General features: G+C 34.8%; 4 protein-coding genes across 6 annotated transcripts; 2 read left to right on the plus strand and 2 right to left on the minus strand.

Moving 5' to 3' along the window:
* Positions 1 to 16,750: 16,750 nt before the first annotated feature.
* On the minus strand, positions 16,751 to 19,592 carry LOC125877419 (uncharacterized). The gene is made up of 6 exons (XM_049558716.1): positions 19,401 to 19,592; positions 19,232 to 19,282; positions 18,840 to 18,937; positions 18,325 to 18,508; positions 17,990 to 18,232; positions 16,751 to 17,065 (listed from the first exon to the last, which is right to left on the minus strand). Exons 1-6 carry the CDS (start codon positions 19,590 to 19,592, stop codon positions 16,751 to 16,753), a joined length of 1,083 nt encoding a protein of 360 aa, XP_049414673.1.
* Positions 19,593 to 30,707: 11,115 nt separating this feature from the next.
* On the plus strand, positions 30,708 to 31,395 carry LOC125877034 (uncharacterized). Its single transcript, XM_049558337.1, has 2 exons — positions 30,708 to 30,748; positions 30,824 to 31,395. The coding sequence occupies exons 1-2, from the start codon at positions 30,722 to 30,724 to the stop codon at positions 31,229 to 31,231; spliced, it is 435 nt and encodes a 144-aa protein (XP_049414294.1). The 5' UTR covers positions 30,708 to 30,721; the 3' UTR covers positions 31,232 to 31,395.
* Positions 31,396 to 32,978: 1,583 nt separating this feature from the next.
* LOC125877079 (uncharacterized) lies at positions 32,979 to 39,047 on the plus strand. 3 transcript variants are annotated; one of them, XM_049558393.1, is made up of 11 exons: positions 32,979 to 33,914; positions 34,070 to 34,124; positions 34,492 to 34,591; positions 34,697 to 34,943; positions 35,545 to 35,598; positions 35,703 to 35,842; positions 36,046 to 36,616; positions 36,747 to 36,855; positions 36,989 to 37,038; positions 37,875 to 38,015; positions 38,598 to 39,047. In XM_049558393.1, the coding sequence occupies exons 1-11, from the start codon at positions 33,186 to 33,188 to the stop codon at positions 38,856 to 38,858; spliced, it is 2,457 nt and encodes an 818-aa protein (XP_049414350.1). In that variant the 5' UTR covers positions 32,979 to 33,185; the 3' UTR covers positions 38,859 to 39,047. The 3 variants fall into 3 exon arrangements, with proteins under 3 accessions (XP_049414350.1, XP_049414351.1, XP_049414352.1); XM_049558394.1 differs by having other exon boundaries at positions 36,049 to 36,616; XM_049558395.1 differs by having other exon boundaries at positions 34,700 to 34,943.
* Positions 39,048 to 54,245: 15,198 nt separating this feature from the next.
* On the minus strand, positions 54,246 to 58,294 carry LOC125876960 (cytochrome P450 734A1). The gene is made up of 4 exons (XM_049558250.1): positions 57,717 to 58,294; positions 56,980 to 57,224; positions 55,163 to 55,523; positions 54,246 to 54,938 (listed from the first exon to the last, which is right to left on the minus strand). Exons 1-4 carry the CDS (start codon positions 58,218 to 58,220, stop codon positions 54,522 to 54,524), a joined length of 1,527 nt encoding a protein of 508 aa, XP_049414207.1. The 5' UTR covers positions 58,221 to 58,294; the 3' UTR covers positions 54,246 to 54,521.
* Positions 58,295 to 72,089: the final 13,795 nt, after the last annotated feature.

The raw sequence follows: 72,089 nt of genomic DNA on the forward strand, positions 1-72,089 counted from the left end.
TTTCAATGGAGAAAGAGGTATTCTGAGGAAGACAATAAAATGCAAAGAGAAAAAAATTAAACAAATTAAAAAGGGAACCCACTAATTTCATTTACCTGTAAATAAGAAAAAATACATATTTTTAAAGAGTTAATAGATCAAGAAAAACTATTTAAAATATTGGTTATATATTGGCCAATAAAAAAAGGCCATGTGTAGGATTTTTAAAAATCTAATTTTTCTCTTTTTTCACGCGCTTTTCGGTGAGTACGCCCACTCTCTCTGCCACATCATCCCTTAGGGGGTGTTAAAATCACTTGAAAGATGTTAAGGGGGTATTTAAACACTCGTGTAGTTTAAGTGCTAAAGTAAGTTGTGTTGCCAAGTTTAGGGGGGTTTTATGTGCTTTCGCTATCTTGTTTATTGCATTTCCATAGATGTAGTACATTTTGAGTACTAACCGCATACTTTTCTACCTTCATTGTTTCATAATATCTATTCTAATATACATTATTAAACCGTGATTAGTATAGGATTCTAATAGCCTAGTACCACTTTAGTGAGTCCTCATGGTTCGGGGGCATACCACCTATGCATTCTTATGATTATGTCAGACTTTACTTTTCAGTTTCAGATGTTCGAGTGAACTAGGGCTTTCCTAGCAACTCACTTATGATTAGAGGATTTTTTAGACATTAGTATTTCTTCTTATGAGTCTTTGTATTCACATTTCTCTTATATGTTGAGATAGTCATTTGAGACATTATTATATTTTCCATGATTCTTTCAGTGATGTTGTTAGCTTAGTGTCACGCTATACAATGTGGTTAGCTTAGGGTCTCTCGGGACTCTAGATTCTAGGTCATGTCTAGGGGGTAGTCTTGGGTCATGACAAACTTTGTATCATAGCCAAGTTCAAGTGTCTTAGGGTGTTTGAAAGTCACATTAAGTAGATTCTTGTTCATGGGTGTAAAGCGTGTCATGTTTATGAATGAGAATCTACGAGACGTTTAAGAAATACTTCGCTTTATTCATACTCTTAGTCACACAATATAGCTGAACTCTATGAAGTTTCCTTCTAACTTATGTTCTATGCATTTTCAAAAATATGCTTCTAAGAAGATATCATGTGAGAAGAAATTTGAATGTGGAACCAGAAGTACCACAATCTTTGGCTAGTCCCTTGGTCAAGCAAGTCACTCATGTAGAATTTAGGACTGCTTTCCAAGTGCTTGCCCAATCCATGACTTCTCTAGCCATCTATGAGGTTGTAGCTCATGTGAACTAAATGTGGGTACATCGGCAACTAGATTATGGGACTTCACTTTGATGAATCCTCTAGAATTCCATGGCTCATAGGTGGACGAGGATCCACAAGAATTTGTTGAGGGTATTCAAAAGATTAGTGAGATCAAATGTGTCACTCCAACTGGGATTGCGAACTTGGTTGCTTATCAGTTGAAAGGGTTGATCATATTTGGTTCTAACAATGGAAGGAAGAAAGGGCAATTGATGTGGGTCTATTGGATTCTGACAAGTTCAAAGGTGTTTTTCTAGATTGATTCTTCCATCTTGAGATGAAAGAGGCAAAGGCCCAATATTTCATCAACTTTAGGCAAGGAAACATGAGTTTGAAAGAGTATGCTTTGAAATTCACTCAACTCTCCATCTATTGTACCATTGGAGAGTCCTGGTATAAAATAGAATCTTTCTTATGAAGAGATTCTGTTTGAGATTTTGGACCGGCAAGTTACGTTAAGGAATACAGAAGTTGCATATGTAAAGGTCTTATGGAGGAATCAAAGAGTTGAGGGTGCTATTTGGGAAGCCGAGGTGGATATGATGGCATGTTACCCACATCTCTTTCCCTCTTATCCTACTCTAGCCAGAGGTATTTAGTTCTTCATGGTCCATCCTCATGTCTTAGTCATTTTCATGTTTCCTCATGCATACATGCTTATAAAAACTTACCTTTAAGATTATTATTTAACTTTGATTGACATTTTCATGAATGTGTGCATTTGAGTATGATTTGCATGCATGCCTTATGAAGTGAGGTTTTGAATATGTTTAAGCTTGGAGTTTATGCTCTTCCTTGATTATGTGTTGTTGGTGAAGTTGCATTCTTGTTGGGTTGTTAGATCTCTTTCCTATCCTCCTTAAAGTATCTTAAGTCCCATTCGAGAACTAATGTTTCCAAGAGGGAGATATTGTAACACCTCAAAACTTGAAAAAAAAAAGGGAGAAAATAAATTTTTGGGTTGAGGACTGTGTCTACGGTTCCCATCTAAGAATCGTAGAATCTTCTACGGGCTGTAGATGGTGAACGTAGGAAGTGGGGAAATAAATTTATAAAATCAACTCTCTGAAACCTTTTTACGGTTCACCAGGATAGTATGTCAACCTTCATACGAGGGTTAAATAGGTCTCATAAATCACTCCAAGACTTGGTGAAATTTTAAGGGGTAAAGTTAGTTTCTACAGTTGGCATGTATGGATCATAGGAAGACCTACGATCCATGGGTTTCGTCAAAAGATGGTCCAAATAATAGTTTCTAAACTTTATCTACGGTTGATCGGTACGGTCCGAAGTCCAACCCATAGGTGAGGCTCGATAGTTATTTTAAAGGGGCTTTTAGGTAATTTCCTATTTGTTTTAACCCAATACTATGTCGTTTTAACTTCTACCTTAGGGCCTATATAAACGTTTTAAACCCCCAAATTACCCATTCACAACTCATGTCCAAATTCATCCTCCCAAATTCTCTCAAATCTAAGGAATAAGAAGAAGAGCTAGGGTTCCACTCAAGTCTCAAAATTCTCCATTTTTCTTGAGCTTAAAGGATCAATGTATGTGTGTATTCACCCATGGAGTCCTTTCCTCCATGGGTTCCCTAAAGAATTCAATTTCTCAAATAAATTTTCAATTGATTAAATTAGGGTTTCAACTCAATAAATGTGGGTTTCATCTAATTATGATTGATTGTGGTTAATTAAGTCTTCTAATATATGAATCAATGTTAACCCATGATATTTAGTTGAAATTGCATTGACCTATGCCTAAATTATCCTTTTCAACTAAATCCTGTGATGAACCCGTGAATCCATGAATTGGGAAATTATGAGGATATGTCTGTTTTATAAAATGAGTATGAATGAATTGATGATGCTTTGGAAGGAAAGTATTGAGGTTATTGTAAAAGTTTTGCTCACATGTTATGATAATCAAGATTGTGAAAGGTATTTCTCACAAAAGAATTCACATTGGTGAAAGGTTTTCTAATCCATGTTGAATCAGGTTTAAGGTGCTATTCTATGTTTTGATCTTGAAATGTGTGGATTGGTATTGAGTGTTTCCTTTTCCTATGTTAAATTGATATTTTACTTTTATCTATTCCATTGGGATTTAGACTTAGCATCGAGAGGGCTTTGAGGTGGATGCTCAAAGAGGATAGTCTTTAGTAGCAACCTCTAGTCCCAAACTACGTTCTCCCTTAGAATTGTTTTAAATGACCTAGCTAATGGAGTCACTTTAGAAAATAATGATATGTATGGATTCTACCTTGGCAAGTAGTTTCCCATTCTTTCGGTATGAAGGATATACCGGATTCCATGATCTAGCTCTCATGGTCTTATTGTCGGTTAAAACTAATATCCCACAAAATGATTATGTTTTCTTGAAAACTTTTCTTATGTCCTTTATGTTAATGTACTTGACCGTGTTTTCATGATTTTCTTGTTATTTCTTCTTTAAAGCTTTCAAATGTTTCAATATGATAATGCCTACTCATTTTTAAGATATTCATGTTATCATGCCTATGCTTATACATATTTAGTAGAGCCATAGCCAACTCTCATTCTTCTGCAGCTGGTGGGGCAAGGATCATCCCAGCCACCACCTGGGCCAACTATTGCACCTGAGTTATAGGATTTTATTTCTTAGCTATTGATCGTACTTGGGGACATGCAGCAGGCCCCAACTCCACTATTTAGTCGGTATTAGTGGCTCCCTAGGTTGTGGTGCCACTAACATCCATTGTTGTTCATCCAGTTATTGCACCTAGAACTATGTCATTAGAGGAGTAGAAGATGCTTATATTGTTCTTGAGATTGACTCCTTCAAGTTTTTCTAAGGCTTTAAGTGAGGACGCCCATGAGTTTTTGATGACTTGTAGGGAGAGATTGTACACCTTGGGTTTAGTAGAGTCTCGAGGGGAAAACTTTACCATTTATAAGCTTAATGGACCAGCCAGATAGTGGTGGAGGACCATTATGGAATGTAGACCAATTAGGTCCCCTCATTTGACTAGGACAGAGTTTTTACATGCCTTCTAGTCCAAGTTTGTTCCGAGGAGTGTTAAGAATTGACTTAGGAATCAATTTACTAGACTGGAGCAAGATTCTATGACTATTTCAGAGTATGAGACTAGATTCCACGAGCTATCTAGGCATGCTGCCATGATTTTACCTACTGAGCAGAAGAGGACTTTTTTCTTCGTCCATGGTTTGAGGTTGCAGCTGTGCATTAAGACTGAGTCTATGGCCTCAATGGGTAGGTCTTTCTTGGATGTTGTTGATCACACCCGTACCATGGAGGAGATCCATCTCAAGGCCCAAGAGGGTACTGATAAGAGGGATCATCATTAGGGTAGTTATAGTGGTTCCCAATCTAGGGGCGGTGCTCAAGGTCAGGGGTGCAAAGGTAGTCGCATAGGGATTTGAAGAGGGTCCCGGGAGGTGGAGTAGGAGGTAGATCATATGCTAAGTTTAGAGGTGAACATGTCCACCATTATGCAGCTCTAATGAGTGCAGAGGTTGAGGCATCAGACGTTTTCAGCATAGGTACAATTCTTTTATTCCATCAGCCCGCCTTGGATTTATTTGATCATGTTTCTACATATTCTAAATGTCTCCTTTTAATATGTCTCTCAGTTAGGTTTACCTTCTGAGACTTTATCATCATCGTTACTTGTTTTGAACCTTGTGGGTGAGATTTTAGTAGTGGATCAGGTGTATATATTTTGTTTGGTGGCTATTAAGGGGTGTGAAACTTGGTTTGACCCTATTGTTTTGGATACACTTGATTTTGATGTTATTTTGGGATGGACTGGTTATACCCTTACAATAGAGTCTTGGATTACTTAGTGAAGACCATTACCTTAGACATGTCTGGTATCCCTCTGATGGTGTGGCATGGCTTCTTTAGTCACACACCCACTGGTTATATATGTCTTGTGTTTAGGATCAGATGTTAATGTCCAGTGGGTGCTTAGCCTATTTGACTTATGTGCATGATGTTAGTATGGATGGCCCTACAGTTGATTTGGTTCTTATGTGTGTGAGTTCGCAGATGTTTTTCATGTTGATCTACCCGACCTTCCTTATGAGCGTGATATGGATTTTAATACTGACCTTGAGATGGACACTAGTCCTATCTCTATTCTATCTTATTAGATGGCCCCTGTAGAGCTTAAATAGCTTAGTGTTCAGCTTCATGATCCCTTAAGTAAGGAATTCCTTAAATCATGTGTTTTGTAGTGTGCTTTGCCATGTGGTGATATTTTATATATGTCAAGAAGAAGGATAGGTCTATGTGCATACGTTTCTACTATAGGCAGTTGAACAAGGTATGGTCTACGTGCATGCATATTGATTACAGCCAGTTGAACAAGGTGATGGTGAAGAATAAGTACCATATGCCTTGTATCAATGACTTTTAGATCATCTTTAGGGTGCCTTAGTGTTTTCTGAGATTGATTTGAGATCAGGTTACTGATGAGTCCACAAATTGGACTCATTTAGGGCTATGTTTTGATAGAATTAGTGTCCTCAAATGCATATTTTGTCTCAATATCTTATGAAAACCCTTAAGTTTCAGGTATTTGGAGTTTGAGGGAAAGCATGGACACTACTTAGCAAAAAGGAACAAAGGCACCCGAAAGAACGAAGAAATGAAGATTTGAGAATCATCGAACCCATTCGGCGAGTCGCCAAAAGGTCTTATCCTCGCCTTTTATTCCAGTGTGTTGAGCCTTGAAAGAAAATCAAATCGGCAGTAAAAAAGATCAGTTGCGTGTCGCCGAGCAGTTTCGCAAAAAAGTACTATGTCACCCAATGATCCAAAACACGACGATGTTGAAGGATAGAGCAAGATGGCGATGAAACCTACCAAAGGGCGGATCGCTAAATTGATCGGCGGTCTCGACTAACGACACTGAATGATCCACTGCAGCACAGATTTTTGAAAACTAGAAATACTCGTTGAGAGTTGTAGCTTAATATCAGGTTTTTAATATAAAAAATTTTAACATAGAGTTTTGAGTTCTAAGTTTGGAGAGGGTTTTAAAGAACTTGAAGATTCAAAAGGTTTCAACTCCAAGAATTTGGACTTGGGTCTTATGGATTCTTCACTCTTTGCTTGTTTTGAGACTTAAATCTTCATACCCATTTGAATGCAAACTCATATCGGTATAAATTTCTATCTCTTTTACATGTCTAGCTAAAACCCCAATTCTTGGGGTGTGATTTTGTGAATATGGGTTAGATTATCTGTTGGGTCTTTCTTGTTGATGATTTATTTGTTGTTTAAATGTGATTTTGTTAAGTAGTTTTGATGGAACTTAATGAAATTGTAGTTGCAAATACGATTTCACCTTTGTGTTTTCGGCTTGCTCGAGAGAGAGGGGTCATAAAACTAAGACTACTAAATTGATGGCCGGTGGGATTGGGTCGACATGAGGTTCAACTCGAGAGAGTGAACCCTAGTCCTTCTCCCACACACTCTGCTCGAGAGAGTGAGTGGGCTAAGGCAGAGGCTGTTCTTCATGAGGTAACTAGGTGTTCGAGAGAAACCGTGTTGATTAGAGGTAAGTTGCTCGAGAGAGAATTTACCCCCACTATAGTCTAGCCTAGTCACAAATATTCAACGGATTTATTATCAAAAACATGTACCCAATAGTTTAGTCTATCCCGTATTCCTATCACATCCCAAGAATCCCCTCTCCTTGATTAGTACTCCTTATATTTTCGCTGAGTTTTGTTTACTTGTGACAAACCCCCATTGTTAATTGACAATCTTATGTCACCCCTTAGATTTAACATGTTCTTATTCGATAATGTTTTTAGCTATGACTAATTCGAACTTAATTTTATTTTCTATTAATTCTCAAAACCACTCCCTTGGGAGTCGACCCCAACCCTTGGTTGGGTTACTTTACTATTGTACGACCATAGACACTTGCATTGGAAGTTGTGTCTTAATTACGCAAACATCAAAATGGTGTCGTTGCCAAGGAGTGGTGTTATTTGAGAATTCTTAGATTAGTAGAATTTTTGTTCTTCTTAGTTGTAGTTTACTTACTTAATTTTTAGTGTTGTATTGTTTGTTCGTGTATAGAAGCAGGACAATGAGTACGAATAATCATTATGGGTATCAAATGGATCACCCCTTCTTGAAACTGTTGAACCTTAGGTATAACCTCCTAACGTTCAAACAAGTAGGGGATGAAACCCTTCAGGCAATGTGGCTGAAGTTTCAGGCAGTGCTGCAGCCATGCCCCACTCATGGGATGACCGACAAGGTGATACTAGAAAGCTTCTATCTGGTTCTAGGACCCGATAATAGAAGTAATGCTGATCAACTTTTCGCGGGTGGTATGCTACACCAGCCCTATGAAGTCATAGCTGAACTCCTAGATGGCATGGTTGAAGCTAACAAGGAGACCAAAAAGAAACAATAGTGGGATGCACTACTAGCTCAGTTGGATTTTTTATCCAAAAGAGTCATGGAGTTGGAAGCACAAGCCTTGAAATAGGACAAGCACTTCTCCCTTCGAGAGTGTACAAAGGGGAAGAAGAAGGAGGGAGTACAAGATGACGAATTCCTCTCACTCATTCAACAAAAAATCGAAGAACAAGACAAGATGTTGAATGAGATGAAAGAGAACATCGACAAGCTGAATAAAGCGACAACCTCTAACTCCATGACAATTTAGCTACAAGATGCCAAGATAAATCAGTTAATATCATGTCGCTATCCACTGTTTGTCGAGGACTCGCCTAGTTACACCATGGCGGACTCCGAGGATGAGGACTATGCATTAACTTGTGTCGTGCCACAACGTTAACTAAGGTGATGTTTAGGAGGCAACCCAAAACCCCTTTTTGCTTTTTATTCGTGTTATGGTAAAAATAACGGTGTGTTGTTTGTACAGGTTGAAGCGTGAAAAGTGTTTAAAAAAGTGTAGGGTGGTGAACAATACGTCTAGTCGGCGAATCGCCGAAGAGGTCGGCGACCTCGATGGAGACCGTCGTTGGGACCCCTACATTAACTAGAGGTCCTGTAAATTTCAGCGAGGAAACTAAAACATTCGGCGTTCCGCTGAGTGATTAGGCGAGCTTGACTAATGTCGCTGAGTGGGCAAAAACTGGACGGTTTTGCAAGCCAAAGGTTTAAAAATTTCTACTTCATTCACTTTCCCCCACTTTTTTATCTGCCCAAACTCATACACGCACTCTAGCTTCTATATTTCTTGCACTTTTGGAGTATTTTTGTTGGTTGATTTGTGCTCAAAATTGGATTACCTTGCCGCCTAGCGTCTCAATCATTTTGTAGTCAATACCAAAAGGTCAGTTTTCTATGACCCGAATTTATTTTATAAAAATGTATGCTCATTTGCAATTGCCAGATCTTGTTGAAAGCATTTTGACCCTGCCGGATAGGATTAGATTATTTACATGCATGCTCTAATATGACAATCTTGCTCAAGTAGTTGTGATTGTTGAATTCCAGTGATTGTATGCCTTAATCTGGATTAAAATTCGAAGGGTTGTGTTTGGGTGCTATGGGTCATACCTTGATTGTACTAGTGTGTACTTTGATTTTGTCTTCAGGGGTTACAGGGTTGAATTCGAGAAGATGGGTTGAAAACAGGTATGTTGAGCTGTTTGGAGAGCTGGGTCGAGCTCGTTGAACCACTCGGCGGTTTGCCTAAGTCCCCATCTTGCATTTAATTTAATGATAAATGTGCTATTAATTCTGTAACTTTTGGTGAGAAGTTGAAGGTCTCCAAAGACTTTCGGTGACTCGCCGAAAGTCTCGTTTTACCCTTGTTAACTCCCCTGGATCTCTGTGCACTACAGCTTTCAGCAGACTAACTCTAGATCGGCGACTCACCGAAAGAGTCGGTGAAGCTTATCAGTACTTTTGTCAAATATTTCTCTAACTTCTCTTCGAGATTTTGCAAGCATGACTAAACCTAAAGCTGCTGAAAGAATAACGCTAGCTCAAGAGAAGTCCAAAGGAATTGTGATAAAGGAAGATGCAGTTACGTCGAAAGGCAAAGCTTCAAAACTACCCACAACTACTAGGAAAGGCAAGGGCAAGAGTCCCACTCCTGCTAGGAAAACCATTACCCTAGACCCTGATACTCCTTCACGGGTCAGGGGATTTTGCAGAGCGGTACATGTCTTTCTGGCAGACTCACAATCACCAAACCTTCGTGAAGCTGGCACTATTGTTCCCCCTAAGGTGACTTCGGGCAATGATGCCCAGGCTCAGGGTAAGGCATCGGGCACTGATTCCCAGACAGATGGAGAGACTGCATAGACATGATCCTTTCTTTACCTCCCTCTCTGTCTTACTTTATTTTGACTTTTGGATTTTGTGTCATTTGCATTTGAGGACAAATACTTTTTAATTGTGGTGGGGTGAGGCTCACCTTTTGTGTGCTATTTGTGACTCATGTTTTTGTGTATATATTTGGGTTGTTCTGTTTTAAAATTGTGTTTTATACATTGTTTTGTGGAGGTTTGAGCTGTGGATCTGTGTTTTAAATTGCAAAATGATTTTGACCCTTTCAAAAATATTGCCACCCTTTCTATGTTGAATGTGGTTGTTTCTTTGCAAATTTAAGTATCGATTCCGATCAATACCGATGACTTGGATAGTGCTTATAATCGAATAAACATGAATGTGCGGCTACAATGAGGCCAAATGAAGTTGCATAGACAATATATGAACTCTTTGCATCTCGTTGTGACTAGCCAATGATCAAATCAAGTCTCTTGTGATGATCGTTGCACACTAGCGAAAGTGTGGAGTATTATTTGACTTATAGTGTCAATGCCTAGTGTGATGAGCTTATATGTGAACTATGCATGATGGATCCTAGAATTTTCCCTGTTGGTTCGGTCAACTAAGTGATGCTCTCTCTTGATATGATCTTAGGCAACTTCTAAGAGTGTGAGCCAATTTGATATATACCTCTTTTGTGACCTACCTTGTGAGTGCGTGAACTGCTTTTGAACAACCCTTAAGCCTTACCTTCCTTTGGAAGAAATTTGATGAAAAATAGATACTTCTTTATCCATTACCCATAATCCTCATGAAGTTGTGGTTAGTTGAATAGCCAACTTAGACCAAAATCCTAAGTTGGGGGTGTGGTGAAAAGAGAAGGCAAATCAAGAAGTGCAAGAAAATCCTTCTTACCTATGATTTTGAGAAAAATGGAACCCCTCCATAAAAAAGAGAGAAAGAGAGAGAAAAAAAAGAGAAAGGAAAAGAAAAAGAATGAAAAAGTTGAGGAATAAAGTCTGAAGATATAAAGAAAATGGGGTTTCCAAACAATTCATGGAAAGTGAATAATAGGATGACTTATGAGCACTAAAGAGAATGATGAAAGAATAGGAAAGGAAGTGTTGTGAGCACCACATTTCATGAGGATGAACGTCACTGAGCTTAAATGGTCATACCTTTGCACTAAGCCCCATTACAAGCCTTCAAAAGACCTTTTTGATCTTGAGTAAGCCGCAACAAATGTTGATTGGAAAATACGGGCAAACCTATGGGTGACAGTATGCATTGTGTTCTTCCTTGTGAGAGTGAGCGTTGCATTTGATTCCGAAACTTTAAATGATTAAACCTTTAAGTGTGAGTATGGAATCATTCCTTGTGTGAGGGCATTTGAACACTTTGGTTGAGCTTGAACTTGCATTTGAAGCAAGTATTGTGAGCATGAGATTCTTTGATATTGGTGAGTCACACTTGAATCTTTGAGTGTACATTTGATCTTTGCATAAGTAAATTGAGTCTTGTTTTGTGCATTCATGATTGAGTCTTGTGTAGCACTGTTCGAGATACCCTTTTTGAACGGTTGAACTTGAGTTTGCTTGAGGACAAGCAAAAGTTTAAGTTGGGGGTGTTGATGAGTCCACAAATTGGGACTCATTTAGGGCTATGGTTTGATAGAATTAGTGTCCTCAAATGCATATTTTGTCTCAATATCTGATGAAAACACTTAAGTTTCAGGTGTTTGGAGTTTGAGGGAAAGCATCAACACTACTTAGCAAAAAGGAACAAAGGCAGCCAAAAGAACGAAGAAATGAAGATCTGAGAATCGCCGAACCCATTCGGCGAGTCGCCAAAAGGTCTTATCTTCGCCTTTTATTCCAGTGCCCTAAAATAAAGGATCAAATCAACGATGAAAAGGAGCAGTCGACGTGTCGCCAAGTAGTTCCGCCAAGCAGTACTATGTGCCCCAATGATCCAAAACAGAACGATGCCGAAGGATAGAGCAAGATGGTGATGAAACCTACCAGAGGGAGGATCTCTGAGTTGATCGGCGATCTCGACTAACAACGCCGAATGATCTGCTGCAGCATAGATTTTTGAAAACTATAAATACTCATTGAGAGTTGTAGCTTAATATCAGATTTTTAATATAGAAATTTTTAACATAGAATTTTGTTTGGAGAGGGTTTTGAAGAACTTGAAGATTCAAAAGGTTTCAACTCCAAGAATTTGGACTTGGGTCTTGTGGATTCTTTACTCTTTGCTTGTTTTGAGACTTAAATCTTCATACCAATTTGAATGCAAACTCATATCGGTATAAATTTCTATCTCTTTTACATGTCTAGCTAAAACCCCAATTCTTGGGGTGTGATTTTGTGAATATGGGTTAGATTATCTGTTGGGTCTTGCTTGTTGGTGACGTATTTGTTATTTAGATGTGATTTCGTTTAGTAGTTGTGGTGGAACTTAATGAAATTGTAGTTGCAAATACGATTTCACCTTTGTGTTTTCGGCTTGCTCGAGAGATAGAGGTCGTAAAACTAAGACTACTAAATTGATGGCCGATGGGATTGGGTCGACATGAGGTTCAGCTCGAGTGAGTGGGCTAAGGCAGAGGTTTTTCTTCATGTGGCAACTCGGTGTTCGACAGAAATCGAGTTGATTCGAGGTAAGTTGCTCGAGAGAGAATTTACCCCCACTATAGTCTAGCCTAGTCACAAATATTCAACGGGTTTATTATCAAAAGCATGTATCCAATTGTTTAGTCTATCCCGTATTCCTATCACATCCCAAGAATCCTCTCTTCTTGAGTAGTAATCCTTATATTTTTGCTGACTTTTGTTTACTTGTGACGAACCCCCATTGTTAATTGACACTCTTGTGTCACCCCTTAGATTTAACATGTTCTTATTCGATAATGTTTTTAGCTATGACTAATTAGAACTTAATTTTATTTTTCTATTAATTCTCAAAACCACTCCCTTGGGACTCGACCCCAACCCTTGGTTGGGTTACTTTACTATTGTATGATCATAGACACTTGCATTGGAAGTTGTGTCTTGATTACGCAAACATCAGTTACCATCAGCTACGGATTAGTGTGGAGGACATCCCTAAGATGACTTTTAGGATTCGTTACAGCCATTATGGATCCCTAACGATGTCTTTTGGGTTGACCACTTCCCCAACAACATGCATGGACATGATGACGTGTGTGTTCACGCCGTATCTAGACTCATTCATCATTGTTTTCATTGATAACATTCTAGTATACGCACAGAGTAGGGAGTAGTGATTTCAAAAACATTTTTGGGATGAGTCTCGGGGTGAGTCCTGAGGTGAAGAGTACCAAAAATTCTCCTGGGCACATATTGAAGGCATAGATCCATAGGTTTAAGTCATATAATTTCGGTTGAATCCCTGAGCGTAAAAATGTAAGTCATAGGCATTAAAATGTAGGCCCCAGTCATTAATTTTTTTATTATTATTTTTTTATTTTTGGGGGGGAGGGGAGGGGGTTAAACCATTTTTGCATTAGATCATATTTTTTTACTGGTGTAATAATATTTAAATTTGATGCTATAATATTTGTTTCATATTTCGTAGTGAGTTTTTATAAAATATATAAATAAACTCTCATAGAATATGACATAGCTATAAATAATTTTTTAGATAATTGTGTCTAAAATTGATAGGATGGAGCTTTCATAGCAGTATGTTCCTGAGACAACTGTATTCATTCTTTGTCATTACTCTTACATTATTTATCCTTCTTCTTCATTAAAATATAAAATAATAAGCAATGCAAATATTAATTGAGTGTGGGAAAGACTAGCAATGTGAAGATGGATGATGATTTCATTTTTAAGATTATTTTGGCTATTATAAAATTTGTGTTAGTTATTACATTTCTCAAATATAAATTATCATACTTTTTTCTATATTATTGGTTATTAATATCTTTCCCATATAATAATTATAATATATTTTTCCTATAATATTGATTATTTATTAAAATCTATTTGTAAATTATTAAAAGTTTTACTTTTGCTTATTTTCTTAATAATAAAATTATAAAATTGAATATGCATGAGATGCACGCCCCATAGGTCCATGGCACTTACGACCCATGTCTCGGGGCTTACGTCTCGCCCAATACCGCATAAAACGCATCACCTCACGTCGACGCATTTGAAAACACTATAGGGAGGAACACGAGTAGCATTTGAGGATTGTGCTACAGACTTTGAGGTATCAATGGTTTTATGCCAAATTCTAAAAGTATGAGTTCTAGTTTGAGTCTATAGCATTCTTGGGGCACGTGCTGTCCAAGGATGTCATTATGGCTTAATTCTAACTTCCTCTTAACGTTGTCAAAATTAAGGGATGATCTTCCGTGATCAACACTCTTTCTTTCGGCTCTGATAACCGTTTGGGGACGAACGATGGGTATATTTGTATCTATTATAACAACCTAATCCATCGTTATTCAAAAGGCACCTTGTGCGAAGTATCAAAATCTTTTGGAATATGTTGTCAATTTAAAATTGGGGTGACACAACCAAATCACAGAATTTGAAGGTTGATCCAGGCTGACACCATTCCGCCATAGTGGAAATATTCTATGGCGGTGGGTCAGCTGCTACAGAAGGGTTGGCGGGGGTAGAACTAGGAAAATGCAATTTCTTTTAATCGACTTCTCCTCTTTTAGTGGTAAAATAGGTTAGGGCTATCCCAAAAACCCTTCTAGGTCAATTAACTCAAAACTATCCTCTAAACATGACATGGCGAATAGAATCTCGAGATATCCTAAACAAGTCACTTAGCATTAGCATGACTATAAGATATCAACATAATAGAAATAAAGAGATAAACAAAATATAAGTCTCAAAACTTCAACTCAACATGATACCAAAATAGAGTACAAAGACTGTAAATGCGGAATTCTACTAAGTCTGACAGCAAGCCTCTAATATCATAGGTGTGACTAGGACAAGCCCTAGCTCACGAAATAAGTTTGAAAACTGAAGAGACTAAAATAGACAAGAAACTCATAATGTGTGATCATGACCTTAAATCATGAGGACTCACCACAATCTAAGCATAGCTGAATCAATCAACATGCCACTGGAGGAACATCATATTCAATATTATAAAACAATATAGGCACAAGAGATATATGTGTCAGTACTTGAAATGTACTGAATATGAGGAACATGCATAAACATAAACATAAATATGTGTAGTTTGAAGACGTGATGATGCATGACCAAGTAAAACCATATCGAATCTTGATAAGCTAAAATTATAAATCGTAGGACAAAGTCAATGCAACATTTGAAAATCATAACATAAACTTATATCATAGTCTTTGAGGAAATCTTAAACCATTTGAGAAAAAAAAATCTTATGTGGGACGTTTACCGTTAATCGATATAGACCAAGTGAGCTATAAAATGAAATTTGGTGTCTAACTCTCACACCGAAAAGAGATTGTCATACTTGCAAAGGTAAGGACCATGTTCTCAAGCTTAGGTGGATCCATTAGCTATGTCCAATTGGGACAAGGTCCTACGGGGGAACGTAGTTATGGGACAAGGGCATTTCTACGAGAGACCTAGACTCTACTAACAGAAGAGTCTCCATCCCAAAGTCCTCTCGGTACTAAGTAAACTCCCAATGGAAATAAGCATAATCATAAAACATGGAAGGGTAAAAATTTAGTAATACCAATCCAATCATGAACTTCATATAATAGAATATCTCCTTTCAAAATCATAATTTCATTACATAATCATAAAGACACTTATCTCATGCATCAAAATAATGATCATCTATCATAATGAGAGTACTTCACTTTGGAGCAACCTTTTCATAAAACATGGTGATACTTTATCTAAAAGCATCCTTGATTCATAAATTCCTTCATTTTATGATGCATGTATAATCTCAAAGCATAGTTTATAATCATAAAGTAGTCTATAATATGGGTTCATATGAAAATCATTGAAAACATAAAAATGTGATCAAATCATGCATAATAAGATCAAATATAATAAATTTAGTCATAAACAAGTGAACCCATGAGAAATCATGCAAAACCCTAGAATTTGGGTTGGAATCATAGAGGTGATAAATAGAGAAATCATTGGAACTCAACGGATGAAAAAAGTATCCATTGATGAACTTCTCACATACCTTGATGAACCCAAGCTTTGGAATTGGGTCAGGATACTTGAAAGCTTGAAGAACCCTAATTAATCCACTTGAGAGAATCATTGGAGAGATTTTGGAGAGAAAACCTTGAGAGCTTTTGGGGTTTTGAGTGAATGAGAGGGAATGGGTAAAATTTGAAGAGTAAATTCAGTTAGAGGACCTTAGAATGTTCAAAAAACGGCATATTTAAGGTGTAAAAAGAGTAGGAAAAGACCAAAATAACCCTGAACATAAAAATGTCGAAGGGTACCTATGGACCCAAGTACAGTTTGTACAAGGAGATACAGACCGTCTTGGTCATCCGTAGGTCAAGATACTGGAGACTAGATCCAAACCAACGACTACAGACCAATTTCCACGGTCCGTGGAACATCCAACGACCCATAGGTCCTTACGTACAACCCATGTCACCCAAAAATATCACAAAGTCTAAACACCTACGAACCACACTTTCTATAGGTCGTACCACTGCCTACGAACCATCCTATTGGTCTATGGGAAACTTTCAGAGACTCAACATTTAGAATTTTCCAAGACTCATTCCACGACCACCCTTCTATGGATTGTAGGACCCTGTACGGTTTGTAGGTGGCTTCATTCAAAAAGGTACCAACACAATTCCCTTTCCAACTCACTTATCAATTTTTGAGGTGTTACAATATCTTCCCCTTGGGAACATTCATCCTCGAATGGGACTCAAGCTAGCATGAATAGAGTAGGGAAAGAGATCAATCAACCCAACATGAATGCAAATAACATCAAAATACATAAAACTAAGGAGTAATCAACCCCAAGCTAAAACATGAATTTTAAAACATATTTCTTGAACATACATACATATGGAAACATGAGAATATCTAAAATGCATGAATTTTAAAGACTAAACATGAGGAACTACTACCTCAAGCTAGATCTGAAAAGGACGAAAAGAGAGGGGGTACTTGGACATCATGTTGGCTTCGGCCTCCCAAGTAGCACCCTCAACTAATTGATTTCTCCAAAGAATTTCATCGAAGCATCTTCCTTATTTCTCAATTTCCAAACTTGATGATCCAAAATCTCGTTTGGAATCCCTTCATAAGAAAGACTTTCCTTAACACCAACACTCTCCAAACGCACAACCGAAGTAGGATCACTAATACACTTTTTCAATAACAAAACATAAAACACTGGATGCATCGACGCCAATTCAGAAGGCAAATCCAACTCATAGGCTACCTTGTTGAAACGTCTCAAAATCTGGTATGGGCCTACATAATGGGGACTAAGCTTCCCATTCTTTCCAAATCTTATCACACGCTTCATAGGTGATATTTTCAAGTATACCCAGTCATCAATATCAAATTCAAGTTCTCTTCTTCTAACATTTGCATAAGACTTTTGTCGACTTTGAGCCATTTTCAACCTCTCTCTGATAAGTCGAGCCTTCTCCATAGCCTCATGCACCGACTCGGTCCCTATTAAAGTGACCTTACCAACTTCGAACCAAACAATAGGAGACATACAACTCCTACCATAAAGAGCCTCAAATGGAGTCATTTGAATACTTGAGTGGTAATTATTCTTATAAGCAAACTCAATCAAAGGCAAATGATCATCCCAATTACCCTTGAAGTCAATCACACAAGCTCTCAACATAACTTTCAAAGTCTGAATAGTACGTTTGGCTTGACCATTGGTCTGAGGAAAAAATGTTGTATTAAGCTTAACTTGGGTATCAATGCCTTTTTGAATAGATCTCCAAAACTGAGAAGTAAATTGGGTAGCTCTGTCGAAAATAATAGATAAAGGCACTCCATGCTACTTCACCATCTCTCAGATATACAACTTAGCAGTGTTCTCATCTAAGTAAGAAGTCCTTACAAGTATTAAATGTGTCGATTTTTCATCAAAATATCCACGATGGACCAAATCTAATCATGTATCCACCGAGTGTGGAATAATCTCATAATGAAATTCATATTCAAATCATCCCACTTCTTAGTAGAAATGCTAATGTCTTAATCTAAACCTCTCAATTTTAGATGCTCAACTTTTACTTGTTGATAATTAGGACACTTAGCCACAAATTCCACAATATCCCTTTTCATCCCATTCCACCAATAGATCTCCTAAAATCATGGTACATCTTGGTGGTTCCCGGGTGAATGGAAAACTAAGAATTATGAGTTTCTGATAAGATCTATTGCCTCAACTCATCAATATTAAAAACATACAGCTGACCTTGGTAACGAAGTACACTATCTCCCACTTGAGAGAAAGCCTCAATGGCTTTTTCAAAAGTCGCTCTCTTAAACTCAACCATAGTCTAGCCAAGCTCTTGGTACCACCATCCTCGGAGTCAACCAAGCGAACACCCATATGAGATAGTCGATGAAAATCATGAACTAACTCTTTTTTACCATCCTCAATGTGAGCAACACTACTCATCAACAATCGGCTAAGAGCATCGGCAACCGCATTTGCCTTGCCCAGATGATAAAGAATGTTCATATCATAATCTTTCAACAACTCAAGCCACCTCCTTTGGCAAAGATTTAAATATTTAATTTAAACACATATTGCAAACTCTTATGATCGACAAACACATCCACATGAACATTATAGAGATGATGTCTCCAAATCTTCAAAGCAAAGAGCACCGCTGATAAATCCAAATCAAGAGTCAAATAGTACTTCTCATGAAAATTCAGTTGTCTCAAAGCATAAGCAATTACTTTCCCATTTTGCATCAAGACCAATCTGCAAACCATCACAATAAACTACAAATCTATCGTATCCTTTCGATAAAGTCAAAACTGGGTCGAAGTGAGTCAATTCTTTAACTTTTGGTAACTCTTCTCACAAGCTTCTAACCATTGAAATTTCACCTTTTTTCTGAGTTAGCGTAGTCACAGGTGAAGCAATAGAGGAAAATCCTTCCACAAACCTTCTATAATAATTAGCCAAACCTAAAAAACTATGAATATCTGAAGGGGAAAGAGGTTTAGGCCAGTTCTTAACTACCTCAATCTTCTTAGGATCAAATTGAATACCTCAACCGAAAATAATATTGCCATGAAAAGCAACAGACCTCAACCAAAACTCACATTTGCTAAACTTAGCAAACAATTGATAATCCTTGAGGATTTGCAAATTGATGCTTAGGTGATCAACATGTTCATCCTCACTCTAAGAATAAATCAAAATATCATAAAGAAACACGATCATGAACATATCAATATATTGCTTGAACACTTTATTTATAAGATCCATGAAAGTCGTGGGGGCATTAGTCAAACCAAAGGACATCACCACAAATTCATAGTGACCATACCGAGTTCAAAAAAGTCATCTTCAGAATGTAACCTTCCCTTACCCTTAATTGATGATAACCTAATTGAAGGTCAATCTTTAAGAAGAAACTAGCACCTTGAAGTTGATCAAACAAGTTATCTATCCTCAAGAATAGGACTTATTCTTTACCAGGACCTTCTTCAAATTCCAATAGTCAATGCACATACGAAGTGAACCATCCTTTATAGGAACAAACAAAACTGGAGCACCCCCTGGTGAGATACTCGGTCTAATAAAACCCTTATCCAAAAATCTTTCAACTATTTTTTTAATTTCTTAAGTTCTTCTAGATCCATACGGTAATGAATAGAGATAGGTTGCGTATCTGGTCAATTCCAAAGTCTATCTGCCTTTTAGGAGAAACACTGGGAAAATCATCAGAAAGCACTTTTGGAAACTCATTAATAACAGAAACTAACTCAAGAGTAAGAGTTTCAGAATCTCTATCCCTAACCCAAACAAGACGATAGATAAAACCTTTAGAAATCATTTTCCTAGCCTTGAGGCACGAGGTAAACTTACCTATAGGCACTTAAATTCCACCCTTCCATTCTAATATAGATTCATTCAAAACCTGGAATGTGACTAGGGGTGTGCATCGATCGGTTCGGTTTGGTTTTATGTATTAATGGTTCGGTTTTTGGTTTTTGGTTTTTAAATATGTTAAACCAATAACCAAACCAATAAGATATTTTTTATAGGTTTTGGTCCTTAACGGTTCAGTTTTCGATTTAACCAATAATAAAATATTTATAAAACAAATATATGACTTTTCTAATAAATTGATGCGAAAACACAATAATGTAACTTTATAAATGCTCATAAAATAGAAAAATAATAACAAAGATGAAACGAACTATACAAGCGTAACACAAAGAGAAATTAAGAGGAATATGGTTCTTACTTTAGATTTTAACGTTTTTTATAATGTGAAATTGTGAACTCAAAGCCATTGTGAAGTGTGAATTGAAGGCTAAAGGACAAAGATAGTAACTACTAAGGTATTAAGATTAATATATAATATTTATGTACAAGTAAAAGTAGTAAATTACTAGTCTTAATGGGTTATCGGTTTACCCAACAACCCAATATTAAAAACCAATACCGAACCGATAACCCAATATTTTTTTTATAAAACCATTAAAAAATTGTTAACCCAATAACCCAATAACAATAAACCAATAACACTTTTATCGGTTCGGTTTATCGGTCGGTTCGGTTTTTGCACACCCCTAAATGTGACCACTCAGGTTTGATAATCAATGGATGCATAACAAGAATGAAGTCAATCCCTTCTAAGAATGACATCAAAATATATCATGTCTAACTCTTCAAGATCCACTAGGGTGACTTCATGGGAAACTAAAACTGGAAATTTCTATAAACTAGTCTAAGCAACAATAGAATCACCAACAAGAGTAGAGACTAAGAAAGATTCTAAGAAGATGTTGGGACTGGAATCAAACTTCATAGCCACATAAGGAGTCACAAAAAACAATGTAGCACCTGGGTCAACCAATGCATATACATCAAACTACAAGACTCGCAACATACCAGTCACCACATCCAGAGAACCCTCATGATCTTGTCGAGTCTGAAGAGCATAAAACATGTTCTGACACTGAGCTCTACCAGAACTAGAAGAAGCACCCTACTAAGCTCGTCGACCAGAAGAAGCACCAGGATGAACCTAACGACCATCTCTACCCTTACCAACAAGCGAAGGGCAATCTCTTAATATGTTACCACTCTTACCACAACCATAACAACGATCGGTATCGGCAAAGCATCTCCATGGATGACTCTTGCCACACTTTTAGCAAGCAGGGAAACAACATCCACTAGAATCACCTTCTAGAGGCTTAAGGCAAAACACCCTATTCTTGTTGAACTTTGAACCGAAGCACTACATGGATTCATACCTGAGAACTTTTGCCAAAACAGAAAATGTTCATTTCCACCAAACCTCGAGTGAGTGAAATCACCACTATCAATTATTTCGCTTTTAGACTTTATAGCCTTCTCTTTAAGCTTCTCCTCCTCAATATGTTGGGCATGGGACATCAACCTTGAGATTTCCATCTCCTTGATCTACATAGCGGTTCTATATTTTTTGACCACCATCTCAGACATACCCAAAACAAACTCACTCATTCGTACCCTAGAAATTGCAACAATAGGCGGAACATACTTAGACAACTGAGTGAAGTTCAAAGATTATTTATTCACACTCATATTATCTTGACTTAGGTTTATGAACTCTTGCACTTTATCCTCCCTCGTCTCAAGGGAAACGAATCGATCAAGAAATTCCCCTTTGAACTTGTCCCAATCCAAGGGACCCGCATCCAATGCCCTTTCATCCTTCTATTGAACAAACCATATCTTAGCAACCCCTTTCAATTGATAAGCGGCCAAATCCGCCTTTTTCACTAGAGTCACTCCCATAATGTCCACAATTTTTTGGATCCCCTCAACAAACTCTTATGAATCCTTATCCTCTTTTTAACCATGGAATTTTAGAGGATTCATCCTTGTGAAGTCTCTTACCCTTGTAGCCTTCATACTCACATTTGGGTCCACGGGAGCTACAACCTCCCTATTAGCTTATATGGTTATAGCTCAGACAAACACTTGGAAAGCAACCCTAAACTCTAAGACACTTGCTTAGCCAAAGGGTCAATCGGAGCTTGAGATGCTTTGGGTCCCACATTATCATTGACATTCCTTATCAATGGAGCTCTTCTTAGAGACATGAATTCAAAACACATAGAACAAGAGTTAAGAGAAAAACTCTTATAGAGTTCAACTATATTGCACGACTTTAGAGTGATGAAAGAAGTGAAGTTTCTTAAACATCTCATATCCTCATATTCATAAATATGGTGTTCTTCACACTTATGAATAAGACTCAACTAAACGTGGGTTATCAGACTCCTTGGACTCTTTTATGAACCTGATGCTCTAAATACCAAGTTTATCATGACCCAAACTATCCCCTAGACATGAAATGGCGAATAGGATATCGAGAGATCCTAAACAAGCCACTTAGCATAAGCATGATGCTAAGATGTCAACATAATAGAAATAAAGAGATAAGGGGAATATAAGTCTCAATACTTCTACTCAACATGATACCAAAATATAGTACAAAGACTATAAATGTGGAATTCTCAAAGACTGTAAATGAGGAATCCTCCTAAGTCAAACAACAAGATTATAATATCTTGGGTGTGACTAGGACAAGCCCTTGCTCATGAAATAAGTCTAAAAATTTAAAAGACTGAAAACTAGATAAGAAACTCATAATGTGTGATCATGTCCTTGAACCATGAGGACTTACCATAAGCTAGCAAAGTTGAATCAATCCACTAGCCACGGCCGGATGGAGGAATGTCATCTACTATATTATGAAACAATATAGGCACGAGATATATGCATCACTACTTGGAATATACTGAATATGATGAACATGCATAAACATAAACATGCTATGTTTGAAGATGTGATGATGCATGGTCAATTAAAAGCATATCAAATCTTGATAATCTAAACTCATAAATCGTAGGACAAGATCAATGCAACATTTGTAGAGCATAACAAAAACTTAAATCATAGTATTTGAGGAAGTCTTAAACCATTTGAGAAAAACATAATCTTTTGTGGATGTTAACCATTAACCTACATAAACCATATAAGCTATAACATAGAATCTGGTGTCTTACTCCCACACCAAAAAGAGATTGTCCTACTTGCCAAGGTAAGAACCATGTTCTCAAGCTTAGGTGGATCCACTAGCTATGTCCATCGGGATAAGGTCCTATGGGGGCACGTAGTTATGAGACAAGGGGATAGCTACTAAAGACCCGACCTCTACTAATTGGAGAACCTACATCCCAAAGTCATCTCGGTACTAAGTAAACTCCCAACGGAAATAAGCATAAACATATCAGAATCAGAATACTTGGAAGGGTAAGAATCTAATAATACTAATCCAATCATAAACTTCATATCATGGAATAGCTCCTTTCAAAATCATGTTCTCATAACATAATCATAGAGACACTTATCTCAAGAATCTATCATAATGAGAATAGCTCACTTTGAAGTAACCTTTTCATAAAACATAGTGATACTTTATCTAAAAGTATCCTTGATTCATAAATTTATCAATTTCATGATGCATGCATAATCTCAAAATATAGTTATATTCATAAAGGAGTCATATAACATGGATTCATATGATATTGAAAACATGAAATTGTGATAAAATCATACATGATAAGATCAAATATAATGAATTTAGTCATAAACAAGTGAACCCATGAGAAATTATGCAAATCCCTAGAATTTGGGTTGAAATCATAGAAGAGGAAACTAGAGAAATCCTTGGGACTCAATGGATGAAAAAGGATTCATTGATTAACTTCTCACATACCTTAATGAACCTTAGCTTTGGAATTGGGTGAGGAGACTTGAAAACTTGAAGAACCATAATCCATTTGAGAGAATCCTTGGAAAATTATACTGTTTCCAAAAATAAAGATTAAAATTCTATATTTAGTTGGATGTTTCTTAAAATTTAATACATTATTATTATTATTATTATTATTATTATTATTATTATTATTAGTTCAATTTTTTTTATCTGTAAAGATAGAACCTATAGATTATAGGTTATATTTTATTTTAAAATTCAAATAAGAAAAAAAATTTGATAAAAACTTAAAATATTAAACAATATTTAAATAAGAAGTTTTAAAAGAAACTTTCATACGTGGGTTTTTAAATAGATAACTTTAATTTAAAAGTTTTTCAATTTGCTTAGAAGTAGGAGTGTAATGGGAAGTTTTAAAACTCCCTATTTAATTGGATAACTTCTTTTTTTTTCAAAATAAAGATTAAAACACCATATTTAGTTGGATGTTTTTTAAAAAAAGTTTACTTTATAATTATTATAGATTATTATTATTATTATTATTATTATTATTATTATTATTATTATTATTATCATCATTATTATTTTTTATCATTAAAGATAGAACATAATAAGTTGTATTTTCTAAAAAAATAATTATTTTTAAATGCAAATAAGAAAAAAAATTGATATAAAACTTCAAAATACTAAATATTATTTAAGATGCTGAATTTTAAAAGAAGCTTTCATTCGTGGGTTTATAAATTGAGGATATGGAATTGGATGTTAATTTTGAATAATAAAATTGAATTAATTTTTAGATGAAAAAAACTGCCATTTAGAATTCAAATTTGAAAATTCTGGAAACTGTATAACTGTTATTATGTTAAATTTTATAATAATATTATCTTTTATAACTGTTATTATGTTACATTTTTAATAATATTATCCTTTTTTATTATATCATTTTTTTCTCTTTCAAATAAAAAAAAGGCTCAAATATTTTTTAACTGATAGCTTGAATTTTTTTCTCATAAAGAATGCAAGAATGAATGGGGAATCTCAAAATCACTTGTTTATCCCAAAAAAAAAAAACAGATTGATAAAGAGCTTCTCAATTTCGTTGTTGCATTTCTTTTCGATTGTTATTGTAAGTAAAAATTCATTTTGTATTAATCATTTTGATATTATAATTCTTTTAACACAGAAATATTGATTTATTGATAATTTCTAACTTATACTTATTATTATAAGATAATATACTAAAGTTTATTTGAGAGAATTTTATTCAAAATTATTCAAAATCATGCATAACATATTCATATTATCCTCTTGTTAGAATAATAATAAAGATATAAGAAAAGTTAATCATTACATTAAAACAAAATATAACTAAGAAAAGTCCTATGATCATGATAATATGCTAAGCAAAAAACCAAAAAATTTTAATCACTTGAATATCAAATTGTAGGCATGTTATTCAAATTTTAAATTTTTATCTTTGATTTTTTCGAAAAGTCATATATCAATTATATGATATTCTCTCTCTCTCTCTCTCTCTCTCTCTCTCTCTCTCTCTCTCTATATATATATATATATATATATAAGTACTATATAATGCTTCAGCTGAATGATATTTTCATAAATATTTATCAATTTCGGATAATACGTTGAATGGATAAAGATATATAAGAAAGATAATTCTATAACATTTAATTTTTATTACAATGAAATGCATTAAGAAGATGGGTATAATAGTTGTGTCAAAGAATTGTTGCATATGTATCATTTATCAAAAAATTTAAAAATTATTTTTTTATTTTATTCAGAATTAAAAGATAGTCACAATATTCTGAACAAATCCTGCAAAACGAAAAAAACTTAATATCATTAAAAATTATAAACAACAAAAAAAAAAGAAAAATATAATCAACAAAAGCGAACAATTTGCAATAATTACTTCAATAACTCAATATTTACATATAACCTCGTGTTCTTCTCGCAACCAACATCTTCACTCGTCTATATGTAAAACTTATAAACTACTACTTAGTGGGTACTGTTTCAATTTAGAATCCAAAACTGTGTCATCTAAAGAGTCCAAATAAAACTAAAAGTAATATGCAATTTTATTCACAATTAAAGTTAGTAGAATGAGAAATCTTAAATAAGAAAAATATGAATCCATCACTAAAATTTATGAGAGAATTTATCACTAAAATCAAAATAATCAAAATTAAAAAGAAAATAAATAATTTATCAATTAAACTTACATGGCTAGTGTCCCTAATGATAGCCTATTGTAGCGGCATAACAATTATAGAAGAACTCACAATTTCCAATTTTTTATGTCATGGCAACTGATTTTGATTTCAAGAGAAAAAAGGAGTACAGAAGGCTATTACTTGTACTTATGAGATAAAACCGCTTCAAGTATGGTTATGTATATTTTTTATTTTTTTTAGAAAAACTTGGGAAGTTATACATTTTTTATAAAATAAAAAACCGTCTTTACAGTTTTTTTTTTAAAAATAAAACAGTAATTTATAATAATGTAATTAATAATAATTTTTAATTATTTTTAAAACCTCATTTTTTGTGGTGTTGACACGTATGCGCTATCACCTCTCCTATTATATATATATATAGAGAGATATAGATATATAGATTTGATTTTTCTATTGTTTTGCTTTTGTCCTTTATATGTTTTGTTTTCTTTTCATTTGGGTCAATTTGGGCATGTATTTCTTGTAAATATTTTGTTCATTTCTTAATAAATAGGCTCAATGACCTTTTTTTTATTAAAAACATATATATGTCAAATTTCAGCAATAACGCACATAAATATGATTTAAAAGGAAAGAAAAATGTAAGTCTATAACCTTATTCAATAATAAATTCTACTTTAGTTTAAAATATTAGAATACTAGTAAAATTATGCTAATGAAAAAAAATAAGCATAAAAAATAATGTTTTTTAGATAATACAAAAAATTACATGAAATGACTATTGAGAATGAGAAGGAAAATATAAATAATATAAAACAAAATTTATAGTTTTAGAATAATAAAAATTTAAAAAGAAAAACAAAAAATAAATATAGAAATAAAAGTAAAATATTAAAAAGTAGTAACGTGTAATTAAGCATGCAATTACCAATAATTTATAGGGAAAAGGGTCAAAAATACCCCCAACTTTGGTTTATTGTTTGACTTTACCCTCGCCGTTAAACTGAAGTTAATTGTACCCCTCCCGTTACTAATTTCACCAAAATTACCCCTCATTTAGACGGAATCCCCAAAATTGATCCAAATTGACCCAATTACCCGGATTTTTAAAAAAAAAACCCTATTCCCTATTTTTAACCCAATGACCCGACCCCCTCTAGGATAACCCGGTACCAATTAACCCAATTACCCATTTCCATTTACTCATGCTCTCCCTTTAGAGATTCTCATTTTCTCCCAAATTTACCCATTAACTTTTCCTCTGATTTCTACAGCGATCTTGCTCAACAAATCGATTCTTCGTCAACGAAAGGTAAGATTTTTGGATCTAAGTTGTTTTGTCTACGGTATCTCTCTTTCGTTCTTCCTGCATCTCTATTTCGTTGTTGATTACGAGTTAGGGTTTGTCTCCAAATTTTTGGCTCATTTGTTTGCCTCTTTACTGATATGTATTACGATATGTTAGTTAGGGTTTGTGGGTATCTGTCTTTTTGACTCATTTGTTTGCCTTTTTACCGATATATATTACGATCTGTTAGTTAGGGTTTGTGAGTATCTGTTTTTGGGTTATTTGTTTGACTTTTTACATCTAAAAATTAACAATTTGTTACTTTAGTTGTTGATTTACGAGTGTTGATGTTGTGGGTTAAGGTTTTTGAGTTATGGATTTACCTTTTTACATCTAAAATTTCACGATTGTTAGTTATTTGTTTGCTTTTTTACGATTTAGGGTTTGTGGGTAGGTTTTAGGGTATTGATGAATTTGGAGGAGGTGGTTTAGGTTTTGGAGATGTTATTGAGTATGGGCTGATTTCTGGTCCCAATATTTAATTGGGAAATTCTTGATTGAATATGGTCCTTTTTTTATGTGGGGCCAATATTTTATTCATTCTTATTGAATATGGTCCCCTTTTTCTCCAAATTTTTTAGTTATTTGTTTGTTTTTTTTTTTACAGTTTGTTAATGTTTATTCTTATTGAATGTGGTCCCTTGTTGTCTTTGTGTGCCTTTTTAGGAGTTTTGTTAATGTTATTACTATTTTTGGAAGTTATTAATGTTGTCTTTGTGTCCCTTGATTGTGTGCATTTTTACGTGTTCTGTTTTTCCTTTCTTAGTTATTTTGTCTCATTCATGATTTTGGAAGTTAATGTTGTTTCTTGTGTGTCTTAGGTTGCCTAAAGTGGTTTTGGTTGATCTAGTATTTCACTATGGTGGGAAATGGATAAGAGAGCCTAAATTGCTCTATGAGAGGAAACTTGTTCATAAATGGGAAGGTTATGATTCTGATCTCTTATCTTATATAGATATTACTAATGAGTACATTAATATATTAGGCTATGTGGGTGTGCAGCAGTTACTAGTATTTGTCCCTTCTGGAAAGTACTATGAAATAGAAGGTGATGAGGGGATTAGGACATTATTGTCCTTTGTTAATGATAAATTTGATGTAATTAATTTATTTGTTGTTGATGATTGTGAGTTAGATGTTTATGTTGAGAATATAATCAAAATGTTAGAGCATGTGGTAGTTATTGATGATGTATCTACTGATTGTACTTCTGATGGTACTGAAAATGATAGTGATACTTCCAATGATAACTCTGATTATAATTCTGAAGAATTAGAGGTTCTTGCACTAGAAAGGAGGAGGGTAATTGATGGTAGCTTATGTGATTACAAGGATTTACACAAGTCAATGACATTTAAGGATATAGCTGAAGCTAGAAGATACATTAGTTTGCATTCATTGGCAAATGGCTATAACTTAACTACTAAAAAAAGTGACAGAAAAAGACTTAGGGTTGTTTGCAAAGATAAATGCAACTTTTTATTGCTAATTTCTGGTGAAAAGCATGTTGCCGGTGTTAGAGTGAAAACATTGAAAGGAGATCATAATAAAGCATGCAAGGATCCATGTGGTAACTATAAGGTCAGTGCAACTACAATGGCCTTTTACTTTAAGGAGAAGTTGCAAGCTAATCCCAAATACAAGATAAAGGAAATGAGAGTTGATATGAAAACTGCTTTCAACATTAATGCTCATTTTTGAAAAGTGTAAGAGAGCTAAAAGAATGATTTTGGAGGACATGGAAGGCAGTTTTTGTGATGATTATAAGAAAATTGTTGGGTAGGCAAATGCTTTAATAAAGAGTAATCCAGGAACTGATGTTGTCCTTAAGGTTTCAAGAAATGCATTAGAAGATGGAAAAAGAAAATTTTCGAGGATGTACATTTGTTTTGATGCATTGAAGAGTGGATTTAAGAATGGGTTGAGACCTTTCATTGGCCTAGATGGTACATTTTTGAAGGGTAAAGTTAAAGGTCAATTGTTATCTGCTATTGGTCAAGACTCAATGAACCATTTATATCCTATTGCTTGGGCTATTGTGGATAGAGAGTGCAAGGCATCTTGGGTGTGGTTCTTGGAATTACTTCAGAAGTCTCTAAACATCAACAATGGAGAAGGAATCACATTCATGTCTGATATGCAAAAGGTAAATTCTCATATCTGTCACTTCTTTATTCATTCTTACTTACTGTATCTTATTTGTCTTATGTATTTTCATTTGTCTTGTATTGATATACAGGGATTAATTGAAGCTGTTAAAAATATTTTACCTAATGCTATGCATAGATTTTGTATGAGGCACATAGAGGCCAACTGGGGAAAAAAAGGTAAGAGATCTAAAATGATGACTAAGGTATTGTGGTGGTGTGCATGGAGCACCTACAAAGAGGAGTTGGATGATTATTTGAAGACATTAGGTCAACTGTCTGAAGAAGCAAAAGACCATCTGTTGCATTTTCCAATATAAACTTGGTGTAGAGTATTTTTTGACACTGTTTGCAAGAACAGTAAGGTGGAAAACAATTTGGTTGAGTCATTTAACTCTTGGATATTGGAAGCAAGACACAAGCCAATAATTGGTATGCTTGAGGATATAAGAATCAATGTTATGACCAAGTTTGTCAAAAATGAAGATGAACTGATGACTTGGAACTGTGATTGGAGTCCTATAGCTATTGAAATGTACAATGAATTCCTGAAGATTGCTAATGTGTGTGAATTAAATTTCAATGGAGATGATGGATTTGAGGTAAGTGAAGGAAATGACAGACACATTGTCAATTTGGCAGCTAAGAAATGCACATGTAGGGTATGGGATCTTACTGGAATACCATGTCCCTATTCAATCAAGGCTCTTCTTTACAAGAATCTTGATCCATTGGAAGGGATTCACTGGTGGTACTCTAAGGAGGCATATCTTTTGACTTACCATTGTAAGCTACAACCAGTGCCTGGTCAAAAGTTTTGAAAAATTGAAGCTAAACAGGCAATGGAACCACCAGAATTGGTAAACTTAGCTGGCAGACCTAGAGTGAATAGGAAAAGAGATAAAGATGAAGCACTTAAGAGACAAACTGAGTGGGTTGCACCAAGAAGAGGGAGAAAAATAACATGTTCAAACTGTGGGATTCTTGGACACAATGCAAGAGGTTGTCACAAGGTAATCATTTCATTTGCTATGTAATTAGTTATTAGTTATTGTTATTGTAATTTTGATTTTTCTATTATTTTATCAGTTTATCTTGTAATTGTGATTTTTTTTGTTTTTTCTCAGTTTAATCAGATTAGTGAAGAAGGCACTTCTAATACTGGACAAGTTAAGAGTAAGAAGAAAAAGGTAAAATCCATCTTTTCATACTGTAATTGTCTCACTTATTAATACTGTAATTGTCACTTCTAAAAGGCAAAATTCATGTTTTTTCTTATATTAGATGGATAAACAATGTGACAAGGGAAAAAAACAAATAAATGAGAGGCATAAGACACAACCTACTCAAGATTGCGCATCAGATGAAGATGAAGATGAAGATTTTGATCTTGATGTTGAGGATGACATGCCATGGAAGCCAAGAGATTTTTCACCAAAAGGGCCTACATGGAAGGGGAATGCACCTGAAATTGAAAATATGTTGGAGCAATTAAGAAAAGAAAAGGTATGAAAGTTGGACAATTTAGTAACCTATTTTACAAGAGTGATGCTTAGTGTATCATTGTGGTCTTTTAATCAGATGGATATGCGATCCAACAAGGAAAAGAAACAAGGAAATAAGAGGCATAAAACACTAATTGATGAAGAAGATGTTGAGGACTTTCCCTTAACAGCTCCACAGCCTACTCAAGATGAAGATGAAGATGAAGATGAAGATTTTGATATTGATGTTGAAAATGACATGCCATGGAAGCCAAGAGATTTTTCAGAGTTGAATTCTAGAATCCAACAAAGACAGAATCAGGCACGACCTACAGGATCAAGAAGAATCAACTTCCTTGGAGATGGTTCGAGTGTACCAAATGATTTGTATGCACCAAAGGGACTTACGTGGAAGGGCAATGCATCTATTACTGGAAGAATGTTGGAGCAATCAAGAGTGGAAAAACTTAAGACAAAAAAGGGTAATGGCAAGGCACAACAATGACAAGTTCAGTAATGAAGACAATATTTTGTTATTTTGTTGCATGTTTTTGAGATACTAATGGCATACAAAAACATGTTTATGTGTTTAAAAGTTTTTTGTATTTGCACTAACTTCTTTTGGGGTATGTACTGAACTAACTTCTCTATGTTCAAATCAGTTTTTTGTCATTATATATGAAGTGTTCATCGTGTTCTGTAAATGTGTAAGGGAGAGATCATAAATGGTCAGATTTTGTAAATGTGCAATTTTGTTCAGTTGTGTTGTTGTATGACAATAATGACGGGACCAATAGTCTTTGTTGCTATAGATACATTGCATGTAATTTGGTATGTGTGCATTTTAAGTAGGAAGCAAAAACATTTGTTATATTAAGCAAATACATTCCCAGAATGGTGCCAAGTTTGAACATTACTTTTTAGTGTGTATTACTTCAACTACTAAACATTACTTCATATTATATCAGTGCATATGTCCTTCCATTACAACACCAAAATGAAGAATAAAAAGGTCCTTCCATTACAACACCAAAATGAAGAACAAAAAGGGAACCAACATCACAAAAGACACTAACAACTAAATTCACTAAACACTAATAACTAATGTTGAAAGTAAACACTAACAAAGGAAGTCACTTAGTCGTTAATGCAACTAGAAATTCAACAAAAAGAAAACATGAAATCATAACTTTGTACTTTATCTTGTGATATTTGTCTTGAAATGTCCTAACTTTTTCCACTACCAAATCATTTGATGCCTCCAATGTAGCAATTGTTTCCGACAAATGACCTACTTTTATCTTCAAATTTTCCACAACAATCTTCAAGTTCTCCATTTCAATCTTCAAATTCTCCACTTCAATCTTCGAATTATCCATTTCCATCTTGACATCTTTCAACGATGACTCTAAATTACGTAGGTAAGCTACTTCAGGAAAAGCTTGGTCTTCCCATTCCCAATATCCACATGAAGAAAACTGCCATAAGAATACTCGAAATCAGTTCATACGAATAAATACGAAATAAGATCATACGAAGAAATACCAAATCAGATCAATAATAGGAATAAATCAGTTCATATACTTACATCTGGACGAGGACATCGGAAAAATCTTCTTCCCGGATTAGATGTAGTACTCGAAATCATTGTTTTGACCACCAAACCACAAGAACATTTTCTTTGAGACGAATAACTATTTTGTGACATTTTCTGAGAAGAAAAATCAGAGGTCAACGAAAAAAGAGACGCTGGAAGAACAATGGGTAGAACGAAAGAGAGATGCCGTAGGCAAAACAACTTAAAATCCAAAAATCTTATTTTTCGTTGGCGAAAAATCGATTTGTTGAGCAAGATCGCTGTAGAAAATCAAAGGAGAAGTTAATGGGTAAATTTGGGAGAAAATGAGATTCTCTAAAGAGAGAGCATAGGTAAAAAATTGAGGGGGTCGGGTCATTGGGTTAAAAATAGGGAATAGGGTTTTTTTTAAAAATCCGGGTAATTGGGTCAATTTGGATCAATTTTGGGGATTCCGTCTAAATGAGGGGTAATTTTGGTGAAATTAGTAACGGGAGGGGTACAATTAACTTCATTTTAACGGCGAGGGTAAAGTCAAACAATAAACCAAAGTTGGGGGTATTTTTGACCCTTTTCCCTAATTTATAACCCTTTGAATATCCCATGCCTATTACATTTAATTATTCTTTGACCAAGTAATTATATGGCCAACCTCCAATTACCGTTTCCAAATAGGAGTAGGCGGCGGAAGCACAAATTCAGCCATTTGGCGGTAATCTTTGGTGAAAATTCGAATTATTTGGCGCTAAAACCCTTATCTCCATTTCAATCTTTACCGCTCCCCACTTTCATCATTTCACAAATAAGATCCACTTTTTTGTTCTTCACACATCCAGTATCCCCTCATCTCCATTTCTCAGTCCCATTTTGATCCAACTGATTCATGGAAAGCGATGACGATTATCAGTCCTTTTACATGCCGAAGGACGTTTCGCCGGAGGTCCACCGTCCGAGATTCAAACGTTTAAAGAAAGCTCTAGCAGCCTCCAAAAATCAACATCGTCCCCCAATAGACGACGTCTTTGACTTTCCTAAGGTTGATTTTTCCAAATTGGAAGCTTTAGAAGAAGATTCTGTTGATTCAACTGAACCTGAACCTGTCTCATCACAGGGCACCGAGGATGAGATAAGAGTTGGATCTGTTTCTGAGGAAAAGGGCGGTGATAGTAGGGAAGCTCAACAAAATTCTGCTGATTCTACTGAACTCCTATCACTACAAAACAGCGAAATTGAGATCAGATTAGAGCCTGTTTCTGATGAGAAGCATAGTGAGGACTTTGATGACAAGGATGTTCTCGTTTCTGGTCAGCAGTGCCAAGAGGTTAAAAGATCTCTAGAATTTGGTGAGGACGATGATCAGTCTCATGGCAAAGAACATAAACAAAGTAGAGAAATTGGGGAAGATTTGGTATCTGGTGATGTGACAAAAGAGATTCATGAAGAAATTGGGGGAATTGACGAAGTGATTGGGGATATGAATATGGAGAAATTGGGATTACAACTAGATGAAGGAGATGACAAAAAGAAAAATAAGAAGAAGAGATCTAAAGGTGACATTGGTAGAGAAGTGAAGTCTAAAGAACTGGCTTCGAACAAAAGAAGAGAAGAAAAGGTTTGTTGAGCAGATAAAATATCTGATACTCAATCGTCTATCTTGAGGCATAGTTGTTGTGGTTTATTTATATATACACAACTTTGTAATTTGTGCTAATTCTTGCATGTGCATATGCTAGTTTGACATTCTTGGATTTACTTGTTGACATACAGGAAAATAAAGCATTTTGTCGGCAGCTTCATGTTGATACTCAGCGATTATTGCGAGGTCTGTATATACTGTTTTTAGTACTTCCTCTGTCCAATTTTGATTGGATGCGAAAGTTTAATTTTTCATTTGTATTACGTTAGTGATAGTTGAATAAACTATGAAAGTATGATTGAAATGTTGATTCGATGAAGAAAACTTATACTAAAGTTGAAAAATTGGAATAGTTTAATAAATTTGGATTTTTTGAACTTGCTAAAGTTGTATGGAAATAGAATGGTGTCAACCATTTTGAAGCTTCTTAAAATATAGTGTCATATAAATTGTGATAGAGGGAGTAGATCTTCTTTCTAATGGAAAAGGTGTGCTTGTACCAACTGTGTCAGACATCATGGAACTCACATGTTATTTTTCCTAACTTGATCAGAAAGTAAGGATGCAACATTTAAGCCTATACCAGTTGTACATAAGCCAATATCCTCGGTGCTGGAGAAGATTCGGAAAAGGAAGCTTGAAATCTCGAAAAAGTCGGTAGTAGTTGACATTTAAGCAAATATGTGTCTTATTAAATAAATATTTATAGGTTGTGGTTTCTCACTTCTTATCTATACATTTCTATGTTACTTTGCTAGCAGGACCGCGATGCTAATCAGCAACGATTCCATTCACAAGTTTAGTGCTTTGAGAGAGGTTACAATGGAAGTAGACGCAAAGAGTGCATATTCTGAAGAGCAGAGAGTTGACAAACTGGAAATAGAGACGGAAGGGAAAGTGGATGCACATGGCACAGAAATGGGTAGGACTACAGAAAACTCCAATATTGATGGAATTTCAGTACCTCCAATAAAGAGAAGCAGTGAAATTGTTCTTGATGAAATGGTAAGTGAAATTGCTGCATTGAGTTCAGCTTTGTGTCTGGTCTGGATGTCGTTCCTTTTCACAATTGAGTTGAAGGTAGTTTCTGTAAAAGAATTTAACTTGGACTTCAAATAGTGTCTTGAGAACTGGTTAAGGCCTTTACTTTTCAATCATTTGGATAAGCATGTTTCATTTATTTAACTTTTGTGAGCTGTTTGTAACTTTTGTTGAAATGTAACATCGAATTAGTTTTTGTCTAGTTCCTTCTTTGGCTGAAGTAGGTGCTGAATATTGTTAGTGGAAGAAACTGTTTTCTAGGCATGACTCAGGGAAAGAGACCAACTTTAACCAGATTTTTTTTTAACCAAATCTAGTTTTGACTAAGCGTACATGAGACCCGTGCCTTTTAAACTCTAACGCCATAATTGTGCTATGAATTGACATGGAGTCCGTACCTTTTCAACCTCATCCAGGTTAAAGATTGTCAATATGCTGCCTGAAGTCTGCAATCTATATTGATGGTATTTGGAACTGTGGTAGAACCTAGAAACATTAGAGATTGGCATTTGAAACTGAATAAGATTATGAATTGCTAAGTGCTGCTGCTATTATCTCACTGCAGGCTTTGGATGAAAGGCCCAATGCTGTATTTAGAGCTCCCGTTGATGACACTCAGGTAGTTTCTTATCTTTTCTATTAAAAAGGGAGCTATTATTAGTAACACCAGGTTTGCAAATAGCCAAAGAAAATCTGAATGCTGGAGCTTTTTCAATTTGTCAGGATCTATTTGATGATTCTGAACCAACTGGCAGTAAGGATGTGATACTTGATGACCTGGCCTCTAGTCCTTCAGAAGAAGTAATGGCACCGTCTCTCCTTGCTTTGAACTTGAAGTTTGATTCTGTCCCTCCAGATGAAAGGTAATTGGTTCTGGAAAGTATCTATGCAAGCAAATCTAATTTTACTGCAACCTAGGCTGGAAAAGCTCCTATTTTCTCTTTTGCAAAGAATCATATATCCACAAACAGAAAAGTCTATTTGATTGTTGTCATTATTTTATGCTAAAACAAGTGAGCATCCTTATTGCAATTTACTTCAGAAAATAAAAATATTTCCCTTTTAAAAGTTCATCAGATGAGGAGGATACTGACAAGGAGAATATTAGTCCGTATATAAAAGGTGGCGGCGGCAGCAATTCTCCAAAGGGAGACCCTGTTAAAGCATTTGTTGATGATGAAGCGGAGGAAGAAGATGACAGTGATAATGACCTAATCCGGTTTGGTGATAATGAAAACGATGATGATATTGATGATTCTGCTGAACTCCATGATATTATTGCCACTGATTACAAAGAAAAGAAAATTGATAATGAAAAGCGGAATGAACTTCATCAAAAGTGGCTTGAGCAGCAGGATGCAGCTGGAACTGAAAATTTGCTGCAACGGTTAAAATGTGGTGTAGAACAAAAAGAGACGATGTCGGTTGATGATGAACTAGAAAGCGAAGAGTGTGAAAAAGAGGTCAATGGCATCACTGACATGGATGCAGTACCTAAGAGTTCTACTCGGTTGAGTTCAAAAAAAGCAAAGCAAATAATAGTTCAGATGTTTGTGGATAAAGATGATATATTCTTATCTGATGAAGACGAGGAAACTGAAAAGAGGGTTGTCAAGCAGCGCATACTTTATAACTCTGTGAGTTTGCAATGTTAGATTTGACACACTGACACATCACATTAACCTTTTGTGTTAAATTCTTTGCTTTAACAAACACTTTCTTTCATTTTGTTTGATAACTTACTCAGCTTTACTAAACACGAAACAGGAGGTTACAACTGTAGCGTCGCCTATTGAGGATGAAAGTTCCAGTGAGATATTTGAACTTATAAAGAAACTTAATACTATGCCGGATAAGAGAAAACCAAAAGCATCCTGTAGGTGTTATCCCAACATTTATAAATACTTGTTTAAGTATGATTTTTTTAAAAGAATGGTGAAGTATTTTTTTATTATGTTTTAATTGTCAGCATTATTTCCTTACCTTTCATTGCTGTTGCAACTTTGCAGCGTTCTTTGATACAGTGCTAGGGGATCAAAAGAAAAAAAGCTCTTTGAAGGTAAAATTTGTCTTAGTGGGTGTTTGGATTGGCTTATTTCAAGTACCCTCTTTTTTTTTTTTTTTTTTTTTTTTTTTGAGATGTTTGGAAAGACGAAATGTACTTTTAAGCTATGTTTTGCTCGGACTCTTCAAAATTTCATCAAGTGTGTGTTGGATCCATCAAAAGTAGTGCATTTTTGAAGAATCCGACACAAGTGCAGCAATATTTTTAGAGAGTCTGAGCAACATAGCTTTTAAGCACGTCTTTTAAGACTGAAAAAGTACAAATAAGCTAAAAGCCAAAAGTTGGATAGTCTCAACTTATGACTTTTAGCTTTGTAAGATACTTAAAAAAAACATGTCCAAACACCCCTTAATTTACTTTTGTAACTAGGAACATGAAACTTAGGTTGGGTGTAATTTATCCATGAATAAAAAGATATCCAGAAACATTCACTTAAACTTTTAGGATCACATTTGATTGGAGTCTACTCTATTTTAAGAAACTAGCTTATTTTTGTATCCATTTGCTGATTTGGGATTCGAGAAGTGATTAACTATGGACCTCAATGTCATTCTATACTTACCAGATAATAGCATGTTGGTGCAGCTGTATCTGGGGAATATATTTTCATTTATTTTGGATCCTAGCACAACTGCACAAGTACCATTTGGTACACTTAGGCCTTGCAATTGGGCACCAGTTCTCTTCCCCCAGTTATATTCAAGTTCTATGGTCCAACTATTGCATAGCTCTTTTTCTTTTTCCTCATTATTTCTTTTTATCTCTATTCCTTGTTTAGACATTGTATGACTAATACTTAGTGTACATCTGCTGATTGTTTTACTCTGTAGTCCTCTTTTCTTGGACGAGTTACAAATCATCTTCCATCATCCCATAAACAAAGTTCAACTGTAGTTCGTTCTTTCATCTTTGGACGGGATGACAGCAATAGCCAAAGCTCAATGTCAATGTCAGAGGATTCTTCAGATATGGTAAATCTTCATGAAAGTTTCACATTTGTGCATCTGATGTTTTGCGATCACCCATATAGTAACTATTTTGTAGTTTTGTAATGCTTCTAACTATGATCTTTTTTACTTCTTTTTATTTTCATCAAATGATTGGGGAATGAGACCTGACTTACCTGTTGTTGTGCTGCTCATGTTCCTCCATTATTATTATTCACATTTGATAAGCCCCTCCCTTCTACCCATCTCTCTGCTCCTCAACCACTATCATCATATAATCCAACTCTAGCATATGCTATATTTTTCCTTGTCTATATACAGTGAGAATCTTGGTAGATCACAATTTCCAGTGGGATAAGTATGCCTATCTGGAGGATATTTGACTTTTCTCCTAGTAAGAAGTAGAAAGTCCCCAGAAGTTAAGAAACAAGATATGAGAAAAGGTTAGCATTAATTGAAAATGCATATTCAATAGTCTAAATAACTTAATACTATAAGAAATCATAGCATGGCTTGCTTTTGTATGGCTCTTATTCATTTAATACTATAAAATGGATATTGGTTTGCAAAGATATTCAATGATTTTACTCATGTTCTTTGTTTCAGGTGGTGAAAGAAAACCTTCCAAACAGAAATAGTACAACTAAGTTTGGAAGCTTCCAAGCCAAATCAAGAAGTCAAGGTAAAAATGCTGCTGCAGGAACATCAGCTGCTGCTCCCTTATTTGAGATATTAAAGCGATCTTCAGCACCATCTAATGTCTGTTCTCGAGATGTTTTGCTTGACCTTCCTAAACCTCTCCTTGCTGATCTTAGAGTTTCAAAGAGGTCCAAGGCAGAAGAGAAAAATAGTTCACTAGATAGTTGATTTTGTTTGTGTTTTTTCTTTTATCCTTTCTCTTTCTCCAGAAATCACGGAAGAGTGTTGTGAGTCATCTGAAAACAGTGAGAGGGGTGCCAGTCGACATTTTTTTTTTGTCTGAATAATACTTATTTGAGAAGTGCGGCACCAAAACTGTACTTTTTCAAAGCCAAAATTTAACACACTCCAATTACTACATTAAAAAAAGAAAGAAAAAGGAAAAGACTCAAATATGTCATTGAATTTTGAGAAAAAGTTTATACATATTATTCGTTAAAAATTTTACTCATTTATGTCATTTTTGTTTAAGAATGAATTTGGTTTTGCAAAATCAATTCTTACAAGTGGTCAATTATAATTAGGCCATGTTATTAATAAAATCAATTTTTTGAAGAAAAAGATTCAAATATGTCATCAAACTTTGAGAAAAAGTTTATATATGTCATCTAAGGGTAGCAATGGAACCGGTAACGGAACTACCGGATCGGGACGTTCTGGAACCGGAACGGAACCGGGCACCACAGGCCGGAACCGGTAATTCCGGAAAAAAATACCTGTACCCGTCCCGGACCGGTAACGGACCGGACCGGAAATTGGAAATCGGGTCCAACCGTTATAAATTATATTTTTTTATTAAAATTAAAAAATTAGGAATATTACACTTAAAATTTATACTTTTAAAGTTTTAAATACAAACTTTTAAAAGTATAAAAATTTAAATTTCACAATTTAAAACTTTGAAAATTTAAATTCAAACTTTAAAACTATAAAAGTTTAAATTTCACCGTTTAAAAGTTTGAAAATTTAAATTCAAATTTCAAACTTTAAAACTATAAAAAGTTAAATTTCACAATTCACACTTTAAAAGTTTGAAAATTTAAATTTAAATTATAAACTTTAAAACTATAAAAATTTAAATTTCACACTTTAAAGTTTAAATTTTAAAAGTTTGAAAATTTAAATTCAAACTTTAAAACTATAAAAGTTTAAATTTCACCGTTTAAAAGTTTGAAAATTTAAATTCAAATTTCAAACTTTAAAACTATAAAAAGTTTAAATTTCACAATTCACACTTTAAAAGTTTGAAAATTTAAATTTAAATTATAAACTTTAAAACTATAAAACTATAAAAATTTAAATTTCACACTTTAAAGTTTAAATTTTAAAAGTTTGAAAATTTAAATTCAAACTTTAAAACTATAAAAGTTTAAATTTCACACTTTAAAAGTTAAATTTGAACTTTTGAAGACAATAATAAAAAAAAATTAAGGCGAATAGCCTATACTTTTATTAATATTAATTAAATAGTACAAGTTGAGTTACAAAATATTAGTAGAGTATTAAAAAATCTAATCTACACAGCCACCTTCTAGGAAGGGTTCTGTTTGAATTAGACCTCGAATTATTATACTCATACTAATAGACATTTAAATTTAATAGTTCATGCTACCAAGGAAATCTTTTTTTAAATCATTTAACATTTCTCTAGTAACATGCTCTGGAATTGGTTGATTAGCTAGTTCTTCCATTGCATCAATGCCGTCATCACTAAAATCTAGCATTATTTCATCAACGTCATTTTCAAATTTGGTCGGTAGAGGTGGACGACCATAACTCCTTCTCTCGCCATTAATCCAATCTCTAAATAGTACGGATATCTCCAAGCTATCTGCTGCTAATGAATATCTATGCTCTCCAATTTGAAATCTTGCTGCACTAAAAGCGCCTTCCGAAGCTACTGAAGATGCTTGAATAGCTAACACATCTCGAGCAACCGGTTGTAGTTTTGGAAATCCTTTGCCGCGATTGCTCCACCATTCTAGAAGATCAATAGTAGTAGGTTCTGTATTTTGATTAATATATGCATCAAAATCATTTCTATCATTATGAGAAAGTTCAATAATACAATCTATCATATCATCAATATCATCTTCATTATTATATCTACTCCTAGAACTTTGAGGCTCTTCGTTATGTACTACATTCCTTATATTAGAATTATACAAGTCGTACAATTTTCTAGCTTCAATTTTTATACTATCTTTAACATCTTGACAACTAGGTGTTTCATCATCTTCACTATCAATACCCAAATTAAAATATATTTTATCAACCATTCGTGATGCACCTTCATCTTTGTAATGTGGGTTTAACAAACAAGCAGTTAAATAAATTTGAGGAATAGGAATAAAATATTTTTTAAATTTTTCAATCATTTTCTTAACAGATTGTTCAAATCTTGGTTTATTTTTGAATTTATAAAATTTAGTAGAAATAGCACAAATATTAGGTAAAACAGAGCAAATAGTTGGATAATAAAGTGCAGATATTTTTTTTGTAGTTAAATAAAAAACTTTTAAGAATTCTATAAGTTCTTTTATGTCATTCCAATCATTATCATCAAGTCTATATGTCATATTTGAATTATGAGCATTCCAAACCATTTGTAAAGGTTTCCTATATTCATAAGCAACTTCAAGCATTTCAAATAAAGAATTCCATCTTGTACACACTGATTTTGGAATTTTTCTAGGTGGAAGATTAAATTCACGACAACGATTTTCAAAATCTCTACGTCTAGACTTAACTTGACATTTAAAAATAAAATGACATGCAGTTTCAACTTTTGTGCAACCATCATCATATATTGCTATACCATCTCTAACAATCAAATTATATATGTGTGCAGCACACCTAATATGAAAACCATCAATATAAATAGGGCAAAGAGACGGTTTTAGTATTTCAACAGCATTACTATTATTAGAAGCATTATCTAATGTGACACTACTTATTTTATCACAAATTCCATAGTTTTGCAAAACATCTATAATTGTTTGAGCTATATAACTACCGGTTTTATGCATTTCACAACATTTATAACCTAAAATTCTTTTTTGCAAAGTCCAATTTTCATCAATCCAATGCGCAGTAATTGTGAAATAATCATTACCATTTACACTACGGCCCATATCAGAAGTAATAGCTATTTTACAATTGTTATAATAAAATAAACAACGAAGATATTGAAAATGTTGAGCTTGATAATCAAAGATAGCCTTTTTAATTGTATTTCTAGTAAAACCTTTAAAATGTGGATTATACACAATTTGAATATAATGAATAAAACCGGGATTTTCAGCAAAACTAAATGGCAAACCCATAACAACAATCATTTTAGCTAATTCTTCAAGATCTTTTTCTCTACTATATGACCGTTGTATACTAGAACCAGAAACATTAGAAGGATTTAATTGTGTTTGGACCATATTAGAGCCATCTACTCCTACATTTTCAGGAAGGGTGGTACCATTTTTTTTAGCTTCGGCTACAGCTTTAGCATGCAAAAATTCATTTTTACAACATGACATTAAATGATTACTCAAATGTCCCGTCCCACCCTGTTTTCCTACAGTTTTATGATTCATTCTATGTTTACATTTATTACAAATAGCTTGTGTTTTATCTTCATTCTGAGTCATAAATTGCCACACAACTGATTTTTTAGCGCGTTCTACCTTAGTCCTAGGATGCACGGGGGGAATGGGAGCAGGACAACGAAAGGGAGCGGGAGCCGGGGAAGAGGGATTGGGAGGGGGACTAGTAGCCGACGGTGGCTCAGTTTCATCATCATCATATTCATCAACATTATTATCAAAACTATCAACATAATCATTAACATCATGTTCATCATCTTCAGGTAATTCCTCTTCAAAATTACCAAATCTTCTTTGTAAATGTTCATGATAAGGATCTAATCCACTATTACTATCAATATTAAAAACAGTTTCATCAACATGCGTATAATCATCCGTATTTATTCTTAATTGAGAAGTTTTTTTAGTTTTAGATTGAGAAGTACTACCGGTTTTTTTATTTTTCTTGGATTTTGAGCTAGATAAATTAGTGAACGAATTAACTATGGTTGTTTTACCCTTTTCAATAATGTTTTTTCCAAAATCCATATTCAAAATATAAAAAGTGAGCAAATTATATATAATACGAAAATGATTAGCAAAGTTTTAAACAAATAAACAACTAAATAAGTAGAGACTAGAGATTAATTACTCACAAAATAAATAATTAAATGTAAACAAAGAAATAACTAAATGAAAAGTGAGTTGGAACGAATGTACCAAACGTCTACTTGAAAAAGTAGACGTGTATGACCGGAAGGCGAAAATTGAAAGTTGAATTTTGAAGCTCTAATTTCCAAAGATCAAATTTGTAATTTTAACGAGAAGTCGAGAATAAGAGAATTTAGAGAGTAGAGAGTAGAGAGATTATAAGATATTTTTGTGAGTGAAAAGAATGAAAGATTAGGGGTATTTATAGTTAAAAAAAAAGGTTGAAAATGTAGTTTTAAGAAGTTTGGGGTATTAAAAAAAGTTTGGGGGGTACGGAGGTGTAAATGGGGGGTTATGGGGTGAAAGAGCCGTTGGTGGGGCCCAAAACCCGTTGCCCAACGGCTCTCAACGGCTATTTTTCAAATTTTCAGATTAAAAAAAAAAAAAAAAAAAAGTTCCGAATCGGACCGAACCGGGACGGAACCGGGACTAACCGGACCGGGACGGACCGGTAAATCCCGGTTTCCGTCCCGTTACCCCTCCCGGACTGGAACAAGTCCGGATCTAACCGGCACTAACCGGAACCGAGACGGAACCGGTAACGGACCGGAACCGGAACCGGAACCTCCCGGTTCCGTTGCCACCCTTAATGTCATCTATTAAAAGTTTGGTTCATTTATGTTACTTCAATTAACAAATAATGAAATGGATTAATCTTTTCGAATGAAAATGACATATATGAACTGAACTTTAAAAGAAGGCAAAAGGCATAAATTCCCCTCTAAATATATACCCAAAAGTCGTTTATACACTTTAACTAATAGGGTGACCTATTACACACTTTAAGTACATAAAAATATATTTATTTCCCCCTTCTGTCACCCAACCCAGGACATTATGCCTAGAGTGAGAGCCACTCGCCTCCTAGTTAAGCCACGTAATAAAAGACCCCAATCCGATTCATTTGACCCAAACCCGATTCTTTTCACCCAAATCCATTTTATTTTACCCTAGTCCATTTATTTCACCCACCCGTTTCCTTTCTCTAAGAACACCAAAACCTAATCGAAAAAATTCATTTGTAAATCCTAATTTTAGCTAAAGATTTCTTCGATTTTGTGGTGTTTTTGAAGCATCCTTGTAGTTTTAACCATCTAATCAAGTTTTCACTATTTTAGCTAAAGATTTCTTCGATTTTGTGGTGTTTTTGAAGCATCCTTGTAGTTTTAACCATCTAATCAAGTTTTCACTGTTATATTTGAAGAACATTGGTGTGTTGTCGATCTAGGCGTTCATCGTTTGGTGGAAGCAAATCGATGGTTACTAGGTGTTGGTGGGTACAATCGAGACGTTCATCGTTCATAGTTTGTTATCGTCTCCATATCTGAAAGGTCAGTCAAACATTTCTAGGGTTACTTCATAGTTCATACTTTTTAGCTTAGGGTTATTTCGTCTTTACTTTTTTTTTCAAGTTTACTGTATGTCGCCTTTCATTCACATAATTCCCCTTTGTTGTTGTATATGTTTTGTCGTTGTTGTTGAGGGTCAACTGATAACATTATTTTCAGGTTAAAATGTCTTTTGAATTGATTACTTTGAGATTTTATCACGGTGGTGTTATTAAGATTGGAAAAAGGGGATACAAGGGGAAACCATATCATGGTGGAGGAGTTTATGAGTTTTTAGATGTTGATATAGATAGGTTATCTAATTTTGAATTGAGGGATTGTCTGAAAGAGTTGGGGTATGAACCTGGACAATGTGTCAATGTGTGTTGTATGTGAAACTTCCTAGAAGTACTGCTATGTTATAAATCAAATCTGACTATGATACTACTTTTATTGCTGAGTGTTTGAGTCATGGAGATATTTTGGACTGTTTTGTGTGTCACTTTGTTGCTGATCCAGTTTTGGTCCCACCTTTATTGGAATATGGGGAAAATGGAGTAGGTGAGGGAGCATCTCAAAACAGTGGGCCTAATGCATCTTTTGATGCTGAATTAGAACCAACACATGAGGCCCAAGAAAATGCCTCAAACCTTTCCTCAAACCCTGCCCCTGCTTATGTCCCTGCCCCTGTCCCTGTCAATTCAAATACATTTTCTCATGTACACTCTTTCACTGCTCCAAATACTCCTCTTCCTACTCATCAAACTCCAACCCCTATCCATCCTTCTACTGATCCAACTCTTAACCATGTTCATCCTTCCTCTGATCCAATTCCTGACCCTGTCCATCCTTCTAATGAACAAGATGCAGATAGAGAATCATTGAATGGGGAGGGGGGGATTTAATGTGAGTGATGTAGATGATGAACTAAGAAGTTTTAGGGAGGAAAGGAGTAAAAGAAAGAGAAGGAAAATGGGAGAAAGAGCTCCATTTCCTGATTATGTCAAGTTAGGAACAGAAAAAAAGGGCCAGATGCTGGGTATGATGAATCTACAGGTGGTAATAGAAACAACTTAGAAGGCAAGCTAGCTGGTGATGAGCCTTATTATCCCTCAGATGAAGCTGCCAGTTTTGAAACAGATCCAGATGCTTTCAGTGATGATAAAGAAGAGGTTCAACAAAGAGAGAGTTAAGCCAATAAGGAGAAAGAAGGTGAATAGAGTTGTATTTGATGCATCTTCTCAAAAAGTAGTGTGGGAATTGGGTCTTGTATTTGAAAGTGTTAATGAGTTTAGATCTGCTGTTACCAAATATGCTGTTGCTGAACATGTTGCAATTGAAATGTATATTATGAACCAACAAGGGTAAGGCTTAGGTGTACAGTTGGTTGTCCTTGGGTTTTATTTGCTAGCTTTGATTCTAGGACAATTTTGTTGTAAAGACATACAATCCAGTTCACAAATGTGATCCTACTAATAGGAGCAAGCTTTATAATAACAAGTTTTTATCTAGTCATTACAGTGAAAGGATAAAGGAACAACCTGACATTAGAATCTTTGAGTTTCAAGGGCTTATTAAAAAAGAATTGAATTTATATGTTGGAAGAACAGTGTGTAGGAGAGTAAGAAACAAAGTATTACAGGAGTTAATGGGTGACTATGTTCTTGAGTTTGGGAGGATTTTGGACTACAAAGATGAGTTGCTAAGAACTAATCCAGGTAGTACATGTGTAGTCAAGCTTCATGAAGAAACATTTGAAAATGGTAGAAAAATGTTTCAAGGCTTCTACATATGTTTTGATGCAATGAAGAAGTCCTTCTTGGCTGGTTGTAGGAGGTGTGTTGGTTTGGATGGTTGTTTTCTAAAGGGAGTATCTAAAGGTCAATTATTGGTTGTTGTTTGTAAAGATGGGAACAATCAAATGCTGCCACTGGCTTGGGCAGTAGTTGAAGTTGAAAATAAGTTTACTTGGGCTTGGTTTGTCAAACATCTAAAGGAAGATCTTCAGTTGGGAGATGGTACAGACCTCACAATCATATCAGATATGCAAAAGGTTAGAATATTTATTTATTTGTTTGATTTATTTCATGTCTTGAATGCCATTTATTTATGAATGTCTTAGTTTCTTAGTTTCATGTCTTGAATTTTCTTATAGGGTCTTGAAATTGCCATAACTGATCATTTGCCAAATGTTGAGCATAAAATGTGTGCTAGGCACATCCTTGCTAACTGGTCAAAGAGATGGAGAGGTCTTGAGAGAAAGAAATGTTTCTGGAGGTGTGCAAGGTCTACTTTTGAGGCTGAGTTAAAAGATAACATTAGTTATATGAAAAGGTTGGGCAATAATATAGTTAATCACTTGTTGTATTATAATCCTGAAAGACGGAGCAAGCTTTACTTCAATCTTACCTCAAAATGTGATGTTGTAGACAATAACATGGCTGAATGTTTCAATTCATGGATATTAGCAGCAAGACATAAGACTATAATTACAACGCTTGAAGAAATTAGGGCGAAAATGATAAAAAGAATAAGGCAGATGAGAGAGTTTTGCAATACTTGGATCTGTGACATTTCTCCCATGTCAATGAAGGTTCTACAAGATAACACAACTAAGTCTATGAAATGCAGCATTGAATGAAATTTAGATATAGGGTATGAGGTACTTCATGGACCATACATACATGTAGTAGATATTCAAAGGCAAATATGTAGTTGTAGAGCATGGATGTTGAAAGGCATACCATGTCCTCATGCAATAGCTGCTCTTCACCATAGGAAATTGGACCCAATCAACTACATTTCTCATTGGTATAGCAGAGAAACATACATGAAGACATACAACTACTTCATTTAGCCAGTTATGAATCTGAAAATGTGGCCACAATCACAAAACATCTCTGTGATACCACCTCCTGTTAGGAAGATGCCAGGAAGGCCTGGAAAGAAAAGAAAGAAAGAGCAAGGTGAAACCAGTAAAACTGGAAAATTATCCAAAAGAGGGATTGAGATGTCATGCAGCACTTGTCATAACAAGGGTCACAATAAAAGAAAGTGTCCTCTTGGTGCACCTGCTTCTGGCACAAGCTTTACTGCTGGACCAAGTTCAAGACCTCCTTCTGGCCCTTCTGCTGCACCAACATCAACACAAATTGTTGGCCCTGCTGCTGCACCAACATCAACACGAACTGTTGGCCCAAGAGCAACACCTAATGCTCCAACTGGAAGAGGAAGGGGTAGACCAAAGGGTTCAATAGAAAAAGTGATATAGTTTCCTTTATTTACTTCATGTATAAGTTTTAAATAAGTTGCTTTATTGAATATTTTGTTATTTTTTAGGGTAGTGTTGCTAGCAGAACAAGAATGGTTGGAATCGGTGTACTACACACACAAAGTGGTGCTACTATTATTAATGTAAGTTCCCTATTTCTATACTTAAATATCATTTATTATTTTTTCTTTAATCACATATTAAGATTATTTATATTCATTTGAACAGCTTGGAATACCTAGTGAAAGATTTAGAAATGTGAAGTCTTCAGCAGTTGTCACTGGAGATCTTGGACATAAACCACCATGTGGTGTGAAATGGAAGGGAAAACAAGCTATGACCTCAAGCCAACTTGAAGAGATGAGGGGAAGAAAACAAATGGAGACTAGGTCTAAGGCTGCACATTTGAGCCAAGAGAGCTCTAATGCAATCTAACTTGTTTTGGTAGATTTTTGTTGGTAATGCAATGTAGACATTATGTTTTGTTGGGTGATAGACAATGCAATGCACTTTATCCCTATTTAGTACCCTTATACTTAAGACAATGAATTGCAGTTGTGATTGCATTTTGATTTGTGGTGTTTGATTATGTAACTGCTTTGACAGATATTAACTTCTATTTTGATTAATGATTATGCAGTTATGAATGTCTGTTTATGTAACAATATTGCTTCTCTTTTAGTTGATGGTTTCTGTGTTTATGGAGGGCAATTAGTGACTACTTTAGCAGTGGCTACACAAACGTATAATTTAGACAGTTGAGCAGATAGTTGTACACACTAAATGTATAGTTTATGACCAAATACAAAATCAAATACTTGCAACAATAAATGAGACAAATTAAGATAAGAGAAGCTTTGTAAATTCTTTTCATTACACAAATGCCTTACAAGTTCAACACAATATTGCAAATTTTTGGTACAAGAAGAGATTATGACAATTTCCTTGAATGTCCTTCTCCTTCCAGAAACAATACTCTTTGAAATACTAAACTTACACCTAAAATACAAACACACAACAGAGCAATCCAAAGTTGTTTCTCCCTTTTCTTGGACTTGGCCAATTTGTTTTTCCATTTCTTTTCAGCTGCTTTTATCTTCTTCAAATCATCATCAAAATTGTCCATTTTTGACTCTTTCTTGTTCATATCTATTTTAATTTCCATAGATTTGGTCGACTTAGTAGGCTTGTTGATTTCCTTATCCGAAGTTTCAACTTTTCGAGAAGATTCAACACTATGTTCAAGCTCCGCAATTCTTCCCAACAACTTGGGAATCACAAATTTGGATCTTGGATCACTATAATCATCTTTCCAAAGACAAAAATCGCATGATCTAGCATTCTTAAAAAATAAAACGAATCATTCTATGGCTCTTGAAACAACAAAACGAATTATTCAACTCTTAAAAAAGATTAGCTTACCCCATAGTAAGGACAACCCCAATATCTTCTACTAGGATTTCTCGGGGTCCAAGAGGTCAGCAAAGGCAAAACAAATCATGTTTGCATTGCACCTCTTCCAATTCATGATCTTCCTCTTGTAAACAGAGCCTAGTCAAGCTTATTCGAGCCATTGTAGCACCTTAATAAGAATTACCGCGAATCAAAGAACTAAAAATTCAAAATACGAAATAGATAGAAACAAATCAAAATGAAAAAGAGAGAAATGAAGCAAAATGGAAAAGAGATGAATGAATAATAATGAAAAAGAGTTACCTTTGATTCAAAAGAAGGAATTTTGAACTATGTTTGAATTTAGGATTCTTGATTCAAATTTTTGGATGAAAATTTAGGGTTTTTGTTCATTAGGGTCGAGTGGGTGGGTTATATGAAGAGAATGGGAATATAACCGTTGGGTTGGGTTTTTTTAATTAAAAAATAAATAAAAATGACTTTATTAGCGTGTTGACGCGATCAACTATGTGGAGCGAAACGCGCCCTGGGTTGAGTGACAGAAGGAGAAAATAAATATACTTTTATGTACTTAAGGTGTGTAATAGGTCGCCCCATTAGTTAAAGTGTGTAAATGACTTTTGGATACAAGTTTAGGGGGCAATTTATGCCTTTTGCCTTAAAAGAATGACATATATGAATCTTTTCTCAAAATTTGATAACATATTTGAGTTTTTTCCCTTTAAAAATAATAATTTAAATAGTTCTAATATTGATCAGTCAAAATTTATTTCTCTTCAATTGGCAGACAAACAACTTTTTCCACCTGACTAATATATGTTGTTTTTTTGGAAGAAAAATTTCTCATTCATTTAGAACAATACATTAAAATACATCTCTCAAATACTCCTTTTAGAGTGGTTACCATGAATAGAATCACAGCTAGAAAAAAAGAGCAACTTATATGAATGACTATGGTTTAAGGGTCAATAGAGTTCGGTAGTGTCACAATCCAAAATCTCAAGTCACGATGAAATCTATTAATATTCACTAATAGGTAAGTCAACTCTATAGCCCGAAACCAAAAGCAATATAGAAAATAAGAAGCAAACATCAAAATAAATGAAAGAGAGACAATAAATATATACAAAACATCCCCAAGACCTAGTATCAGTCGCTAGTTGAGCCAAATAATTTTAAAGTACAAGATAAACACACACATATATATAGATGCATCTCCAAATGCAATATAAAGACTAGTCCTAGTCAATATAGAGGGAGATTAGCAACTCAGAACGTTAGGAGCTCACCCCAGTTTTAGAATCCAAAAGCTTCTTCGCACGAGACACATCAATGGTGAGAATTTGTACTATTATCAATAGGGTGCAGAAGTATAGTATGAGCACCAACAAAAGGTACTTAGTAGGCATAGACCAACTGATCTCCAAAGGTAAAACAAGCATAAATAACATGTAAGTAAGGAATGAATAGTACAAGCAATTAGAGAAGATGTATCATACAATAAAAGTGAACAGAGACAAAGGAATAGAATAAAAGAAGCAAGTAATTGAGACAAGGGAACGTACCTAGAGTCGCTAGCCCAACAACCAAATCACTACAAGAGTCCACTACAGTAGTCAACTAACCGGAGATATAACAACGGTAACCACCGCTATAAATCACAACAATCAAGAGACCAATCCAACCCAATCAATCAAAATGCACCAATATACAGACAGTCGAAGTCATTCATATAACCAATTATCAAACCGACACAAGATACACAATTATATTCAAACAATAACCTAATCGCACCCTAAAGGCCCGAAAGGTACACAACAACAAACATAACACAACCGACTTCCCATAAGACCGGTGGGTGCAAACAATAGTCAATTTACTAGTGATAGTCAATGTATATGAATGCAAGTTATGCAATAGAAATTAAAGGTGCCAATAGTACAAAGTGCCACATAACCAAGTATATACACCTGCCTCCTGCCTCGTGGCATGCTAGGTAGGACCGACGCGGATAACCCTCCTCATGTTCAATGTGTCACATGGACAGAGGAATTCATAGGGAACTTGGAAAGTCTATATATACTATGTTGTCCTGATCCATGACTTTCATAACCTATCCATCACAGTACCAGATCTGCTCCGTCATGGTACCGGAGATATGTAACCAAATCTATTTAAAAAGGGTTGGAGATATTTCCGACCGATTAAGTAAAAAGAGTGAGCATATCCTCGATGTCTCTTTTATCTCAACAAAAATCAATTGATCAAAGTGTATGTGGTATGACTCATGTCAAAATTAGTTTTAAAGAGTACAAGAGTAGAATCAACTTCTTCGAATATAGTAGTGGAAACCAATGCGTTTACTGAGATCGTACCATAAAACACATGAAAAATGGGTATTTATGCATCACATGAAAATTTTGAAGATTTTGGTCTCGAAGATAAGGATGTCATACCCTGGAAGCCAAGAGAGTTGAAGTCTAGAATCCAACAAAGACACAAACAAGCATAATTTATTGGATCAAGACAAATCAAATTTCTTGGTGATGGTCTGACTATACTAGGTGACAATGCACAAAAATGCCTACATGGAAAGGAAATGCATATGAAACTAGAAAAATGTTGGAGCAATTAAAAATGGAAAAGGTATGAAAGCTTGACAATTTAGTAACTTATTTTAGAGTGTGATGCTTAAATATCATACTTGTAATCATTTTGGTCTTTTATCAGATGGACAAGCGATCCAACAAGGAAAAAAAACAAACAAAAGAGAGACATCGAACACTAATTGATGAAGAAGATGTTGATGACTTTCCCTTGACAACTCCACAACCTAGTGGAGATTGTGCGTCAAATGAAGATTTTGAATATTTTGGTCTTGAAGATGAGGATGACATACCTTGGAAGCCAATAGGTGTTTCAGAGTTGAAGTCTAAAATCCAACAAAGAAAGAAACAAGCATAACCTACTGGATCAAGACAAATCAACTTCCTTGGTGATGGTCCAACTGCCCCAAGTGACTTGTATGCACCAAAAGTGCTTAAGGGAAATGCATCTACTGTTGGAAGACTGTTAGAGCAATTAAGAGTGGAAATACTTAAGACAAAACAGGGCAATGACAAGGCACAACAGTGACAAGTTTAGTAGTGAAGACAGTATTTTGTTATTTTGTTGCATATTTTTGGGATTGTAATGTCATGAACAAACTTGTTGATGTATTAATTTTTTTTTGTATATGAACTAACTTTTGTTGGGATATGTATTGAACTAACTTCTTTATGTTCGAATCAATTTTTTGTCAATATATATGAAGTGTTCATCTATATATATATATATATATATATATGTAATGTTTAGAATAAGTTTCTTTTCAATATTTGATCTTGCAGTTTTGTTCCAGTTTTATTACTGTGTAAAAGAAAGATAAAGAGTGATTAGTACAAATATTAACATTACTTCAACAATAAAACATTACTTCATATTAAAATAGTTTGACGTCAATACATCAGTCCTTAGGACATTCATTACAACACCAAAAAGAAGAATAAAAGTCATTACTTCATCAACATCACAAAAGACATTAAACACTATCAACTGAATTCACTAAACACTAACAACTGATTTCGGACACTAAACACTAACAACTGAGTTCACTTTATCATCAACACAGCTACAAATCCAACAAAAAAACATGAGATTATAATTTTGTATTTTATCTGGCGATACTTGTCTTCAAATAGCCTAACTTTTTTCAATTCCAAATCATTAGTTGCCTTCAATGTAGCAATTTTTCTCCGACAAATGACCTTCTTCAATCTTCAAATTCTCCATTTTAATCTTCGAATTATCCATTTCAATCTTGACATCAGGTAAGCTATTCGAAAAAAGCTTGGTCTTCCCATTCCCAATATCCACAAAAAAATTGCCATAACAACCAAAAATATGATAATAACAATAATTAAGAACAAAAAAAATTGAATAATAGGAAGAAATCAGTTCTTATACTTACATCCGGACAAAGACATCTGGAAAATCTTTTTCTCGAATTAGATGTAGTACTCAAAATTAGTGTTTTGACCACCAAACCACAAACACATTTTCTTTGAGACGGATAACTATTTTATGAGATTAGGAAAACTATCGGAGGAGAGGGGAAGGGAGGGGATGGTGGAAGAACAATCAGAGGGGAAAAAAATCAGTAAGGGAAATGGGTAAGGAAAATGAAGAACAGTCAGAGGGGATATTTATCTTTTGAGAGAGTGGGTAAAGGGGAATGAGTTAATGTTTATTGCGTTAAAAGTTAGAGGGGTCGGGGTATGGGTTTAAAATGGGAAATTGGTCATTTTTTAAGATTCGGGTTAATTTAAGTCGATTTAGGAATTTCCGTCCACATAGGAGCACAAATGATAAGATTAGTAACGACAGGGGCAAGAATAACTGCATTTTAACGGTACATGCATAGTTAACTAATGAATCAAAATTGAGAGGTATTTTTGACCCTTTTCCCTTTTATCTCCAATTTCAATTCGTTATAAGACTCTTTATTTGCATTAGTGTGATTTATGTTCTCATATCGAAGATATGAATTACTATCTATTTTATATTTTCTTGGATTTATCTATCCATTTCTAACTTATTTTTGTTATTTTGAAATTTTATAAAAGTTAAATAACAATATGTTAAAATTATTGAGATTAAGTGGGTCAAATTGAACAGTTCATGATTCCCGATTTTAACCCATTTGAGCCAAAAATAAATTTGGGCGGGTCATGACCCAACCAAATTTCTATTTCAACCCATTTTAATATCTCCAATTTCAAGTCAATTCACCCATTTGACACCCGTGGAGGAGTAGTAGGGGATTAATTTCTAAAATAGTGGACATTATTACTCAGTGACATTTAACACTTAACAGTTAAATAATTAGGTTCCTTCACTAATAAACACAAATAGACAATATTGTTACCAAATGGTAGATAGTAAGAAAATGACAAGTTTGATAAATGGAGAATTAGGATATGAAAATCCGTAGCAAGTGAAGACAAGAGTGAAACTATGCACTCCTCTTTTAATAATGATTACAAATGCACAAGCTACTACCGTAAATTTAAAATTTCAATTTTTTCTTCAAGATTTCCCATCGTAACTGTAGAGTGGAGGGAATGTATGTAGTTGACTATCATACCAAGACTAATTGATCAATCAAATAAAAGGGCAAGTAATAGTTGACTCTCATACCATACTTATAATTTACCAAGTATAAACACCAACTATACGAGTCAATAGAAACTATATACATCCATAGTAAAAGAAGCAAAATATTTCACTCAAGGTCCCAGAAACACATTTTTGAAGCTCCCTCCTAATAAAGAGTTGTTTTGTGCTTCAGTACATATTACTACTTTCTTTGTTACTGTGAGTTTATAGTGCTCATAATGTACAAGAGAATAAAGAGTCAGTCAGCACTAGTTACTCTGTAGCAAGCATTTATTTAGAGACAAGCCTGAGCATTTCTCCAGCAAATACTAAATCAAGAAATCTTGCTAAAGAGTATTTGAGCACCATATTGAGGTTGTAAGGTCATAGCCTGAGTCGGAGCATGAACGTATGATGGGGAAATGCAAAAAGAATATTGCTGAATGATCATTGACAGGGCCACTTTAGCCTCAACAAGAGCTAAGTTTTGGCCCACACAGATTCTGGGGCCTAAACCAAATGGGAAAAACGAAGCTAAATGCTTCCGTGACTCAGCAAATCTCAACGGGTTGAATTCATGGGCATCATCTCCCCAGATCTCCTTGTCGTGATGGACAGCAGTCATAGCCAAATAGAACTGTGTATTCACTGGTATGTCAAGGTTTCCTAACTTGACATTCTTTGATGCTTGCCTCATCAACATCACAGCTGGCGGGTAAAGTCGAAGTGTTTCATTCAATATCATGCTCACCTGCCAATCGGACATAAAGTACACCTCATCATCTTATTGCGAGAAAAAATAGGGATACTATGCACCATCTTTGAAAGTATCATGAATGCATAATGAGGTTGTTCATCAGTATAGCATGCTCGTCCTTTACATCATACTTGGGGACATAAGTACTATCATGAGACTGTTAAGCAGAGTTGCCAGAAAAAAGAAAAATAAGAATCTGCAATAACAGCTGAACTTACAATCTTGAGATCAGCTATATTCTCTGCAGTAGGAATCCCATTTCTGCAAGCACGAACAACTTCTTCCCGAGCCTTGCTCTGCCATTCTTGATGCAATGCCAACAGAAGAAAAGCCCATGTCAGAAAATTAGCAGTTGTCTCCTTTCCTGCAAAGTAGAATGTCTTGCATTCATCTACAACCTCCTCTATATCCAGTGTCTCCTGTTTGTCATCCTGATTCTTGATTGGATGCATTAACAAAGAAAGCAAGCTTTTCGAATTGTTTGCTGTTCTGCTGCAATTGTTTAACAACATCCTAATAGCATCTCTAGTTTCCTTCTCCAGTCTTTTCCTCAATCTGTTCTTCTTGGTGGGCAAAAATCTGTATCCAGGAGAAAGAAATGGCATCATTTACAGTGAAAATAATGAAGCACGTAGTTGCTCTAGGATGATGAAACCATATTTTCAAAGAAGGGTACTAATAAGACTCCACCATTTCAACTCAACAAAGACAGTGAGTTGGCTTAGACATGAATGCTTAGTGTCATCTCATGTGCCAATTGGCAATTCGAGCTTTAATAATATTCTTTATGGAAATGCTGCAATCTCTAAATGCCTAGCAATATAGTGGTAAATATTGTGTTTTTATTGGTAACAATATAGTGGTAAACATCACTTTGCATAAGACAATTGCAGATGTCAAAGGGTCATTTTAAATGGAGTTCAGGTGAAAAGGTTATAGTGGACATATTGAATAGCAAAAACAGTCGATCTGGTGGTATTAAAAGTACACATTGGACAATTTACAAAAGCATATCTTATCTTTTCACTTGTTTTGTTGGAAATCACGACAATTCTTGTAGCTTGAAGCATGCATATGGAACTATCCTTAGGAATATTTCACCCGATATATGTATATCACAAGGATTCAACAAACTCGCAGAAGAACTAACAAAGATTTTTCTCATATCAAAGAGGAACTTTTTATCAAATAGTGGAAAATCCAACAATATAACAAGAAGAAAAGGAGTGTTTTCTCAATTGGTTGTCTTTCTCCAAAGATAGAATGTACATAATGGGAGAAAAATCTGACCATAATAGGATAAAGAAATAATGGTCCATTAATTCACATAATGAGCCAGGGGTTACAATTTTGAAATAATGGCTCACTTAATTCTACAGAATGAATCTGGATACATTTTGGTTAAGGAATTTGTACAGTTTCTTGTAGGCCCAAAATATAGAAGTGGTTTCTGCTAAACGGGATTTAGATTAGGTCTCGCGCACAGTGGAGGGGACAAATCCACCAATTTATCTTCGGGCAAAGCCCACAAAGAGAGCTCTTCCTAGTTCATATGGGACACTTCTTTTTTAGAACCCCTTCTTATTTTCTATCATGTTTTTCCCTCTTGCTTTTACATGGTATCTATCTATAGAACAGAAATGATACCTACTCTGACTCAAATGTGTCTGAGAAGTTAAATGGTGGGAAAAATTGGTTGGCAATTCGTTATTATCAGCAAGAGCGCACTAAACACAAGTTGACAGTGATTTTGACATTCTCATAGGCATCTCAGGTACAGATATTATTCTATCACCAAGCACATGCAGTTTCTAATTAAGAAGTCATAAATATGGTTACACTTAAGATAAAGAAATCAACAGTAAAGAATGAGATGCATTTGCATTTGTTTTCTCCCAACCTTTACATAGCACAATTCATACAAGGAAAAAGTGGTAAGGGGATTGTAACATAAAAGAAATGATACATATAAGTTTGGTATTCAACAAAATCAATGAAAGGTGAGATGCATCATACTATCGATAACGAAATGCACCTGAATCCAGGAATGTAGACACTTCGTATGGCCTCTAAAACAAGGCTCACTTGCTGGTCTTGTAATTCAAAAATACGCTTTCCCTCCTCAAAACTACTTCCAAAAGCGGTCCTAGAAATGATGTCTGCTGAAAGTTTGTGAAATTCTTTGTGTACATCCATCTCAAACTGGTCTCTTGCACTTGTTACGTCTTCCCACTTGTCCAACAACTTTGTTGTGCTATCAACCATCTCAGAAATCCAACCCTGAGAAAATGGACACATGCCAATTGATCAATAAACCAAACCCTAAGACACATAGAAGAATCATTTAGCTACAATATTTACACAATGCATTGCACTCATATATATCACAATACACAAAACCCCCTTCCTGAGACTAGCTAAATATTGTAATTGGTGTGATTGGATGTAAATTATAATTAGTAGAGTGTGAAAGTCATGGAGGATCAAAAAGGCAACATTTTAGTCCAGTATGACGCGGATCCTTGTATCAATCTCAACTAGACATAGAAGCGGAGCTAGGATTAAGAGTTTGGGTTCTAAATTACCTTTAAAAAAAGAGAGGTGGGTTCGAACCCACAATTCTAGTATGAAAAACATTTCCTTCCTTAGCAGTGACTCATCAATCAATTTTATCCATGAACCCCTATCTAGTTCCGCCTCTGAGTCCAGACATAATCCTTTTTGGTCAAGTCCATATATATTAGAGTAATTAATTAGAAATAGAGTAGGTACCTTTACTATCTCCATGTTAAAGGCGTGGTTGCTGATCCTTCTGTGAATAGCCCATTTGTGACCATCTAACCCAACAAGCCCATCTCCAAGCAGAAGTTTTGACAAAGGGTTATGTTTGATTTTCTCAAAGGAAGTGGTATTAAGCAATATCTCCTTTATGAGATTGGGATCAGCAATTGCAACCCTAGGTTTAGGACCAAACCAGTAAAGAAAATTCTTTCCATAAATCGTTGACCAATTATAATAGTGTGACATGACACGGGAAACTACTGTTTCATGATTATGAGTGAAACAGCTAGACTTTGATTCAGCTTCTGCTATCATCAATCTTCTAATCTTTGCTGTGTTGTTCAAAATTGGGCTGTAACCTGGTCCATTTATGCCTTGTTTCTTCAACACATGTTGCACTTTTAAAGGGACCCATATGATTTTGTATACCACTTTCAACAACAAGATCAACACTATTGCCAGTGCCACCAACAGCATCATTGCATTTGCCACCATCAAAATGCCTTCATCACCCACTTCCTCTGTCTCTGCATCATTTATATTACAATTATTATTCTACTTTGTCATTTAAAATGGTTTTGATTTTAATAAACCTCGTTCACACCATTTTTCTTCTTACACACTTCAACTAACATTTATATCATTTAAACAACTCTACGTTCTCATTTTAAAACTTTACCCAATTTGACAGGTTACATGTTTTTCACACAAAACAAGGCCTTGAAAAGCCATTTTTTTTCAAATTTACTTGTATCGAAAAATCACTTACACGCTTAAACTATCATGATGACCTATTACACACATTTACTATTTAAAAGTGAATTTATTTACCCCTTAAAACTGACTTGGCAAAAAAAATAAAATAAAAATAAAAACTATATGTGTAAGTTAGAAATAAAAATAAAAATAATAATTAAAATCAACTTTTAACCCCCTACCCTACCCTACCCCTACACCTCTTCTTCAAACCTCCTCTTCTTCACACCTATTCTTCTTTTTCACATCTCTTCTTCATTCTTTATACATCACAATCTCAAAGCACAACTTTTCTTTTTGATTAGCAATTAGGTTTATTCTCATAGATTTGTTAGTGAATAATTGTATTTTGTGATAATTTTTACTAAAGAAAGAATCTAAAAAGAATTTTGGATAAACCTAAATAAATCCTTAAGTTATGTTTAGGTGTTTTTGGTTGATTGTTTCTATCTTTTCTATTTTTTGACTTTGTTAAAGAAATTTTGTTTGTTAATCAATTTTTGGGTTTGGTTATAATTGCAGCTTTATAGGTATGGTGGTTCTAGGTAATGGGTAAAAAAAGAGGAAATTGAAGGTGGTGAAGAAGATTAATCAATTTTTTAATTTGGTGAAGATGACAACTTTATGAGTGTGGTGGCGTTGGGTAACAATTTTGAAAAAAAAGAGTGGAAATCAAAGATGATGTAGAAGAAAAAAATTATATTGAAAATGGTGATATTTAGTGGTGGATGGTGAAGAAGAAGAAGAATTGAAGGTGATATGGAGGTGGTGAAGAACAAAGAATCAATAGTGAATAAGGTAGCCGATTATGGTTTTTTCCATGAGATAAGAGATGAAGTGGGTGAGATTTTGTGATGAACAAGGTATAATTATTATAGAATTTTAATAATTAATTAGAGATTAACTAGTGTAAAATATTGTTGACAAAAGAAAAGTAATTAATAGAGAAAAGAAGGCCAAAAAAATTATAAGAAATTATAATTTCTGACATGGCGCTGACGTAGCGCTGATGTGACAGCGAGTGTATTACACCACACCCTGTGAGAGTAGTGTTACACGTCTCAGGGTGGCATTAAATTCACTTTTGAATAGTAAAAATGTGTAATAGGTCATCATGATAGTTTAAGCGTGTAAATACTTTTCAATATAAGTTCAGGGGGAATTTATGCCTTTTCCTAGTAAACTTATAAAGTGTCATGTCACGTTGTTCTTTCTAAATTGTTATGTCATGCTGTTCTTTCTAAAATATTTGTCTCATTATTATGACCATCTTGATCATTTGATGCTCTGCTTAAAAAAGTTTTATCGAACCAATTAATCTATCACGCTTTAGGCGTGCCACAAATTATATGCTTCAAATATCTTTCATTGGAGCATTTATAACTGGATTATAATAAGGATCAACAAATGCGTCTGTCAATTGACTTAAATTATCTTTTGAACGAGGATCATACCAATGATAATTCATTATATATAACTTATTTTCAAGTTGTTTATCATCTCTCCCCCTAATTTTAACAAATCTAACATTTACCCTAACCTAATTTGGGGACTCATCTTTGTGTGTGACGTTGTGGTGGAACAATTGAATCAGATACCGCACATTTAAATTTCTAGATGAGAATTATTTGGCACCCGATCCTAAACAAATTGTGATTGGGGATCCTTGTTGGCTTTTCTAATAACCAATGATTTAGATATAATCTGAGCTATATAATTTATGTAAAATTCACTTGGATATAAGCCAACATTATCAATATAATTTTATAATTTAAAATGTGCTCTTGATTTAACAATTCGAGCAAACAACCTTACAAAAATCAAATTACAAATTGATAACAAAGTACATGTGACCTAACATAGATGCATTTATTAGAAATCATATAAAAAATGATATAATAGTATTTGGTCCACATGACAGGTAAATGAGCTCATATTCACTTTTTCATACGTTTTAGAAAACATCATGGGATACAATCTCAATCTTAGCTGGTATGATCAATTTATCATGAGAACACAAAGTATATAGAAATTCACGAAGAACTTTCTATTTCTTCATATATAACCACATGAATTTTCAACTATTTTTTTCATGATATTTGAACTGGGATGATCAATTGTCTCTGCCAACAGATATTTATTTCACTAAACTTCTAGTTTACTTTTGCTTGTGATTCCACCATTATGCTCATATTTATATACCACAAACAACATAAAAAAAAGGGTAACTTTTCACATAAATATTTGTAACCCGCTCTAAGTGTAATAATATGAAAATATTAAATTGTAACACCTCGCTAAATGAAAGAGCTAGAATTAGAAAGAGTCATTTTTGGAAAGAATGAAAAATTTGGAAAATTTGTTTAAGTCATTTTTGGGTCAACTTCAAGCCACCATAACTCCTAGATCAGGATGATTTATGTGTGATACAAGATACCGCAGGAAAGATCTTTGAATTATCATTCCAACGCCGCTGAGTTTGCTCGATTTCGAGTTCGTATGACGGAGATATGACCATTCAAAATTGGGCTATCTAGATAAGGAAAGTCAAAACCGGATTTTAGATGGGTATTATGGTATTTTCACTACCCAATTATTTAATTTCGTTTTTGGTAATTAAGTTTGGGTCGAAACTAATTTGGTTCAGTTTACGTTTCATCAAAAAGAGTTAGGGTCTTGAGAGAAGAGAAAAGAAGAGGAGAAAAGAGGAGAAGAGACAAGAAATCGTCAAGTTCTTGAAGCTAAGATCGTGGATTTCGTCAAGGGGTGATCCCTACGAGGTATGTGAGATAACATAGTGTTGGGTTAGTTCACCCACGCGCCAATCATGATTCAATTCAGCGTAATTGTGTTCTTAAAAAAAAGATTATGAGTTCTTGATGAAATTTGTTTAAGTTTCGTTTGAATCTTGATTATGAGTTTTGGAGGAGTTCTTGGGAGCAATTTGGGGAGATGTAAGGTTGTTTTGGAGTGGGTACTTGTATACTTTGGTTGTGTCGCGTTTGGGAAAGAAACTAATTGAATCTAGAGGGTTTAGTGTTGAAAAACGAGCAAGAAAATTCGTCAAAAACCTAGGGAGGGGGCTGGGGCGCCGCGCCACTCAGAGCGCCCCAAATGAATCTCGAAAGTTTGGGCTCTGGGGCGCCGCTCCAGCCAATGCGCCCCAACCCAGCTTCTTAAGTTTGCCCTCTGGCTCCCCGCGCCACTCAGAGCGCTGGGACGCCAAGTCCTCTACTCTTTCCCACTTTTTTTCCGTTTGAGTTCCCTAGCAACGTACCTAAGTTTTCTAGTTGATTTCTACACTCTAAGGTATGTGTAAACATCATGAAACCATCCATAAACATGAGATCATGAGCCTTGAATCCATAATTCAACTCAAGGAGAGTTAAGAGTCAAGTCAAGAGAAGTTCATAAATTTTTTCCAAAAGTCTTTTACAAACGTTTTAACTTTGTTTTAAAACTTGAGTTTTGAGTTGAGTAAAGAGTAAAGAGTGAAGTTCATTTCTTCAAAAAGAGTATATCGGGACTATGTATTCCCAAAGGGTAAATGTTTTCACATTTAAACAAAAGAGGAAACACCGATTTCGAAGAAAGCCTTTGAGCTAATTTTTGAGTAATTACCTCAAACCACAGAAATAGTTTTGTTTTTAAAACAAATGAGTTGAGTATTTTGGGAGTAGTATTGAGCACCGATGTGGGGATGAGTTCATAACAACTCAATGTCTCCATAAACCAGTGGTCAAAGTGGGTAGAAAAAGGGTCATACTTTTTAGATGATTCCTTAGTGCTTTTTAGCATAGACTAGTGGATCCACTTAGTTGAGGCGTTGTATGTCCCGACAAGTTATAGGACAGTTTTGGCTGCATGGGAGAGATGGTGTATCATCACTTTAGCTCATAGTGGTGGTTGTCGGTTAGAGAAACTCCCACATAATTATATTACTTTATTATATGAGTAAATTGAGTTATTATTTACTGTTTAAATGCCTTAGATAAACTGCATTTTACTGTTGTTTTATTCTACATTTGAGTTAAGTATCCATGAGTTAAGTAAAGCTAAGGTAAGTTTTCTCTTCAGATTCTTTTCAAGCTTAAGTCGTGTTTAGTTTTCCCCTCGCATGCTCGTACATTCAATGTATTGATGCCTTTTGGCCTACATCATTTTATGATGCAGATACAGGTAACCAGGATTAGCATCCAGCGCCTCGTTGATCCAATTGAGCACTCAGAGTTTGAGACTCTTTATTTTCCGGAGGACCCCTTTAGTACTTCAGTTGTTAGGATGATCGGGGGTCTTGTCCCGACATCCCTCTTTGTTTTAGAGGATTCATAGACGGATAATTATAGTTCTTTAGTCTTTCCATTTTCAGTTGTTTATGTTAAGACTTGAGTTGCCATTTTGGCTAGTTTAATATTTCTTTAAGTTATTGCATGGGTTATCCTTTGAGACCGTTTCTTGTTATTTAAGTCTTCCGCTATTAGTTAAGCCAAACTAAGGGTTCTCTTGGGGCCAACAATGATTCTTGAGTGCCAGTCCCACCCATGGTGTCGGGTCGGGGCGTGACATAAATCTTCTCATATTTTACGGTCTCGATATAATTTACTTTTTTCTCTTTGAAAATTTCTTTGAAACTTTGAAAGTTTTTTTTTTGAGACTTGCTAAAATTTCAGTAACATGAGCAATTTTATTTCTTTGGATAATAGCAAATTAGCTCAGCACAACTCACAATTAACTTTGGATATTACTGCATGTTTCATAACACTGTCTGTGTGGTGAACATCTCCTTAGGAGAAATTTATATTATTATTATCATGGTCAAAATCATTACAGACAAAATTTATTTCTTGATTTACTTTTGTCATTATTATCTTCTCCCTTTTTTATTCATTGCCTAATAAAATATTTTTGACGTACAAAAGTGTTGTTCATCTTTTAAAACCCAACAACAAGTACATAACCAATGATAAGTTTGTGCAACCAAGAATTATTTCTTTCTTTTGTCCTTTTGGTAGTTTATAACAAAACATATATACCACAATATTTGTGATGTACTAAAAGTACTTGATCAATGACCATTTATATCAATTTTTTTTTTCATTTCTCTCAAACCTCCCATAGAGGAGAGTTATGACATTTATCCATCATTTAAAAGAACATCATTATTCATAAATTTCATCATGTCTTGATACATCCACTTTCAAGAATAGTCGAGCATTCATGATATTTATTACAAGTCACATTCTCTTCAAGGAATCAACTATAATCATATATATTTTCTTCATAATTTTACATTAGAAATTTATTGCCATGGTTTGAAATTTATTATATTTATATGATAAACCTCAAAATCACTTTAAAAAGGTCAGTACACCACTACTTTATATTTCTTTATTTTGATGGATGATTTATAAATTCAATTAGGTCACACAACAACTGCGTGCCCAATACCTTTTATACCAAATTTGATGATAACATTTACCTTTACTCTTTGAAGGACCATTTTGAGAACTCATAATGTTCTTTCTTTTATAATTATCACAATGATGACTGGTATTTTTTTTCTTCACGTCCATATCCATATGTTCAATCACAAAATTATCTTGTCATCTTTGAGACTTTTAATCTATTGCTATCACATTCACTTCAAAAAATAAAGCATATTCAGTGAGACGGGTTTCACAATTTTTATCAAAAGCATACCAATTTTCTTAGTCATCATTATATCATCAATATATTGTGTTGTGACTTTAATTTAATATCTTATTCATATAAAGTTTTATTAGAAAAATTACAATGAGACTTGAATCCAAAAATTTATCATCATGATGCATCGAGACTTTAACTGATGGCTTAACCTTTTGGTGCGATGAAACTTGAATCCATTGTCTTACCCTCAATCATTGACATTATATACTGTTATCATGAGTCTGTGTATAAAAAACCAGAATTACTGATTTCAATAAACTTTGCAGAAACACGAAGTAACCAAAATTTAATAAACTAGTAAGAATAGATGAACAAAAATTAATTGACAAAACTAAAATCTGTAAAAAACGTACCACAATCTGGAAAAACAGAATCAGGAAAAAGATCAAGCCCACTGAATGCACAGTGTCCCCTTAAGGAAATTATTCCCCTCTAGTATCCGAGGTTTGATTTGGAATATTTCCTCCCAGGATAGAATGATCTCAATCACCAGTGTATTGATACCCAAAACTCTGGTGTCAGCGAACCACTCAACAGCAGTAAAGTACACGAAGAAATTTTGTGCAGAAGAAAAAGAAGAAATTAGAAAAATTCATAAGGAATAAGTCTGAGGAATCAATGTATTTATAGGCAAGAGGAACTGGTTCCGAAAGGTTGCAATCCTTTCAGAATCCACACGACCATTCATGAAAGTTTGCAACCTTTCAAACGGTCATGACTGTTTCTGAAAGTTGCAACCCTTTCAGAACAGTCACTTCCAATGGCGGGAAATTCAAATAAAATGGGAAAGATTTAAATAAAATGGGTCGTGCGTGGATCCGAGTCGGGTCGGGCCAATTAACTAATTAATTGAATCGGTTAATTAACTAATTAAAACGTTGACCATTTAATTTAATTTAATTAATTAAATAATTAATTAACTAAAATAATTAAAACAAACTTTGTCCAAAAAATAATCTCTCGATCAATCATTTTTCCAAATCCAAAGCCAAAGCCGAGTGAGCGAGACGACGACGGCGCGAGGGGGGGTCCCTCTTTCCAACCCTTTTAACAAATAATAGGAGTGTTTCTGTATTTAAACTCTCCTATTTTTCTTTCCACCACCGATGAGGGACAAATGTCTTTTCAATAAAGCATAAGAGGACTTTTCAAGTTCTCAACTTTCCAAGTTCCCAACTTTTTCAATTTCCTTTTTTATCTTCCCTCCATTTCCCATTAACTCTTGCTACATACCAAACAATCCCCCACATTAATGGGGAATGTTTATAACATAAGGAATGCACGGACGAGTGTGTACTTTACAAGCAAGAATCAATTGCATCTGGATAAGTAGGTTTCCCCTTGGACTTTTCGTAGTGAACATATGTCGTCTATACTCGGTCAATTGGTAGATGCGATATCTTTGAACCGTCGAGCTTTGGTGTATACCTAGACAACCATATGTCACACAATTAACCCTTTACCGTTTATGGTTCTTACTGTTGTGTTCGTTTCAGCCATGAACTCCTCCTGGTTTCATGAGTGTATAAAGAATAGGCTTTTGACATAAAATTCTTTTTGAAGCGGCTTACACTTCACACTCACATAGGTGATTTCTAACTGTGTCATCTCGTAGATACACTATTTTGTTAAATCTACCAAACTTAGCAAATCATTAAAAACTTTAAGCTTTATTAACTCATTAACAAGCCTTAAAGTCTTAACCTTGTTCCTGAACATTGTCTTTATCGTGAGAATGAATTGAGTTGATTGACAATGTTGAACCGTCAGTCACAACTTTGTTTTTCTCCTTGAATCTAGCTCTTGGGATCTCCAGTCTGCTAGATAGAGTTACCGCCCTGCTGACTTGTCCTAAGCCGTAAACCCATTCCCTTAGATGATCTTTCAACTGCCTCTCTCACTAGGCCTTTCGTTAGTGGATCTGACACATTATCGCTTGACTTCACATAGTCAATTGTGATAATTCCACTAGAGAGGAGTTGTCTTACGGTATTATGTCTCCGTCGTATATGACGAGACTTCCCGTTGTACATAACGCTCCCTGCCCTACCTATTGCTGCTTGACTATCACAATGTATGCAAATAGGTCCCACACGTTTGGGCCAGAATGGAATATCCTCTAAGAAATTCCGAAGCCATTCAGCTTCTTCACCGGCCTTATCTAAGGCAATGAATTCAGATTCCATTGTGGAGCGAGCGATACATGTCTGTTTGGATGATTTCTAAGAGACTGCTCCTCCACCAAGTGTAAACACATAACCACTTGTGGATTTTACTTCATTTGACCCGGTGATCCAATCTGCATCACTATATCCTTCAATCACGGCAGGACATTTATTATAATGCAAAGCATAGTGTTGTGTATGCTTCAAATAACCCAACACACGTTTCATTGCCATCCAGTGAGTTTGATTCGGAGTACTAGTGAACCGACTCAGTTTGCTAATAATACATGCTATATCTGGTCGCGTACAATTCATAATATACATCAAACTTCCCAACACTCTGGCATATTCCAATTAAGAGTCACTTTCACCTACATTCTTTTGAAATATAAAACTTAAATCAATTTGAGTTTTGACAATATTGAAATTCAAGTACTTGAACTTATCCAATATTTTTTCAATATAATGAGATTGAGATAATGCTAGTCCCTGAGGAATTTTGAGAATTCTGATCCCTAAGATCAAATCAGCAACTCCTAAGTCCTTCATATCGAACTTGTTGGACAACATGTGCTTAGTAGCATTTATATTGTCAATGTCTTTACTCATTATTAACATGTCATCAACATACAAACAAACAATGACTTCATGATTCAGAGCATTTTTAATGTAAACACACTTATCACATTTGTTAATCTTGAATCCATTTGCCAACATTGTTTGGTCAAATTTAGCATGCCATTGTTTGGGTGCTTGCTTGAGCCCATAAAGCAACTTCACAAGTCTGCACACTTTTTCTTTTTTACCAGGAACCACAAACCCTTCAGGTTGTTCCATATAAATTTCTTCCTCCAACTCTCCATTTAAGAAGGCTGTCTTTACATCCATTTGGTGGATTTTAAGATCATGCACTGCCGCTAGTGCTATTAACATTATAATTGATGTTATCCTTGTTACTGGAGAGTATGTATCAAAGTAGTCCAGACCTTCGTTTTGTCTATATCCTTTGACTACAAGTCTAGCCTTATATTTGTCAATAGTCCCATCGGCTTTCATTTTCCTTTTAAAGATCCACTTTGATCCTAAAGGTTTGTTTCCTGTAGGAAGATCAGTCAATTCCCAAGTATGATTACTTAAAATTGATTCGATCTCACTATTGACTGCTTCTTTTCAATAGATTGACTCAGATGACGACATAGCTGCTTTAAATGTTGAAGGCTCATTTTCAAGCAAAAATGCCACAAAATCTGGTCCGAAAGAAGTGGATTTCTGTTGGCGAGTACTACGTCTAGGATCTTCATTAGGTTGTGCATTTTCCTTTGATTCTTCCCGTGGTCGTTTAGATCTTTCACTTGTCGACTCACATTCAATTTTATACGGATAAATATGTTCAAAGAACTCAGCGTTATCTGACTCAATTACCGTATTCACATGAATTTCAGGATTATCAGATTTATGAACCAAAAACCGGCAGACATTACTGTTCACAACATATCCAATAAATACACAATCCACTGTTTTGGGTCCAATTTTCACCCTCTTAGGTAAAGGAACTTCTACCTTGGCAAGACACCCCCACACTTTGAAATATTTCAAGTTGGGTTTCCTTCCTTTCCATAACTCATATGGAATTGATTGCGTTTTGCTACGGGGTACCCTATTGAGTATCTTGTTAGCCGTAAGGATGGCTTCTCCCCATAGATTTCTTGGTGAACCAGAACTGATTATTAAGGCATTCATCATTTCCTTTAATGTTCTGTTCTTCCGTTCAGCCAAACTATTTGACGGCGGTGTATAGGGTGCAGTAGTTTGATGGATAATACCATATTCCAAACATATCTCAGCAAAAGGAGATTCGTATTCTCCACCCCTATCACTTTGAATCATTTTTATCTTTAGATTCAATTGATTTTCCACTTCATTTTTGTATTGCTTAAATGCATCAATTGCTTCATCCTTACTATTAAGCAAATATACATAACAAAATCGAGTGCAATCGTCAATAAAAGTTATAAAATACTTTTTCCCACCACGAGATGGTGTCGACTTCATATCGCATATATCTGTGTGAATTAAGTCTAAAGGTTTTGAATTTCTTTCAACAGACTTATAAGGATGTTTAACAAACTTACTTTCCACACAAATTTCGCATTTCGATTTATCGCATTTAAAATCAGGCAATACTTCTAAAGTAACCAATTTCCGCAAGGCTTTGTAATTTACATGTCCCAAACGGGCATGCCATAAATCATTTGACTCCAATAAGTAAACAGAAGCAGAATTCTTATTAATACTGTCAACAACCATTACATTCAGTTTGAAGAGGCCCTCAGTGAGGTAGCCTTTTCCTAAGAACATCTCATTCTTACTTATTACAGCTTTGTCACTAACTAGGACACACTTGAACCCGTTTTTAACGAGCAGTGCAGCAGAAACTAAATTCTTCCTAATAGTAGGAACGTGCAGAACGTTGTTCAGAGTCAACACCTTGCCGGATGTCATCTTCAACATTACTTTCCCAGTTCCTGCAATCCTTGCTGTTGCTGTGTTTCCCATGAACAAATCTTCATCAACCTCAGCAGGAGTGTATGTTGCAAAGGCTTCTTTCGCAGAGCAAATATGTCGAGTGGCACCTGAGTCGAGAAACCACTCCTTGGGATTTCCAACTAAGTTGCACTCTGAGATCATTGCACACAGGTCATCTGCATCTTCCATCTCTTCCACGATGTTTGCTTGGCTTTTGCCTTTGCCTTTGTCTTTGTCTTTGTCCTTTCTTGGAGCACGACGGTCAGAAGACTTGTGACCAGCCTTACCACAATTGTAACAGTTGCCCTTGAACTTTTTCTTGGCCTGTTCTGACTTTTGTCCGTTGGACTTCTTTCTCTTCTTGTCTTTGGTAGGAGCTTCTTCAACAATATTAACTCCAATTGCTGTCGAACTCTTACGAGACTTCTTTTCGGTGGTTTTGTTATCTTCCTCAATCTTGAGCCGAATCACAAGATCTTCAAGCTTCATTTTCTTACGTTTGTGCTTTAAATAATTCTTGAAGTCATTCCACGAAGGAGGTAGCTTCTCGATCATTGCAGCCACTTGAAACGCTTCATTTACTATCATATCTTCAGCAATTAGATCATGGAAAATAAGTTGAAGTTCCTGCACTTGTGATCCAACAGTTTTGCTATCTGACATTTTGTAGTCTAAAAATTTTGCGACCACAAACTTTTTCAAGCATGCATCTTCTGTCTTATATTTCTTCTCAAGTGCATCCCACAATTCTTTCGAAGTTGTCATTGCACTATAGACATTATATAAGTCATCCTCTAACGCACTCAAAATGTAGCCTTTACATAGGAAGTCTGCCTGTTTCCATGCTTCAATAATCATGAATTTTTCTCTGTGTTGCATTTCAGCAGAAGGCACTGGAGTTACTTCATTGGTAAATTTCTGCAGACCAAGAGTGGTAAGCCAGAAAAATACCCTTTGCTGCCATCCTTTGAAATTCACACCAGAGAATTTTCCCGGTTTCTCTGCTGGTGGTACAGCAGTTTGAGTTGGTGCAGCAACAGCCACCGTAACATTGTCATTAGCCGTTTCAGAATCTGTAACAAACAAAAATTGATACAAATGACTCAGTAAGTAATAACTTAAGTTGCAAACTTAATAGAAGTATAAAACCACAAAGGTTTTTCTCTCCACCAGAAACACAGATTAAAAAGTATAAAAATAATTTCCTTAAGATTGTTATCAGTCTGCGTATAAAAAATCAGAATTACTGATTTCAATAAACTTTGCAGAAACACGAAGTAACCAATGTTTAATAAACCAGTAAGAATAGATGAACATAAATTAATTGACAAAACTAAAATCTGTAAAAAACGTACTACAATCTGGAAAAACAGAATCAGGAAAAAGATCAAGCCCACTGAATGCACAGTGTCCCCTTAAGGAAATTATTCCCCTCTAGTATCCGAGGTTTGATTTGGAATATTTCCTCCCAGGATAGAATGATCTCAATCACCAGTGTATTGATACCCAAAACTCTGGTGTCAGCGAACCACTCAACAGCAGTAAAGTACACGAAGAAATTTTGTGCAGAAGAAAAAGAAGAAATCAGAAAAATTCGTAAGGAATAAGTCTGAGGAATCAATGTATTTATAGGCAAGAGGAACTGGTTCCGAAAGGTTGCAATCCTTTCAGAATCCACACGACCATTCATGAAAGTTTGCAACCTTTCAAACGGTCATGGCTGTTTCTGAAAGTTGTAACCCTTTCAGAACAGTCACTTCCAACGACGGGAAATTCAAATAAAATGGGAAAGATTTAAATAAAACGGGTCGTGCGTGGATCCGAGTCGGGTCGGGCCAATTAACTAATTAATTGAATCGGTTAATTAACTAATTAAAACGTTGGCAATTTAATTTAATTAATTAAATAATTAATTAACTAAAATAATTAAAACAAACTTTGTCCAAAAAATAATCTCTCGATCCAAATCCAAAGCCAAAGCCAAAGCCGAGCCGAGCGACGACGACGACGGCGTGAGGGGAGTCCCTCTTTTCAACCCTTTTAACAATTAATAGAAGTGTTTCTATATTTAAACTCTCCTATTTTTCTTTCCACCACCGATGAGGGACAAATGTCTTTTCAATGTCTTTTAAGAGGACTTTTCAAGTTCTCAACTTTCCAAGTTCCCAACTTTTTCAAGTTCCTCTTTCATCTTCCCTCCATTTCCCATTAACTCTTGCTACATACCAAACATATACAATCAAAAATAAAACAAATTCACCCTTGAGACTTTAAAATATTATAACTTCATAACTAATAACACAAATATATTTTGTCATAATAACACCAAAAAATCATATTTAAATTGTTACCTTTGCTAAATGAAGTAGCGTTAGTCCTCACAGGTGGCTCTAAGTATCATTTTTCAACTTAAATTTTTTATGAATAATTCACTTATTGAAAGACCAACAAATTAATTTTCCACATTAATTTCACTAATTATTAGTTAAGAATTTGTTTTCTTATACTACAATTCAAGGATTAAACAACTAGAGTTAAACACTAATCATCACAATAAATAAAATGATATCTCAAAATTCACAATTTAAATCAACACTTGATAATTGTACCCAATACAGTTGCTGGTTAAATTTTCTCAATAACATGTATGTTATATGTTAACAATATATTTTATGAGTTTCTAAAATTAACATTTGTTTTTTTTGCATATATATACAATTCAGAACTAATGTTATAATTATTATTATGCAGGAAGCTTACTAGAAAGAAAAAATATACCATTAGCTTATCATTCACAAATATATTAATTTACCACTTAAATAACAAATCATTGCCTCATCATTCACTCTTAATGTTGTGCTAAATTCGCAGTATCTTTTAGATTTTTGATATTTGAACAACCCGTAAGAAGTGACGTTCAAATTTGAAGAATATCGGTAAAGTATAGAATTTTTTTTAATCTATTCTTAAGTTTATTTTTCAATCTAATGTATAATCATTATAAAAAAAAAATTGAGAAATTTGAAAAAATTATATAATTAATTTAACATATTTTATGCAGATTATTTAGTCTACTACTATAGTGAATCCATATTCATTAATGGGCCAAGTAGAATGAAAATATGACAAGAATTAAATATTTGATAGATCAAATAAATCAAAAATTTCATTTTGTTTATGATTGATTGTTGAAAATTTTCAATTTTCCCTT

This window comes from Solanum stenotomum, chromosome 9 (genome assembly GCF_019186545.1).
Source record: "Solanum stenotomum isolate F172 chromosome 9, ASM1918654v1, whole genome shotgun sequence".
In the NCBI taxonomy this organism is placed as follows: Eukaryota; Viridiplantae; Streptophyta; class Magnoliopsida; order Solanales; family Solanaceae; genus Solanum; species Solanum stenotomum.

Bases quoted from the DNA above. Each gene is read 5' to 3' on its own strand.
- LOC125877079 (XM_049558393.1), top strand. From the start codon at position 33,186: ATGGAAAGCGATGACGATTATCAGTCCTTTTACATGCCGAAGGACGTT. The intron at 35,843-36,045 runs GTAATTGGTTCT...TTTCCCTTTTAA, and splicing joins TCTGTCCCTCCAGATGAAAG to AAGTTCATCAGATGAGGAGG. The intron at 36,856-36,988 runs GTAGGTGTTATC...GCAACTTTGCAG, and splicing joins GAGAAAACCAAAAGCATCCT to CGTTCTTTGATACAGTGCTA.
- LOC125876960 (XM_049558250.1), bottom strand. From the start codon at position 58,220: ATGGTGGCAAATGCAATGATGCTGTTGGTGGCACTGGCAATAGTGTTG. The intron at 55,524-56,979 runs GTGCATTTCGTT...TCCTGGATACAG, and splicing joins GTCTACATTCCTGGATTCAG to ATTTTTGCCCACCAAGAAGA. The intron at 54,939-55,162 runs GTAAGTTCAGCT...TCCGATTGGCAG, and splicing joins ATATAGCTGATCTCAAGATT to GTGAGCATGATATTGAATGA.
- LOC125877419 (XM_049558716.1), bottom strand. From the start codon at position 19,592: ATGATTTCTAAAGGTTTTATCTATCGTCTTGTTTGGGTTAGGGATAGA. The intron at 19,283-19,400 runs GTATGGATCTAG...GTTCCTATAAAG, and splicing joins ACCTATCTCTATTCATTACC to GATGGTTCACTTCGTATGTG. The intron at 18,509-18,839 runs GTCTGTTGCTTT...GATGGTTTGCAG, and splicing joins AAATGTGAGTTTTGGTTGAG to ATTGGTCTTGATGCAAAATG.
- LOC125877034 (XM_049558337.1), top strand. From the start codon at position 30,722: ATGTTGGAGCAATTAAGAAAAGAAAAG. The intron at 30,749-30,823 runs GTATGAAAGTTG...TCTTTTAATCAG, and splicing joins AGCAATTAAGAAAAGAAAAG to ATGGATATGCGATCCAACAA.